Raw genomic sequence first — 72,089 nt, 5'->3', positions numbered from 1 at the left:
TCATCATCTCTTCCCCTTCTTATTTTGGTACAACACTCCCTCGGTAGATTTGGGAGCTACACACCTCTGATTAAGGAGCTATCTTTGCAGTGCGAAGGGTACCTGTATTGTGCGCAGTACTTTGTATTACTTTTTTAAGGCATGATTTACATTTCGGCATCTGTTCAACCACTGTATTGTGCGCAGTACTTTGTATTACTTTTTTAAGGCATGATTTACATTTGGGCATCTATTCAACCACTGTAAGAAGGTGTCTTCGAGCACTTCTGGTGGGGACGTTATGGTTTGGAACTGTCTCTATCAAAACTTTGGTTATTACAGTGCAGTAGTGTATTTTGGGTGTGCAGACAGTGATTACACATGTATTTTTTATTGTGGGTGTATGTACATTGTGAGGAGAATCATGAACCCAATCCAAACATCATGTGTAGATAGATGTAATGTATACATGAAAGTGTATAAAGGATCCCAAGTGGCTGAAACGGTGTGGTAGCCAAATGTAAAGACATAGGTTCGAGAACAAAAAAGGAAAGCATGTGGGAGAGCAAAGGAGATGGGCCAACATTTTGGAAGAAAGCAAGGTGAACAGGGAGAATGGGGAAGTCTTTGAGAGGGGAGAAGTGGTTAGTGTGACCACAAGAAGGACTCTCTAAGGAGATGTGGCTAGAGAGACCACCAGAGAGGAGAGTAAGAGAGAGATTGTAGTGGAGAGGTCTTGCAAGTCAGCTTTCTTTGATTGAAGTTTGCAAGCTAGAGTTCTTGCAGTTTTTGAAGATTTTAGAAGAGAAGACCAGCGCAATGTGAGAAGATTTGTTTAGGTCAAAGCAGAGGGAGTGCTGAAGACCAGAGAGTCGGCTAGGATGTGTGTGCCCTAGGTTCTCTATGCAACATCTCTGTTAAATAAAGACTTGGTCCAGACTAGTTCTTCCTCAACTATAGCCTACTGAGTGTCAGTTGAATCCTGATTTCTATGAAGTTTGAAGTCTTGGGTCAGATAATGTTGTGAAGATTTGTCGTCGGGGTCTACCTGTGGGGGGATCCTTCAATTTTTTTGGTGTTTTCTTCTTATGTTTGTGCCCATGTCTCAGGGATGTTGAGACATTGAAGTGTTTTTTTGTCTATCTAAAGCATACATAGAGTTTGGATTTTATCTTTTGTCTTGATGTTTCTGTTGTGATGTATACATGATTTTGAGTTTATGGGATAGATCATCTATGTGTGAGAGTCTGATGTTTGGGAAACTGATGTTGTCAGTGCTTACTCAGTCCAGCATCAGATGTGAGGGTACAGAGTCAGATAAGGTTAGCTGAGCATGAGATATCATCAACTGAGGATTACAGGGCTTGGTTTGTCTTGTTTGTGTTGAAGGATATTGGTTTGGAGTCTGGTCAGTCAGCTGTTAGCTGTCAGCAGCAGCAATCAACAGTAATCAAATGGGTTTGTGGGCTGAATATTGATCCAGAGTCAGCTGTGTGTCAACTGTTACTGTTGTTAGTTGAGTGTCTATAGGCTTGGATCCTTGTGAGGTTTGAGTGTTGTGAGGGCTAAAAGTGTCAAAGGACACGAAGAAGAGAAAGTCTGATCCAGCTGAATCAGCCGAGTCAATTTAGTCAGATTGGTCAGAATAGTCAGATTGGAGTCAGTTGTAAGTCAGCTATACAGTCACAGTAGAGAATCTTGAGTGTGATATCTATTTGAGTTTAGAGCAGCCTAAGGGTCAAAGAGAGTCAGCGGACAAGTAAGAGAAATTTTATAATTCAGTTAAGGCAGCTGGGTCGTCTCAGTCGGCTGAATCAGTATCCATCAAGATCAGTTAGATTGGTGTTAGCAGAAAGTCCACAGAGCATCAAGAAAGTGTTCAGCGAGGTTCTAGTATTGAGGGTTTGAGGCAAGTTGAAGCTGGAGGACGATTAAAGAGCCTAGAGGACTCATTTCAAATCGGAGTTAGTATCAGCCTTCTAGATCAGTTTATAGTCAGTTGTGTGCCGATTGGGAAAGATTTTGGTCAGCTGGTCATCAGAGGAGGTTAGCTTAGGCTATAGGCTGAAGATCAAAAGAGTTGGAAGTGAGAATTGACTGGGAAGCAGTCTAAAGGAGTCAACCAAGTCGGATTGAGATGTGTATAAGTGAAAGTGTCAGTTTAAGGAATGAGGATAACAGCTGAGTTTATTAATGCCCTTGGAGCTAGGATTTTAGTGTCTTGCAATTCTGATCCCGCTACATTTTCTTCTTGTGTGCCTACTGCTGATGGTGGTGCTATAGAGGCCATCACCCAGCAACCTCACAATGTGTACTCTAGTTACATGTTGCAATATATAGATTATGTAGAAGTAGCGCTACCAGGAGTTATAATAGATACTGTTGTGTTGCATATTACATACAAAAATTGTCTATTTGTAGATTTATGGTTGTTGTTTGCAAGCATAGATGTTTGGTAACATCAACCAAATTTTCAGTGAGAAACTTGACAAAAATAACTTCCATGAGTGGAAGTTAAAAATGACCAATTTTTTGATGGGAAAAGGATCTTGGGACTATGGTGAACGAGGCAACGAGGGAGTGGAAGTTAAAAATGACCAATTTTTTGATGGAAAAAGGATCTTGGGACTATGGCGAACGAGACAACGAGGAGCCTCGAGAATTGCCTGAAGAGAACACTACTCCAGCATAGATAAAGGCATTCAAAGAATGGAACCATGGTCCAAGGAAAGTCATGTATTAGCTTTCAATCAGTGTGATAGACACTATAATAGGGCATATACAAGATGCCAACACTCTAGTAGTTGCATGGCAAAACTTGGTGAAGATATTCCAAAAAAACATAAAGGTAAGGAAGTTGCTGCTAAAACAAGAGCTATAAATAGTGTAGAAGAAGAACATGTCCATCAATGAGTATGCATTGAAGATTAAGGGTATTATTGAATCCCATGGATCTATTAATGTCTCAGTGGAAGATAATGACTTGGTGACTGTCTGTTTGAATGAGCTTGGCAAAGAATACAAGCCATTCATGACCTCTATCGCTATAAGAGAGCCTGTTTCAACTTTTGGGATTTGGTGTCCGTGTTTATCATAGAAGAGAAATATTTGGGTGAGACTCTCCCTCCCAAAGTAAGAACACTTCTGAACAAGCCTTCTACTCAAATTCAGGTAGAGGTTATGGTCGAGACCAAGGTGGTGGCCATATTGGAAATCACAATTATGGACAACAGCAGTCCAATGATTCGCAGAGTAGTAGCAAAAATACACAAGTGGAAGAGGCCAATCTCAAGGCAGGGGGAGTCAGAGGTGCCCAGGTAATTGGCAAAGATAATAATCGGGATCAAGTTCAAAGTATTGCTTTGACTATGGTAAGCCAAGTCACTTTGTAATAGAATATCACAAGAAGTAGAGTGACATAAAAAGTGGCAAGCTGCAACAACAAAACAACCATGCATCTTCAAACAAGCAAACTGAAGATAGACGGAGCATTTATTTGCTATGCAGCACATGTTGAATTCAATGGATTGCAAATGTATCCACAAATGATGATGTGTGGTATGTGGATTCGAGAGCCTCTAACCACATGGCCTAGCATGATGAGTAGTTTAGCAATGTCAAAATCTAGAAAAAAACAAGTTATGTAAAGACGGGGGATGACACGGCTTATCCTAATACTCACATTAGGAATGTGCCATTGGCTATGCAGGAGATGAGATGCTTGGCTGATGTACTTCATGTACCTAACATAACAAAGAATTTGGTTTCTATTGGGTAGATGATTGAGCAGGGTTTACAGGTATACTTTAACCTTGAGGGCGTTGTTGCTATGTTGAGGGCTTCAAACATAGCAAAGAACAACAACAAATGTTGTTTGGTTTTGCAAAGGGCAAAAGAGTGGACAAAATGTATACTCTGGATGTAAGCATGCTTAAGATGAAAGCTACTATATGTTTGCACAGGGTGTAGGTGTTGTGGCCAATATAGATATCTGGAATAAATGTATTGGTCATGTGAATGAGCAATGATTGAAGTCTATGCAAAATTCAAAAACTATTACAGGTTCAATGAAGTTTAAGGTAGATGGAATGCATAAAGTATGTGAAGCTTGTCAGTTTGGAGAGCAAATAAAGAATATATTTCCACATGACAAGAATGTAAGTAAGAGACCACATGATGTGGTACACTCATATGTAAGGGGGCTGACAAAGACGGCTCTCAGAATTTTAAAATGTTGGCTGAAAATCAAACATGTTTGCAAGTTAAGTGCTTAAGGTCAGATGGAGGGGAGAGTACTTCTCCGTTGTGTTCAGTGATGAGTACTTGAGAAAGCATGGATTTCGAAGGCAATTCATGTGTAGGTACACTCTACATCAAAATGGTGTGGTTGAGAGGAAAAATAAGCACATTGCAAAGGTTACTCATGTGTTGATGGGCTAAGAAGAGCATACCTCACCATTATTGAGCTGAAGCAATTTGCGATTGTAGTTTACATTATGAACAAGACCCCCACAGTGGCATTGGCATTGCTGTTAGAAATAATGCCCCAAAACATGTGTTTGTTTTCCTAAGGTTGTTCTCATTTCATCTCATTAGTAAGAGCCAAATCATGGGGCACATTTGTCAAGATTTTAAGGCTTTTACTTTATAGCCCTTTATCCTTATTAATTCTCTGCACCATTTTCCTTGAATCAAGGCCACGATTGTGGGCTAGCTTTTGTACCTAAAGCATATAAAAAGTCTCAATGATTAATGGAAAGACATCGAATCATTTTGCTTCATCTGCATGATCCAGCGCTAGTGTTAATCCTAATTGCTACGTTGTTCTATTTGCTAGCTTCATATTTTATTACAGTTTAATCATGCCTAAGCTTGTATAATGAAATCTATAGTCGTTGATCCCCCATAGATTTCCATTGACTGGTATTAGAGCTATACATCATGCCTTCTGTTGTCTTCTTTTTACAAATCCCAGGTAAAGCCCGCTGAACTCCGTCACATTGAAGAGGTAAGCATCTTCACATGCTAGCCACAAATCAACTATCTCAGTGGGCGAGCCCAGCCATCTCGCCAGTGCAGCCAGGTTATTACCTGTTGTACCTGACGGCATCACCACTGCCTTGTAGTAGTGCCCATATACTGTTGTTCCACCTCCATTGCTATCAGCGTAATGTAGCCTCTTCATCGTTGCCGCCTTTGCATCGTCAGCCAAGCCGACGTCATTGTTTGTAGCTCGATCGGCGCAGTGACGTCCACAAGGAGGCCACATTTTTTTCAAAAGGGAGTTGATTAAATTTTTATTTTTATTTTTTTTGGTGTAAAAGATCCTACATTAGGGGTTGTTCACATGGAAGGTAAAGTGAATAAAGTTCCTTTTTTTATTCCTTTTTTACTTGGTGTAAAAGATCCTACATTAGGGGTTGTTCACATGGATGGTAAAGTGAATAAAGTTTTGGGCTTCACTCATCTACGTTGTGTTACATCAAATGCGTCATCAATTCCACAGCCTCTCCATTTGTGACGCCAGTTCCAGGATCTAGTTCGGTGTATAAAAATATTCTCCATATGGCATAAGACTCTTTCTTACTTCATGACTTATAGCTATGTCCACTAGTAGCAAGAGTGTGGTTGAAGTCATTAATATTCCGTCTTTTGAGAGTGAAAACTCATCATTTTCTTCAGTCAACCAACCCTCCAAATCTTCACATGAGGTAACCTCTACTCCACCAAGCACCTCTAGGACAGAGAAGCTACCGATTATTAGAAGAAGAATTAATAGAGCACCTACAAAGCTATAGAATCCAAAGAAACCCTGGTATTATAAAGAAGTCATTAAAATGCGTCTTATGGGACAGAGGATATGAAAGAAGCCATGGGTTATTAACTTTCTTGTGGGGATTACTTTAAGTGGTTATAATTATTTGGTTTTTAGCACTTGTCTCTCATTTTTCACTGTCAAAGTAATCTGAGCCAAACTTGAGAAGCATTAGACACTGCCCTTTCTCTTGTAAGAGGTGATACCTTGCTATGGCTCCTAGTGAGGTGAGAGAAAAGTTTAGAGGGGAAAAATTTCACACTTGGTAAACCAAGGTGAAGTTTAATCTCATGAAAAGGGCTTGTGAAACATTGTTCAAGGGAAAGAGGAAGGACTTACTACTAGAGAGAGTAGTGCACAATAGGATTTAAAGAATGATAAGGCACTAGGCATTACAGGGGAACAATTGGATGACACTTTTGTACATCACATTTACACGTGATACATCTCAAGATACATGGGAAACCCTAGACAAATTATTTGGTGCTACATGTAAACATTCCAAGATTAGTCTCCTAGTGAAGTTCTTTTGGCTTCAAAAGGGCTCTACAACTATTATGCATGCCCACATTAATGATTTTAAAAGCCTCTTAACACAACTCATAGGAATCAAGAAGAAAATAGAATATGATGATAAAACTGTTGTGTTAATTAAGAGTGTGTCACATCTTGATGAATATTCAACCCTTGTCTCACAACTCTTTTAAATCTTCCTACTCCATCCCTCAACAACATTGAAGCTTCTCTCATGGAAGAAGAGAAGAGGATTCTAAAGAAGAGTGAGTACCATGTTGATGGTGCTTATTTTGTCAAAGGGAAAACCTCATCCTCAAAAGCCACTCCTCAAACCAAGAAGACCTTCAAGTGCACATTTTGTGGCAAACAAGGACATCTTAAGGAGTTTTGTCTCGCAAAGAAAAAGGCCCAAAAGCCTACCTTGCCGAAGAGAAGAAGGAAGAAGCCTCTTCATCAAAGGCCACGTATGAGGCCAACCGTTGCTTGAAGACTATGATTATGCTTTTTGATGGCCAAGGACTTGGCCCATTCTATTCTCACATCCTTTTTATCTATTTAAGCTTAGATACTCATGGCATTATAAACCAAGAGTTTTTGGGGGATGGTCACCGAGCGAGCGTGGTGAAGGGAGCTTTTCTTGGTTGCCCTCTCTCTATACTTGAACAATCTCTCTCTAAATATTGCCACCACCACCACCGCCCAGCCTACCCACACCCTCTCTCTCTTTCTCACACCCTCTTCCCTCCCCCTCTCTCTAAATATTGCCACCACCACCACCGCCCAGCCTAGCCCACACCACCCTCTCTCTCTTTCTCACCCTCTTCCCTCCCCCTCTCTCTCTTCCCTCCCTTTCCCTCTCTCACTCTCTGTAGGAGAGAGAGTGTGGTGTGGGCTATATCCATCTCTATATCCTCCTCTCTCCTTCTCCCACCCTCCATCTCTCTCTCCCTTTCACTCTCCCACCCACCCTCTCTCTCCTTCTCCCACCCTCACTCTCTCTCCCTCCCTTTCACCCTCACCCTCTCCCCTCTCTTTCTCTCCTTGTCCCACCACCACCCAACCCACACCACCCTCTCTCTCCTCCTTCCACCCTCTTCCCTCCCCCTCTCTCTTCCCTCCCTTTCACCCCTCTCTCTCCTTCTCTCACCCTCCCTCTGTCTCCCTCCATTTCACTCTCCCACCCACCCTCCCTCCATTTCACTCTCCCACCCTCCCTCCCTCCCTTTCACTCTCCCACCTCTCTATCCTTCTCTTACCTCCTATCCTCCTTCCCTCTCTCCCTCTCTATATCCTCCTCTCCCTCTATATCCTTCTCTTACCTCTTATGCCCCTTCCCTCTCTTGCTATCTATATCCTCCTCTCTCTCTCTTTACCCATCTCTTTTCTCACTCTCTCTATCCTTCCCCCTCTCTCTCTATCCTTCTCTCTCTCTCTCTCTCTCTCTCTCTCTCTCTCTCTCTCTCTCTCTCTCTCTCTCTCTCTCCCTCCTTATATTACCTCCTATCCTTCCCTTTGCTCTCCTTCTCTCTATCCCTTTCTCTCTCTCTCTCTCTATCCTTCTCTTTGCTAACTCTTCAGTCCATCTCTTTGCTCTCTCTCTCTCTCTCTCTCTCTCTCTCTCTCTCACTCTTTCAGTCCCTTTCTTTACTCAAGCTCTTTATCCTCCCTCCCTCTCATCCCTTCTCTTTTCTCTCGCTTTCTCTCTCGCTCACTCTTTCTGTTCTTCTCTTTGCTCACTCTCTCTATATTTATTTCTCATTTCTCAACAAAGCTTACTTAACTCATATTTTGCGTATAAATCCTCAAGTCTACAAATGCTTCACTATCTTATTCATCCACACAATACAGAAATTGTTGATTCTTTATTGGTTTGTATGTATATAAACATCGTTTGTAGAGGGGAATGATGTCTTATTGAAAAACCCCGACATGCCTTGCTCTCGCTCTCTTTCTCTCTTTTTTAATATAAAAAATAAGATCATGACACAATCATAAACAATTGCTACAAATAAGATCATGGCACAATCATAAACAATTGCTACAAATAAGATCATGACCCAGTCACTTGAATATTCATAAATAAATATGTTTACTACACTACAATGAAATCTTCATCAAGACACCCTCCACTACATTCTCTTCGGGATTAATACAAACAATGTTCATACCTAATTTTTGTGCTACCATAGCATAATCTCCACATCCAGCATAAATCTCTACTAACACTTGCCCTTGCTTTACAGGATGGCTCAACAAGCTATTCCAAAAGTTATATCCATGCTGAGATCCACTTGCAAAGAAAACATCTCTCTTAATTCCACCAAAAAATATAAGGCCCTTATTTAGGAGCACATGAAGAGTTAACTCCATACCTGCCCTGTTGTCCCATCTAGGTGTTTGTCCCACTGCATCATGTTGCAAGGATAAATGATATAATTAGGTGAGAAAGGTTGTGTATGGTTTTGTCCAACTATGCTCATGAAGGTAGCAGCGACGACGAGGGTGTGTATCTACACAAGAGTATGAGATGATTTTTTGTAGCAAAAAGTGATGCTCGATGGAAACCTCTATGGGTAGTGTTGCTTACCTCTTGTTCAAAGGCCCTTCCAATCTGCGTTGTACATCGCACATTCACCAAGGTGTCCAACAAGAAGCCAGAACACTCAGCGTGAGCTATAATGGTTGCCACTTGATACACAGTATCGACGATGACAATAAGATGGTCTCACAAATCTGAAGCAATGCATGCTCCTCTCTATCTAAGTGGCATTAATTAGAATGACATACACAAAAAATGTAAGCATGACATACACACACGCAACATATGCACAACACACAAGGTCTTAATGAAGGAAAAATAATCTCAAAACTCACATGTGCAGAGATTCCATGGTCGAACAATGTTATTGGGGAAACCATAAAGAGAACCTCCCGTGGGCGATCTCACTACAATACAATCACACGCTGTGTTTGTATTGACACCTTTAACAGTAAAGGTCATGTCTCCCACATTGACCTTCAGCAACATATTAAAGACATGTTCTAGATTCAGTGGACACTGCTGGTTAAGAAGTGCACGGCCTATCTTCAAAGGATCCCTAACACATGCCATCATCGTTGTAGAATGATGTCCTGCCGCACCCTATTGAGTAGAGTTATATATCCATTGTTATTATAGGATGTAAAAGACACACCTTTACAATCATTTCACATGTGGTCACAATTGATTATTACACCTATTAACGCTAAGGCTGCTATAACAGTAGAGGAACTAGCACTTTGATGTTCTTTGGTGGGAGCACCGAGGACTACTGTCACGGTACGATGAGACACTCCTACAAAGCGTACATTTTGTAAGTGCATGCACCACACACACAAATACTTTACATTATCATTACCAATGAGTAAATCATACCTAGCAAATTCATTTAGATTGAAGTTAGGTCACCCAGGCTAGGTGGATGAATTGGTTGCAATGGTGCATTTGGCACTTATCTAAATCCATAACTTAATCTATGTTAGTATGCAAACAATGTAATAATAAGACCAATAAACCACAAGTAAAAGAGTGCCCTTCCTGTGTTGCTACATGACCAACTTCTTCAACTTTTGGGGTTGCCTCAATCTTGCATGTGCTATCATCAGAATTGCTTTCATCATATTCTGATAGAGAGGTATCAGAGTCATCCTCTTCCTGTTAGTGACTTTCCTTTTCCCTTTCCCTTTGTTGCATCCTTTTTTGGCACTTTTTTCCCTTCATCATTATCATCCTTTTCATCATCATCATCATCATCATCATCCGCTTCATCTTCATCATCCCCCTCATCTTTCATAAGACCTTTACCTTTGCCTTAAACATGTGATTTATCACATAGACTTCTAGGCTTCATAATAGAGTTCACCATTTGAAAAGATATACGAAACAATATTTAAATTAAAGTGAAATATCTAATTGTATAGTGCATACCATGGTTGATTGGTTAATTGTATAGTGCATACCATGGTTGGTTGCTTTGCTTTACAAGCCCGAGTATACATCTCCTTCTCGCTTTTGGAAAATTTGCCACTTGGAAAAATAGCCTATCCTTTGTCAAACAATCCGGTTTCTTATCCCAATTAACTTGCACTAGTCGTCTGCAACACAACACCATAATTAAACCGCAACATAAAAACCATAAAATGTTGTTGCCTCTATGAAATAGACAAAGAAAATAGTGTAGGATTCCTTAGTCAAAGAAACCTTCCCCTTGTGTAGGGTTTTCAATCGCCGCTAGCCACCTTGTAGCATGCCTCCACTTTCTTTCATCTGTATAAAATGCCATTCTCCATCTCTATTCAAACTTTTGTGCAGGCAAACTATCTACTAAGGGGTCAATATCTCAGGTGGTTGTGAGATACTCATCCTATTATTCATGAATTATAACATTAGTGGATGATATGCAAATGTTTATCATATATTGCAAGTGTCTAAAGATTGAAGGTTTACCTGGAATACTATTTGGGAAAGTTCTGAAAGCTCGTAATCATACCAAGATGGGCGGCCCTTTTTTTTTCTGTCAAGGAATGCTTGTTCATCCATGCCTTATTCATCTCTCTAGTGTGCTTCATAATTATTTCTTTGTTTGCCAACCCAAGCACCCTAATGAGACACACTTTGTCCACAAGGGAAGAAGAAACATAGCCCACTTCATTCATCCTATGGCAACAAAATTTAAGGTTATGATGATAAGATTGAAACATAGTATGTCGAATATTCCTGATTTAAAGTCTTAAAACATATATTCTCCTACATGTTTAAGCGAGCGACTGTGAGAACCTCCACCTCACTATCCTCATTGAATTCAATAAGGATAGTGTCAACACAAGGATGTCTTGATGTGACATTCTTGAATGATATAGTTAGATAGTGTAAATCTAATTAGTTCCAAAACTATTATAAAACAAAAGACCGCATTCAAAAAAGTAGGCAGTTTAAGTAGACTCCCAAAAAAGTAGGCAGTTTAAGTAGACTCCCATTTATTAATCTCCTCCATACATGCCACAACTCGATGATTGTTGTCCCACACATACAACATCTTGTTGCTCATTAATTCCCACTCTATGCCTTTGATAATATTCTCAAACTCCTCATTTTTCAATCGGTAGATGTCATCCCATGCAATAACATCATCTTGAGTCACTTCTCTAACAGGATTCGTTGTCATTAGTTTGTTGTATGTTTGTGAGATGGTTTTTTAAGAGCTTGTGTGTTTCTGAGCTGGTTTTCTGAGAGCTTTTCTTGCCATGGAGAGCACTTCTTTTCACATTTTTATGGGAGGTTTGGAGAGTGATCCTATTGTTAGAACTGTACAAGGTCGTTACTATATCACTACTAAAGCTGATGATTTTGATGGAATATTATGTCCTCACTCTGGATTGAAAGTTTTTACAATCAAACCACAACATGATGGTGTAGAACATCTTATACATATCCAGTTAGCTAGACCCGCTGGAGAGGAACCATGTTATATCTTTGATAAAGATATAACAACAGAATAGGAGAGTCAAGCAACACTACAACAAGCACCCCAAAAGAAGTCATTATTGACCTTACAATAGGAGATTCTCCCACAGGTACACCACTTCAGAAGAGTGTGGTCAAATATTTATTATCTGAGGAATCTCATGCTGGTGTTCTTCGTAGATTGTTATTAGCAAGCACACATATTGAGAAAGTAGAAGAGATTCCTCAAATCTATAATGGTAATGTGGCTTTTGAGTTGCCAAATGTACATGATCCTTTAACCTCTCCAATGCAAGGAATGGAGCAAGCACACGATGGCCATTGTTGGGTGAAACGTGCAGGAGAGTCATGTGAAGTTTCCTGGAGTTGTACGAAAGAGTTCTTGTGGAGGCTTATTTGAGTGCACTTATGCCTTGTATGGAAGCAGAACTATGAACGGCACACCGAATACATCATGGATTGGTAAGCTTATTGCCTTGGCTTAATTTCAGTAAATTTTGATTTATAAGAGTATATATTAGAACTTTGTAATTTTCACATAATAGGCAAGCTCACACATAAACTTCCCTCTCTGGGCTTAACAACGGATGGATATGGATCACTAGCTTGTTTCTACTGCAAGAACAAACTTGTATATAGAAGAATGTGTAGTGCTACGGTGTACTATTGTATGCCTGCTGATCCACATATGTTGAGATTGATGATACATGAAGGGGAACATTTGCATGAGGTGTGAAGGGGCACATCAAGATAGGCATTGTAAAAGATAAGAGAACTTGTGCAAGAGACAGTTTCAGAGGTTGCTACAAGTGGTCCAAGGAAGGTACAAATGGATATCACCAAACAACTTGTATTGATGATACATGAAGGGGCACATCAAGACAGGCATTGTAAAAGATAAGAGAACTTGTGCAAGAGACAGTTTCAGAGGTTGCTACAAGTGGTCCAAGGAAGGTACAAATGGATATCACCAAACAACTTGTATTGGATATCACCAAACAACTTGTATTGAATGCAATTGTCAGGAAGCGTACGAATAATGAATCAAATATTAGCAACATGGAGTTGTCACTATTATTGGAACACATGCATCCCCTAATTCAATGTCAAAGGTAATATTCTTTCCATATTGATTTTAATTGTTTGGTAATTCTTATGAATGAAAGTTTATATAGTTTGTTAAATTGTCCAATTCTCTTGTAGATTCAGGAGGATGGTGTGGGCTTCTAGGATCAACACTTTAGTGCAAGGAGCAGAGTGAAGTATCCTAGAATTGAAGAGACATTGTGCTTTTGAGTTCTTCCATGGTAGTTGTTTTCCTGGGCAAGCTTTGGAGAGTCAAACCGATGTTATGTGTTTAAAATATCAACCACAAGGCCTGCATCATCGGGGGTTTAGATTTGGTGAGCCGTATGCGCCAAATAGGAGATAGAGATTTGAGGAAGGCTTGGATTTGTTTTGATTACATCAGGCGTGTGCAAGGATGGAAAACAATGGCTGCACATGTATATAATCCAAGGTAAAGTTTGATCTTGTTAAGTTCTTGAAAAATTTTGATCTTGTTTTTATTACTTTTCCAATTGTTGTATGATGACATGCAGCTGACAATTGTTGTATGATGACATGCAGCTGACAATTGCAACTTGTGAAATGAAAGAGGAGGACACAGTGGCTTTTCTAGGAGATGATTAACTATGTTGTGGTCCAAAAAGGCTTGTCCAAGCCATTTTTTTTGGCTTCATGAGGCTGATGAGGCTGGAGCCAACTGGAGGGTAGTTAGGGCGCAATCTATAATAATGGACTAGAGAGTATATTGGAAAGTCATGAGCGTTCGTGTCTTTTTCATTGGGAATAAAGCTTGAACATCCATACAGTACAATATGTAGTTAGGAATTTTCCAGGAAGAGTACAAGCGACTATGTTGTTAGTGGCATTGTGCATTGAGTGTGAGGAAGAGGCACTTTTAAAATACAGACACATTAGATTATGGTGGATGAACTGTAAAGTTGCTAATGCAAACTTACCAGCCATGGATTGTTGGCTTAATTGGTGGCATACTAGATATCCCCATTGGAGGAAACATCTTGTAGGGATAAGTATTGTTTTCTTGGTTTTTGAAAAGAATAGCTTCTTGTATTTTGAATCTAAATTATCAACTTAACTATCTGGTTATAAAATGCGGTTGGAGGATGCAATTTACTTAATTTCCTGTTGTAGGATGTCGACGATGCTTGTGTGCCGCACATGATGACCACCAATCTAGTAGAAATGAAGCATGCAAGTTGGTTAGCAAAGAGAGGGTTTCAGGGGAACCATCTCTTTATATGATGCAACTGTTTCAGACCTCCCTAATGCTCTCTTGCAATCCACAAAGAAGCATGCATTCATGCAAGGTAAATATCACGGAGCAGGCTCTACAATAACAAAGTTAATGGAGAAGGCCAAAACATCAAAAGCTCCAAGTCTGTCAAGCACTAGCAGATTGGTGGGGGAAGTAGTGAGTGGCACACCAATTCATGTGCAACCAAACTTTTTTGGTGATAACATTACTGTTAGTTGGTGTTGAAAACCCACAGTTATAAATCTTGGGGAAGATAACTCATCACATCATCTAGAGTATGTCACAAAAAACCAGCCACACAAGAAACAAGGTAGGAGATTAAGCTTTCCACCCACTATTCCTTTAACTATAGATGGTAAAAAAAATGTAGAGGGAGAGACAACTGAAGCAAAGGTGCAAGAAATTGTGGAGAGTGACATACATGATTTAATGTGGGCTATACGTCGAACATCTCTACACAGCAAGGTAACTAGAATGGTTAGGTGGCCAAGATGGCGTGTAAAAAGAGCATCAAGAATTGCGGGCAAGGTGTTCCAGCTCCTTCTTTCTATGGTATGAAAGAATGGTCTAAGGGGCAAAGGTGTCAGTTCATGTGGTTTTGTAATAGCAGCGTGGATCATACTTGGAGAGTATGTAACACCATCTGTCAATCACGTGCTAGACCCCCGGTTGTTTGGCCAATGGAACGAGGTATAAACTTGGCTGTGGATGAGATCCGAGAATTAGAGGCTAGTGGATTTATGTTGCAAAAGGGACAATGTCAGGAAGCAAATGATGTAGGCCCAACGGTCAACAAGGTATAGAAGTGGCATATTAGATATGGCAGCCAAGAGAATAGATTCGGCATTTTCAAGTACGTCTGCGGTCTTTGAGCATTTGGTCATTAAGGTCGAGCAGATGGAAGTATTTGTAATTGAGACCGAGGAATCACTAGTGCGCAATGAAAAATAGTGGGTGACTATGGGAAAGAATCCATCATGTGCATGTCCCGATTTTCAAATTGGGGTAGGTGCTGGATGACCATATTGTGCATGCAGGTACACTTTGTATATTTGCGTATCTTTAGGTTATATGGGAACCATAATATGTTTATATTTCAACCCATTCTAAAAAAGGAGGACCTAATGAGAAAAGGACCTAGTACTGTTGACATTGTACTGTAGTTTTGAAAAGATCCTTCATTTGCAATAATAAAATGTCTGATGTCTTAATTTTCTAGCAAGGACTATTTACTTTTTGTTTTTTATTATTATGTTTTAGCAGGATAATTAATATGGTTATATGTTAATGGCTTCAATATGTTCATTCCATTCATCTACTTTTTCAAAAAAAAGTGGATAGACATGCATCTAATTTTCTAAATTTAGGGAAAAGCCATGCATCTACTTTTCTAAATTTAGGGAAAAGCCATGCATCTACTTTTCTAAATTTAGTGGGTAACCATGCAAAGTAGATTTTCGCTTTTTGCTTTGTGTATCTATTTATTTAACCCCTACCTCTTACTCTAATCCTCACTTTCAAATCTTGTTGCCTCCCTCTCCCTCTTATTGTCTCCCTTGCCCTCTCATTGTATTTCTCTCCCTCTCTATCGTTCTCTTCCTTACAACCCTCACGACCATCAACTACCTTTTTTCATCTCTAATGGCTTCTTCTAATGGCCCTAGCTATACTCTAAAGGAAACCCTAGAAAGGGTTTATAAAGATTTATGCAACAAAATGGGCGAAGATGTAACATAACATCTCAGATTCACGCGGCAGAGCCCTGCAATCTTTGGATAAAGATGTTAGCGAATGAGCCTATTGATTCTAGAGATTTGTTTATGTGGAATATGAAGATTAGAAGTGCCATCGGTACTTGGCGAAGTTTCGGATATATTGCTAAAGAGACGGAGGATCTCCTATGGGAGGAGTTAAAGAATAAAGTAGCCAAAAAAAGTGTATAGGTGTAGGATCCGTAGATAGTTATAGTATGTTTTCAATTTTAAACAATGTTAGATTGCAGTAGCCCATGTAATAACCTTTTTTGGAATAAAGTGGTTTCAACTATAGATCTCTATGTCTTTTGTATTAATTGTGGATTTATTGTTGTTATGATTAATTATGCCAAATTCTTGGTTTATTATATGTTTTGAATAGCAGCGTCATGTTCTTATCTCTCTCACTCCCTCTCTCTCTCTCTCTCTCTCTCTCTCTCTCTTCCTCTTAAATAATGACCTTAATAAATTTACATTCTTTATTGCTTCTTATGCAAGGCATAATAAATAGCTTGTATGTATAAATCTTGAAATTATTCACCTTGTTAATTGTACTCACATGCAGTGAGTGATATGCCGTCACATGCAAAGGCTTTAAACGCTATGAAATCACATGCAAAGGGGATGGAGTACCATGTAATCACATGCACATATAATAACATCCATATGCAAGAACATCCACATGTAATAACATCTGGATGAAGAGATTATGTATAGGGAGGGTGGGACAAGGAGATAGAGAGAGAGGGAGGGTGGGAGAGCGAAAGGGAGGGACAGAGAGGAGAGAGAGGGAAAGGGAGGGAGGGAGAGGAAAGAGAGGGAGGGTGAGAGAAGGAGAGAGAGGGAGGGTGGAAGAGTGAAAGGGAGGGAAGAGAGAGGGGGAGGGAAAAGGGTGGGAGAAGGAGAGAGAGAGGGTAGTGTGGGCTAGGCGGTGGTGGAACAAGGAGGAGGGAGAGAGAGAGAGAGAGAGAGAGAGAGAGGGTGGGAGAAGGAGAGAAGGGAGGGTGGAAGAGAGAAAGGAAGGGAGAGAGAGGTGAGAGAGGGAGGGTGGGAGAAGGAGAGAGAGGGAGGGAGAGAGAAAGGGAGGGAGGGAGAGGAGAGAGAAGGAGAGATGGAAGGTGGGAGAAGGAGAGGAGGGAGGGAGAGAAGGAGAGGAGGGAGGTGGGAGAAGGAGAGGAGGGAGGGAAGGGTGGGAGAGCGAAAGGGAGGGAGAGAGAGGAAGGGTGGGAGAAGGAGAGAGAGAGAGAGGGTGAGAGAGAGAAAGGAAAGGAGAGAGAGGAGAGAGAGGGAGGGTGGGAGAAGGAGGAGGAGGGAGGGTGGGAGAGAGAAAGGGAGAGAGGGAGAGGAGAGAGGAGAGAGAGGAAGTGTGAGAGAAGGCGAGAGAGAGAGAGAGGGTGGGAGAGTGAAAGGGAGGGAAGGGAAGAGGGGGGGAGAAGGACAGAGAAGGTAGACGGGCTGGGCGGTGGTGGGACAAGGAGAGAGAGAGGGAAGAGGGTGGAGAGAAGAGAGAGAGGGAGGGTGGGCTGGGCTGGGTTGGGCGTGGTGGTGGTTGTGGCACTAGTTAGAGAGAGATAGTTCAAGTAGAGAGAGAGAGGACAACCAAGAAAAGCTCCCTCAAAAATCACACTTGAGTTTTTGTCTTATGTATCATCTTTTATATGCACATCTAACTTAATGTGATAACCACTTTTGTGTATGACAAACTCACCTTGGTCATCATAATAACCACTGTATCTCAAGCTTTGTACCTGCTTTTGGTTGTGGGAGGGCATTCAAGTTTTGGTCATCTTAGCCATTTTTATCTTTATGCACGTTTGGTTCATGGGAGGGTGTTATAAATAATGTCCCAAACATGTGCTTGTTCTCATAAGGTTGTTCTCACTTTATCTCATTTAGTAAGAGCCAAATGATGGGGCATATTTGTCAATATTTTAAGGCTTTTACTTTATAGCCCTTTATCCTTATTAAAAGACACAAATCCACCTCAAAAGAGGCGCATCTTCCACTTGCCTATTTGCCTCTCAAATCTTCTCCATCTTCCTTGATTCTCTCCACCATTTTCCTTGAATCAAGGACACAATTGTGGACCAGCTTTTGTACCTAACACCTATAAAAAGGCTCCATCGAGTCATTTTGCTTTATCTCCATGATCTAGCGCTAGTTTTAATCCTAATTGCTACATTGTTCTGTTTGCTAACTTCATATTTTATTACAATTTAATCATGCCTAACCTTGTATTATGAAATATGTAGTCTTTGATTCCTCATAGATTTTCATTAAGTGCATGGTGTGACTCAAGAAGAGAAGTATACTAGCAAAAAACCAAATTTGTCACACTCGAAAGTGTTTGGATGCGTTGCATATATACACATTCTTGATGAGCTACGCAATAAATTGGATCCAAAGGCTAAAAAATGTGTGCTCATGGGTTCCTCCCTTGAGAAAAAGGGATACAGACGTTATAATCCTGCCACACGTGAGATGAGGGTGAGCAGAGAGGTTATCTTTGATGAGATGAACAATTGGTATGCTATTGTAAAAAGACTCAATTATTGGGACTGATGTATAGGAGCCTGGGGTTGCATAGAATACAGGTCAACAATCACAGTCATTGAGTGGACTGAGAGAGTTCTCTAGTAGTGGGTATGCTGATAGACCATGGAGTGGTAGGTTGCATTAGAAAATCAATCCTGTAGGTTCAACAAGTGCATCACATAAAGGTAAACAAAAGATTGATGAGTCTCTTGGAATGCTTGACATTTTAGCAGGGCATTCATATGTTGATGGAGATTTTAGTGGCTTAGAGTAGAGCCTCGATGAGGAGTTTGGGATTCTAGCTATCAGGACACCTGGTGCAAGGAAGGCTGAGGAAGCCACAAGGTTACTAAGGACAGATCTAAGATCATGTAGGTCAGGTAGGGTCAAAAACTTTATTGAAAGATTGATATGATGGTTATGTAGCTCACCATTTTACATACATGGCAAAGGTTGTGCAAGAGGTTGAACCCATATGTTTTGAGGATGTTGTTGGGCATGTATATTGGCAGAAAGCCATGGATAAAGAAATAGCTACATTGGATACAAATAAGACATGGGATTGGTTCCTTTGCTTAAGGGTAAAAAGGCTATTGAATGTAAGTGGGTCTACAAAGTGAAGAATAATTCAGATGGAAGCATGTATATTGGCAGAAAGCCATGGATAAAGAAATAGCTACATTGGATACAAATAAGACATGGGATTGGTTCCTTTGCCTAAGGGTAAAAAGGCTATTGAATGTAAGTGGGTCTACAAAGTGAAGAATAATTCAGATGGAAGCATTAGCAAGTATAAGGCGAGATTCGTTGCCAAAGGTTATGCTTAGACCTATGACATTGATTATGAGAAAACATTTCCATCTCAAACAGATCTGCCATAGCGGGGATGTACTCTGAAAAGGGTGGGTGGGTGGGAACAAAGAAGAACTGATACCTGGAAAGAATGCATTCTTGCATGGTGAGTTGCGAGAAGAAGTATATTTGGACCAACCACCTGGTTATGAGGATTTGAGTCACCTAGATTATGTGTGCAGGCTTCGTAAAGCCTTGTATTGCTTGAACCAGACCAACAGTTAATATCTGGACAAGGAAGGGGGAAGTTCTGGAGAAGCAGTCTCCTAAAGGCTGTACCACTGAAGGTATGATTGAAGCTTGCATTCAGCTTGGTTATCAGATTTCATGGGAACAGTCTTCTTTTGCACTTGAGGATGACAGATGGCCTTTGGTTTGTGACTTGCTAAAGAGAGTTTGAATGATGTAAAATCTGATATGATGTAAAGCTTTTTTGATAATAAATATATATATCTATTGGTCCCAAAAATATTTATAATATATATATTTACTGTTCCCAAAAGAAAAAGAAAAGCGTTTTGGGGGCTCCACATTGGCCACTTTGGTGCACTAAATTTTTTTGACGGACGCACTTACTTAGGGTGCTAGCTAAACCCAAAACCTTGACATCTCTTTTAAGTTCCGCACGGCGCACAATGCCGAGCAACAGCGGCTGCAGCATCCTTCGATCTTTACCGCAGCATACGGTCGTCCCGGGGATCCTTGGATTCTCTTCATCGACAGTAGCAAGGGCTTGCTCGCGCGATTGATTTTCTGTGTGACAGAGAAAATCCATCGCTTTACAGAAATGGTGCCTCAGCAGGCATACTACGCGTTTGCTGCTAATCCTGCTCCTCCTGTGTATGGAAACCCCCCTTTCCCCCCGGGAGGGTTCGCCCAACAGCATCAAAGCCTGCCTGTGCAAGTAGACATCCCTGCGGTTGCTGCAGGGACTGCTGTGTATGGCCCGGGCGCCCAGCAAGCAGCTTATATGAGCAACGCAGCGATGGGCCCTCCGTCGTACCCTAGCAACAACAACCAGATCAGCTTCGTTCAAGGCACGGGATCCGACACTGCCTTTGCAGCTCCTCCTAACGGCAACCTGCCTGGTCAGTGGCAAGGGCAGACTATACCTCCCTGTGCCCCTCCCCAGTCATCTTATCCACCCGGCTTTGAACCCAGGCACAACAATGTTGCTATGGGGGGTCCCTCTGAACCCAGGCACAACAATGTTGGTATGTGTCGCCCCTCTGAACCTTGGCACAACAATGTTGGTCTGGAGGGCCCCTCTGAACCTTGGCACAACAATATTGCTATGGAGGGCCCCATGCCAAACCACCATTGCCATCCACATCCACATCCTCGCCCACATCACCATCACCATCAACACCCACACCCATACCCACACCCACATCCACTTTCTCAGACATCATGCCAGGGCATGCCTCAACAGGAACAGCAATACCACTACACACCCATGCCATTCTCTACTGCAGCACATGCATATCTACCAAGTCTTCAGGTCTGTGATGTGAATGGAACTGCCATCGGAGTGCCAGTGATGGGTATGCCCTCTTATATGGATGCTTCCTGGGCCGGACCACCTCCCGCAATGTTCCAGAGTCACCAATCCGCTCAATCTTGGCAGCCAAGGTATCCAGAAAATTCAGCATCAACGGAAGCTGTACCTCAGGTGGATGGTCCTAATTTTGTTTCGAATGCTTGCGTTTGTAATGTTTTATGTTCCAACCATGTTTCTGGATGGACAAGAATTGTCTCTAGCTACGGATTGAAATCTTTTAGATGTTTGATACTTCTTAGAAATGTGGTTTATGTCATGCACCTTGTTTGACCAAGTCCGCTGATTGTGTCTTAGGTTACTTGCTCACTTCAAGTATTATCCTTTTTACTTCGGTGTAGTGCCTACTCTGAACATGCATTTCTGACACTGGCATTTTACAGTCTTTCAAGAGCACGTTTGCATTTACCAAGTATTTTCGGGGGAACCATTCACAGTTGATTGCCTCACATAAGCCAGAGAGGCAGTTGTTCTCAAATGGATGGCAGCCTCGAAACACTCAAAGAATTGATCAGCCACATTCAGGACCTACTACAGATCATTTAAGACCCAATACAGGCCACCCTTGTTCATCCATTGGAGGGAACTATGCACACCTGCTGCCCCCACCTAAGCCAGAGACACAGCAGCTCTGCATAGAGGAATGTAAGCCTTCAAATGTTCAGAAGATTGTTCAGATACAGTCCGTTCCTGTTAATGGGCATTCAAGTTTGGATACAGGCAACCCATGTTCGGTTATGGAAGGTAACGATACACACTTGCTTTCGCTGCATAAAGCACAGATGCGGCCCAGTGTAAACGGAAGGCAACTTCCTATTACTTACAGGAATGATCAGCCTCAGTCTACTGAGCATCTCAAATTCTGGACAGGTCACTCTTCTCCAGATATGGAAGAGAACGGCTCCAATTGTTCAGGCAAGGCTCAAGAAACTCATGTCAATGGTCAGCAAGTGTCACAATCCTATAGATCCAGTGAATTCAGAGGGAATCTTCATAACCAAGGCATGGGAGGAAGGTGAGCTGCCAGAAACTTTCTTTGAGAAGCCTTATTGACTGTTACTTTTAGACAGTCTTTCTTTTGGCACAGCAAAGACAAGAAGGTGCAAGGAAAGCACTGTAGTAATGGTACAATGAAAGTACCAGTTTTGCTTAATCATATTTTGTATTTGCCTTGTTTATGCTTTAAGATTTCCTAATGCACATTAGCTGGTTGCAGACCAGATCGGCAGCAACTGTGGTGTGACCCATGTGAGCGTGCTTTCACGAGTTCAGTATACTATGATGCCCATTTGAATTCACATATTAAGTGTGGGGAGGAAGGGTGCACATTTGAAGCTTCAGGTAAACATTTATTCTCTCTTTCTCTCTATGTATATATATATGTGTGTGTGTGTGTGTGCGTGCTCATGTGCGTATATATATACACACATACATACATTTATTTACGCGTGCGCGCGCGCACACACACACACACACACACACACACCCACACTTTAAAAAAAAAATAGTAATGATATATTACTAGTGGGAAACCTTAGTATATGAGGTGAAAACCCACGAAGGAATATGCACTATACAATGGCAAGTCCCAAAAGGACCCATACTAGTGTTCCTTAGAAACAGTCAAAGAAAAGTGAGAAAGTCTGCAAATCAACATCTTGGCTCGCATAACAACAGTGCAGTGTCTGTTGCAAGGAGAGCTTGGAGGAGGAGAAGGTGTGTGACATATGCTGTCCGAACATGAATTGGTTCGGGCTGCTCCAAATTGTCCACTTAGCCTAGAACTGTACCTAGGAGAAGAACACAACATAAGGCCGGAGTGCAACTGTCAGCACTCCAAATATCTAGAACTGTTTTCCAAAAAAGTGCGTGGGAAATCTAATGCGCAAGCAAGCTGAAACCTTGTCCAGGAGTAGTCTGGAATGCGGACAGGTCCAAAGAAGGTGCGACACTGTCTCAATCTACGCACTACAGCGGTGGCATGACGAGACACATATACACCGCGAGTGCAAGAGCACACCCACTGGGAGAACTCCAAGCATACATCTTCAGAGGAACATGCGTTCTTTCAATGGCAAGACGCTCCACCAAATCCCTCTTAAACATTTCCTCCAATGGTTTTTGTAAGTGCCACAGTTCATTACATATAGGCGTGATCCATGGCGGTGGTTGCAGCCTCACATAAATTCTTAGTCAATATGGCATTGTCAAAGTCACGCAGCAGCAGCAACACGCACACCACCCTAGGGCATTGAGCAACATCGGTGGCTGGGCTCCCATCTCCCAACCGTTGCTCCGCCCAATAATCTAGCCGGAGGAGATATCTATGACAAGGTGCCACCACACCCTATATATGGCTCTTCGACTTTCCATGTTCTTGCATATGGAATAATCCACCACTTCCAATCATGCGACAACCCCAGAGTAGCTACGCAAATTGCCACCTTCAACACCCTTCTTCAATTTGAGCACCTCAATCAACAGAGGTTAGGACCACCCAGGACCACACAACCGAGCTCTGATACCATGTCAAAGTCACGCAGCAGGAGCGACACACACCACCCTAGGGCACTGAGCAACGTCGGTGGCTGGGCTCCCATCTCCCAACCGTTGCTCCCCCCAAAAACCCTGCCGAAGGAGATATCTATGACAAGGTGCCACCACACCCTATGTATGGCTCTTCGACTTTCCATGCTCTTGCATATGGAATAATCCACCACTTCCAATCATGCGACAACCCTAGAGTAGCTATGCAAATTGCCACCTCCAACAGGCATCCAAAGGTACCCCCAAGACTTTCTAGTCAGCCAAGTGGTAGCCGGGTATCTTTCCAACAAAACGACCAAACACCACCGCCCAGTGTGTAGTAGTCAAGTTATCAAAGCCCGAGGATTTCATCCTAACACACATGGCCACTAGCATCCGTGACCAAGGCTGCGGTTGTGCTTCGAAATCTGACAATAGAGTAGCTTTCCGTGCAAGGACATGTATATGTATGTCGAGGATGTTCAGTCCACCATGCATACGGAGAGTATATACCTTTGCCATTGGCAATAGCTCGAGTGCTTTCTTATGGTTCTTTGATTTCCAAAAGATCTCTAATATTTGCAACATAAAGGCATCAATCGGATCCCGCGGCCAAAACAGAAGAGGTAAAAAGAATTGAATACATGCAATGATTATGGATTGCACTATTCTCAAGCGCACATGTAGAGGCCAAGTGGCAAGCTACCAATAGTATAACTTCCCTTTTATTCACTGTAATATCCAGTCTGCTTGTGCATTAGCAGTAGTGTTTCATGCCAGTGGATATCCCAAGTGACGCACAATCTGTGAAGGCTCAATTATTTGCCCTGGCCATATATGAGCATGCCAAGTTTCAATTTTCATTGGCAAGAGTTTGGATTTTCTAAAATTGACTTTGAGGCCTACCGCACATGCGAAGAGGCGAACTGCTTCCATTACGGACTTGAGATCATCCGGAATATTTCTAGGCAGAAAGAAGGAATCATTTGCATATGCCTATCCCACAAATTGGTCACTTGATGGCAAAACCATCCCATGGAAAGTATGCGTGGCGAGAAGGTGATCCATATGTAAAAGTAGTGGATATGTGGCAATGGTATATAGTAATGCACTCAAGGGGCAACCTTGGCATACCAATTTGCCTAAGCTCCATGCCTCTGTGAGTTCTCCATCCACAATGCCCAATGCCCGGCTATCTTTATAAAGCCAGTAAACAATATTCCTGATTTTGCGACCACAGCCCATACGGCGCATGGTTCCGCCACAAAGTCCCATTGGATTGTGTCAAAAGGTCTTTTCAATATCTACTTGCATCGGAAGCACATCTTGTTCTGTGTATTTGACATACTCAATGAGATGTGTATTTGACATACTCAATGCCAATGTACGCATTCACAATGTTGTCCGTGATGTGTCTCTGAGGTACAAACCCATATTGCGCTGGATGCAAACCGGTATAGAGAGAGCCCTTGAAGTGGTTTTGCAACCAATTTGTATGCCACTGGCATGAGTGTTATGGGTCTCCAATCTGGAAAAGACTCACACAAGCTCTTTTTTGGAAAGAGTTTTAACATTCCGTCTTTCTAGGAGGAAGGCGATTCTCGATTTTCTCATGCAAGATTTATCATATATAGCAATGGCACTTTCAATTGATCCCAAAATTGCATGAAGAATTCCATCGTTAGTCCATCCGAGCTGAGGGCTTTCCATGTCCCCATGTCATGCAAAGCTTGCTGTAATTTTGCTTCAGCAAAGGGAATTTCCATAGTACTCACATCATCTAGGGACAGTATTGGCTGTACATGAACCAACAAGGCTTCCCTAGCGGCATGCATTTGCAACGAAGGGGGCTGCGGGGCAGCAAAGAGTGCTACAAAGTGAGCGCATATGCATCTGCAAGTTCTCGTTTTGTGGACATCCATTTTCTTGTGTCCATTTTAACCATCTTAATGTTATCTTTCTGTCGGGCATGGTGGAGTTGTTGGAAGAATTGTTTAGAGTGTTGGGTTTTATGCTGTGTATGCACCCAGAGGAGTGCTAGTGATCATCAGTAGGTTACTAGGGCACTTTTTACTTCAGTTAGTGGAGGTTTTTTCCCCCAGTTTAGTTCATTTTCACTTATATGCAGTTTATAAGTGTTTTGGTCCACCCGGCACATTTATGGCCGGACATGTGAACACTTATCCTTTAGGGGTCACTATCATGTGGCTTGTACTTTACTTTTTTCATCATTGAGATATCTACAGCAGTCGTGTTCACTCCTTCACCTTGGTTTCCACGCCTGTTTGCTTTCTGTAAACCCTAACCCTAACCCTGTTTTGTCTTCAATTGGTATCAGAGCCATTGAAGCTTTGCCTTTGCCCATTGCTGTACACATTTATCTTTATCAACTGCCCGTACATCTGACCCGTACATCATACGTACATTGCCTGCGCTCAACACTACCCGTACACCAAGCCTACGCCGCCTTCAGCTGCACGTGTGCGCCACCTGCCCGTGTCTAGTCGCCTCCAGTTGGCCTTCAGCCCGTACACCTGTGCGCCGTCAGATCTACTCTGCGCCTGCTGCCCGTACCTGGTCGCCTTCAGTCGGGTACTGCATTAGTCAGTACGCCGCCTATAACTTGAGCGCACGTGTACAGCGCACGTGTACTAGCCACCGTACGCCTACGCCTTCAGCGCCAACAGTACTACAAGTCGCCGCCTGCAGACCCGACAGTGCCTACTGTCACTTGCGCAGCCATACGCCTTCAGCGCTGACTGAACCTGCAGTACTGTGGTCGCCTCAGAATCCGTACTGTACCTGCTTGCTTACAGAGGACTGGTTTCGTAAAGTACCTGCACAGTACAACAGTCTATGAGTACATCAATCATCTCTTATCTCAGCTGGTAAGCATTACAGGTTTTGAGTTTTGGGCATTTTTATTTTTCTCCGTGAAAAATATACAGGCACAACAGGCAGTTTTTCTAGCAAGAAAAATATACAGGTTTTTAGCACAGTTTGGGTGCAGCCAATTTGGGCATTTTTGGGGCATTTTGGCATTGTGTACGCCATTTGCTGCTCTACTCAGTCATTGGTGCATTAAGCTGCACATTCAGAGGATTGAGAGTGCAGGCAGATTTGGGTGAACTGTATTCAGTGGAGTACAGTTGTTATCAGGGTTTTTGCTATTGGGTTTTTTGGTAAACAGGTACAACATTGTGCGTAAAGCATAATGGCAAATCAACAGCAAAGTGATGTATTCACATATTTGTCTAAGGAAGACAAATTGGATGGCACGCACTACTCCTTATGGAGTTTTATGCTGAAAAATGTGCTTGTGGCAAAAGGTCTTTGGGATTTTGTTAGTGGTGATGAACCACGTCCAAGTCCATTGGCTCCAGAGACTCCTCCTCAAGGGGGTGCTCGTGGACGAGGACAACAGGTACAGGCTCCAGGACTGCCATTGCCTGTTCAGAGAACAAATGCTCAAAAGACATGGGATGCCAGGGATGCACAAGCTTTGTCACTCATTGCATTGTCAGTTCAGAGGTCCATTATACCTCATATTCGTTCAGCTGGCACTTCACAGAATGCATGGGTGACTTTGGAGCAGATGTATGCTGCTCGTAATGAGGCTAGGATCTCATTTTTGAAAAGAGAGCTGGAAAATCAGAAAATGAATGAAGGAGATGATATGTCTAGCCACTTAAACAAGCTGCAGGATTTGAGAGAGCAACTCATCAATGTGGATGAGATTATTCCTGAGACACAGCTTGTGTCCACCATCTTGCACTCTTTGCCAAGATCTTACTTGGCTTTCCATACCTCTTTGAACCTCAGCATGAGGAATGCTGTTGAACCCCTCAAGTATCAGGAACTTGTTGCTCTCTTACTACAAGAGGAGCAAATGAGGAAGAATATGAATATGAACACAAATGCTGAACAAGCATTTACTACAGGTCAAAAGGGGAAAGGGAAATCTCAGCCAAAGAGTGCAAATCAAAATTCAGGTGATGGTGGTTCTTCACAGGATACCAAGAAAGGTGATGGACAGCCCAAGAAGAAGGGCAAATGTCATTACTGTAAGAAGCCAGGTCACTACATCACGGAATGTAGGAAGAGGATTGCCAAAGAGAAGGCAAAGGAAGCTGGGATGTCTGTTAATGATGCTCCTAAAGCTCCTCCAGAGACTGCTTCTTTTGTTGAGGACAGGGATTACTGTTTTTTTACATGCAGCTATGATGCCTCTTGGTCTTCACAAGCACTCAGTTTGACAGAGCATGCATGTACTTGGTGTTTTGATAGTGGTGCCTCAAAGCATATCACATCTCGCAGGGATTTGTTTAGTCATGTTGGCCCTGCCCCTGTTGGCAAAACTGTTCAGTGTGCCAACAATGCTTCATATCCAGTGTGTGGCATTGGGGAGATTCAGCTTACAGCCATTGATGGCTCCATTCTCCGCCTTACAGATGCCTTATATGTACCAGGGATAAAGAAGAATTTGTTGTCCATTTCTTCTTTAGCACATTGTGGAATGCAAGTCCACTTTGATGATGATAAATGCATGGTCAGAGACAAAGCAAATGCCTTGACCTTGATGCTTACTGGTACATTATGTCATGGACTTTATGAGTTGGATGCATTTCAGCCAGTGGATCAGTCTGCTTATCATGCATTCACTCTTACTCCAGCTATGGTTGATGCGGAGTTATGGCATGCTCGCATGGGGCATGTAAATTTTGGTAGTCTTATGCTTATGCAGCGACATAATATGTTTACAGATCTACCTCTCATGGAGAAGCCTCCAGATCACATTTGTGAAGGATGTATTTTGGGAAAAATGCACAGGTTTTCCTTCCCACGTGATCAGGCTCTAAGAGCAACTGCTAAGTTGCAACTTATACACAGTGATCTTTGTGGACCCATGCAGACGAAGTCATTAGGTGGTTGCTTTTATTTTGCAACATTTATTGATGACTTCTCTCGTATATGCTGGGTCTATCCTTTGACACAGAAATCACAGGTATATGATGCATTTTTGGCCTTTGTAGCACTTGCTGAAACAGAGTCAGGATGCAAGGTGAAGACTCTCCGTTCTGACCGAGGGGGGGAATATATGTCACATGTGCTGAATTCCTTTCTTGGGAGTAAAGGTATAAAACATCAGTATACTACTCCTTACACTCTACAGCAGAATGGGGTTGCAGAAAGGAAAAATCGGTCACTCATGGAGATGGCCAGATGTATGCTGAAGGCAAAAAGACTACCACATATCTTTTGGGTGGAAGCAGTAATGTGTGCTTGTCATATTTTAAATCGATGTCCCACAAAGGCATTGGTTTCTATTACTCCTTTTGAGGCTTGGCATGGCCGCAAGCCTTCTGTATCGCATTTTCATATCTTTGGGTGTCTTGCATATGCACACATACCCAAAGAGTTGAGGAGGAAGCTTGATGATAAAGCCACAAAATGCATTTTTGTTGGGTATAGCCGTGAGAGCAAGGGCTACAGGTTATATGACCCACTATCCAGGAAGATATTCATCAGTCGGGATGTGATTTTTGATGAAAAATCAGAATTATCCATGGCTGGTTATGAGGCAAATCAGGCTGAAAATGATGTGTTTGAAGGTCTACTACCCATGGAGTTTCATTCCATAGTTGGTGATCCAACTCATGAGGGTACTGGACAGCCAGCAAATGATGTAGGTGGTGCAGAAATTCAGCAGCCAAATGAGCCAGAAGCTGAACCAAATATGGGACAGCAGGCACCACAGGTCAGACATATACCTAGATGGTATTTGAGGACATTACAGGACAGCCATTTAGAGGGTCCTCTTGCTGGTCGTACTCGTAGGGAGACAAGGACCAATGAGCATGCACACATCATGGATTTGAATCTGGTTATGGCAGCCAGTTTACAGGATGATGATGAGCCTGATTCATTTGTGGATGCACGAGATAATGTGCATTGGAACAAAGCCATGCAGAATGAGATTGATTCTATTAAAAAAAAATCAAACATGGGATTTGGTTGATCTGCCCAAAGGCAAGAAAGCCATTGGTACTAAATGGGTCTATAAGTTGAAAAGACATGCAGATGGATCCATTGACAGGTACAAAGCCCGTCTAGTTGCAAAGGGCTATGCACAGAAGAAGGGCATTGATTATGAGGAGACATTTGCTCCTACATCCCGTATGTCGACACTTAGGTGTGTCATTGCATTGGCTGCACATCGTGGTTGGGTCGTTCACCAGTTGGACATAAAGACTGCATTCCTACATGGGGACCTCGAGGAGGAAGTTTATGTATTTCAGCCCATGGGATTTGCAGAACATGGTCATGAGGGGAAAGTATGCAGGCTGAAAAAGGCCTTGTATGGTTTGAAACAAGCTCCACGAGCTTGGTATGCAAAAATAGATGCTTTTCTACTCACTCAGGGATTTGTGAACAGTCCATCAGAGACCACTTTGTATGTGAAGAAAGAAGAGACAGATCTGCTGGTCATCAGTCTTTATGTGGATGATCTCTTGCTCATGGGATCAAATGATGACAAAATTGCAGCATTTAAAGAGATACTGCAACAGACATTTGACATGTCTGACTTGGGCCTTGTACATTACTATTTGGGCATACAGTTTGTGCAGGATAACAGAGGCATTGGGTTGTTGCAATCACGTTATGTTGCTAAACTTCTGGAGAAGTTTAAATTTCAGGATTGCAAGCCTATTAGTACTCCTATGGAGCCTGGGATGAAACTGTCACTACAAGATGACAGTGTTTCCTTTGATGCCACTACATATGCTCAGGCTGTTGGGTGCCTCATTTACTTGTGTAATACAAGGCCAGATATTCAGTATGCAGTCTCTCAGTTGAGCAGATTCATGCACAGCCCACGGTTGTCACATTGGCAAGCTGTGAAGCGTGTATTCCGTTATTTGCAGGGTACCTTGTCTCTTGGGTTGCTTTATCCTGAGGGGGGTGACATGCAGTTACATGCTTACAGTGATTCAGATTGGGCTGGTGATTTTGATACCAGACATTCCACTAGTGGGAATTGTTTCTTCCTTGGCGCTTCATGCATTTCTTGGCTAAGCAAGAAATAGACCACAGTGGCCACTTCATCTTGTGAGGCAGAGTACAGAGCAGCCTACACTACTACTGTTGAGTGTGTTTGGCTGCGTCGTCTTATGACTGATATGGCTCCTGTTCTAGCATCCGACGTTCCCGGAACGTTCCCGTTCTGTGGTAACTATGCAACATATGTCCTTGGCTAGCCCTATGGGCTGGCCCCTTTCCTATATGCAAACCCTAAATGTCTAAACAGTGATCTGGCATCCAGTATCATACCAGATACACAGAACCACTGACATCATTCCAGAGGGGGACTGGCACTGTTTCATGTGCAGGACAATGCACACCTGTCCTTGGACGCATGTGCAAGACAATGCACACCTGTCCTTGGACGATTGGAATGGAACCCTGGCTGACTCGTCCTGGCCTGGGCTCACATGGGACCAGTTTTCCATCCCAGGTCCTGCACCTTCTGTACAAATATGTCTATGTGGCATCCAAGTGCGGGATACACGTGACACTCCCACTGGTGATCAAAGAGGAGTAGAAAGATGAATACTGAGAGGTCAGATGAGACAACGAAGTGATGGCCATGTTCTCTGAAGATATCTCCTTCCTAGCTTGAAGAACCTCCTACTGAAGAGCCTGGAGTTTGTTGGCAAAAGAACCCCCAACTCCACGACTGGAAATACTAGTCGGCCAGCAGAAAAGTGGCAGTTGGCCAACAGTACAGTAGTCAGCCAGCAACAGGAGAAGTCAGCCTGAAGTAGACAGCCCCCATGCCTAGAAAAACAGGAGAAACATGGAAAAAATGGAGAAAAGTCCTGGGCAGGCACACCCACAACAAAGACCCTCACAGCGTAATATGTACAGACAGGAAATGACTGCTAACAAACATGTCCATGAGCATCGGGGTTAAATGATACACATGTCAGTGCATTTGGCATTTGCTCGGTAACTCTAGGCAACTTAATGCTCCAGATGATGTCAAGTAGGCATATTCTTTTGCATTCTATCTAGGCACAAATGTCACCAATTTGTTGATGGAACTAGGTCATTGAGACCACACTTATTTATCCAAAGTGGAATCACATTTGATACGAGGTTTTTCTCAGCTGGAAGTTCATTTTTGCTTCTACTACATCCATTCTGAGGCAAAGCTGCCAATTTAGGATTTTGCCAAATTTTCCAAAACTAGAGGTACTTGCATTTTGATGTTTGGCTGAGATGTAATGTGACAAACCTCATTTGACTAATTGACCTGCACTGTGGAGTTTGTTTACTTTCCGTGGTTTGTGTTGATAACAGGCTAGCTTGACATAACCATTTCTTTTCGATTGTGAACGTGTGTTTTTGGTGTGCGTGAGTTCCACAAAAAGTGGGTTTCTCTTTGTTGTGGGTAATTTGAAATTTAGGGCTTTTTACATGAAAAAGAGGACACAGACAAATTGCTAGAAAAAGAGGTCCTAAGTAGAAGGCGAATCTTAAGATATCTGCTAAGAGGTATTTTAAATTCTTCTGTTGTCTTGAGTTTTAGTAGCTTGAATCCTTTGAGTATCTTACACGTCCACAAGTGTGGGAAATGGTATGCATTGGAACTCCCATACCAAGGTATTATGAAAGGATTTAAAAAAAATAGATTTTTGTCTTTTGTAAACGTGGTAAAAAATCAGCTGGACAAATCTAGCATTGAAAGTTTCTCGAATTTGAAGATCAATCAATAAACTACTTCGTTATAGTGTTGCTGATATAAAGTGGAGAGTATTCGATGCTTATAAGAGGCTGTACCTTCTGATGCTAAAGGAAAAATTGTTAAGGAGCACAAGGCAGTTGAACATGGCAAGGCTAGTCCTTCAAAAACATTTGTAGGTCACAGGTAAGTCCATTTCTACATTTAGCATCTCAAATTAGAAAGCCTATAAGGCATATAAGTAAACATTCAGAGTAGCTCTGTAATTAGCTGCCTTATTTTGATGCGTTTGACATGCTGCAATCACCCCTTTTAGGGCTTTGGCTTTGCGATCCATGGAAAACAAAGAGGAGGAAACACACTGGCGAGAAGAGTGGAAAAACAACTATCCAACTTCTGCAAACATTCTGTGTAAGGTATAAGGATCAGCTGTGCAGGGACTTGGAATATGTGTACAATGTGTGGAGCAGCTGTGCTTATTTCCTGCATGGCAACTTACAGGTTGAAGAAAAGAAAAAGAGGGAAGCCAAGGGAGAGTTCTTTGATGAAGAATCACAAAAGCGTTGCCAGGTAGTTTGAATTTTCAAGAAGCGAAGGGCTCACAGCCATGTATTTTGGTGTCAAAATAATTGCTCATTGATTTTTTTTCTTGCAGCACATGGGAGATGTTGCTAGGCAGAAAGAGCTGGGCTTTGAAGCGGCTGAGATCCCTGCGTACTATTTTGCCGAACATCACGACAACCGTCAAAGACCAAGCAGATTTGACAGAAACATTGAGCTTAAAGAACAGGGCATGGTTGAAAATGCGATTGCAATCACGGATGGCAGAGCTTTAGAGGATGACTTAGAGGGGAAGAATTTGGTTGGGAATAAGAGGACTTGCGATGGCTCCGAGATGTCACATGAAATCGCTGAGATGGAACCAATCAAAGTCACTCCACTCCAGGAAGAACCTTTAGGGAAGGTGTCAAAATTGGAGAATGACATCCAAGATACAGAGTTACAGCATACTTCATGCAGTGGTGAAATGGATAATCAGAATAATACTGACAAAGTGCCCAACAGACATGGCCACAACAGAAAAGGTTCTGGCAGTGCGTTTCTCCCCAGGCATAAATGCCGAAAACAACATTCTGATTCGGACACCACTAATGCACGGCAGTGGCCAATGCTATTGTCCAAGCTACTAGATTATGACATTCAAAAAGAGAATAGCTATGTTCTTCAGTGTTGCAGATTCATTGTAAACAATTCCTTCTTACAACAATGGTCACCTGCTGCTTTGAAACATCTTGAATGGATAGAAGTGGGAGAGCCTCTTAGTGTGAATGGTTTATCTGCTGATGGGATGCATGCAACTACATTGTCGGATCCTGCAACTGGGAAAGAGATGCATACCCTGTTAGACTCAGAGGACACTGCAACTGGGAAAGAGATGCATACATTGTTGGACTCAGAGGACTCTGCGAATGGGAAAGAGAGAGAGTGTGTTTTCAAAACAAAAGAAACAAGCTGGGAAGTAAGCAAGCCCCCCTTTGCAAATACCAAGGATTCATGTGATGTTGATGGACTGATTGAAGACGCACCACATGCATCTGTGCTGCTTTTACAGGAGTTCACACATAAGAAAGAGGGACGAGACCTGATCTTAGAAGAACAGCCCAGTAGGAATGGGAGTCAGTGTTGCCATGAAAATGATCTGGGATTGGTAGATTCTAAAACTAAATTTACTTCTCAGAAGAAATCCACTGTGGACAGACTTGCCAGTGGTGCACACCCAGCCATCCTCTCGGAGGCGCACAACACGCAGAACAAATCCATTGTGGACAGGCTTGCCAGTGTAATGCACCCGTCTGTCCTCTTGGAGAGTCAGAGTTTACAGAATGAAAAAGAGGTACAAGCTTTTTGCTTATGGAGACAGTTCGATGGTGATGATAATGAGTATCTTCAAAAGAACACTGCAAGGCAGGTGGCTGCTAAACACTATGACAGCACTAGGGAGCCATTTAGCACCAATGGTTTGATTGTGGATGGGAAACATGCACCTATACTATTAAACTTACAGGACTCGGAGACACAAGGCCCTGTTTCTTTCTCATGGGAACAATCAAACACACATATTCACTCATCCTACCATGACATGGATGCAGGAGGAATAGCTTCTGGAATCAGTGACAGTAAAGAAGATGATGAAGATGATATTTCTCAATACATGAATTTTGATGTAACTGGTACAGATTCTGGAAGTTGTTATGATTGAAATTCTACGTTGCAGGAGTGGAAGCATTTTGTCTAGCTGGCAAGCCTTTCCTTAGATCGATTCTTGGATTCAGAAAGCCGACGAATAGCTGTATGTTTGTAAAAAGTCATACAATCAAGCAGTGCTGTCTCAAGCATTCCACACAAGACCCACGTCGTTTTGTCGAAGGCCAATTTGTTGGGAGGCAAATGTGTGCAGGAAGGAATTGCTAGCCATGCTTGTAGTTTTCCTTCTGATTTTGAGCTCCTCATGGAAAAGGATTTGACTTTGTTTGAGCCTCTTTAGGGGAACATGGAAGCATCAAATACCTTGATTTGGATTCTGAACAGGGTCAGATATTATGAATCATGATCGCAAATCTACGCTATCACGAGGTGACAATAGAACAGTATACCGTCTCACAGCACACAATACATTATGCTAGGGATGGTTCACTTTACTTTTCAGGATTTTCCTCCATGAAAACAACAAACCATTCATGTAAAAAGTGGTTGTCTTGCATTGCATGCAACTTAAGTTGTTTGTATTGCCCTGCTTTGGTCAGGTGTTAGTAAAGTCTTGTATAGTTGGATTTCTGTGACACACCCAAAAAAAACATTTATTGGTTTTACCTGGATTCCTTCAGGTATGTCACTATCAATTGTCTACGCATCGATGAAGTGAGAATGGACTCAGTATCTGGTAAGCTTCTTCGTACCGCACATGGGTGAAATGTGTGATTTTGGAAGATCACTTACTCTCATGGATGTTTTGCTTTGTTTATCACTCATTCATAATGCTGCATGACAAGTGACGGAGAGTGATTAGTAAGCATTTAAGCATCTCTTGTTTGGACGACAGGGTATAACTCAAAAGACATCCACCTCTCTCTCTCTCTCTCTCTCTCTCTCTCTCACACACACACACACACACACACAGCAAACCCTGAGGGTGCATTTGCTACATTGTGAAGGAGACCGATTTAACACACACTCAAAATATGTCAATACATCAAAAAAAATTCAAGATGGACTTTTATTTATACGCTGTTGCAATATGCACTAAAAATCAGCTTCAAGAATGCAGAACCATCCCTAACAAGCATTGTTGGTTAGTTTACGAATCTTGAAGGAAATGTATTTTGCCAATGGTTGAGCCTTGAAGTTATGGAAACAGCAACAATATATTTATAAGCCTTGGTTGAATATTCTGCCATTAATTTCTCACCACCGTGCTCCACAGGGTAAAGGGGACTTTGAAGATGGCCTACCGACATAAAATGCCAAAATAGAATTAGGAGCAACACACACACACACACACACATAATCACTACTAGAGCTGGAACAAAGAAACCTCATCCCATTATGTACGTTGACCTAAATCAGTGGGGGGTCGATGAGAAAATATCCCGTGATCCTACTCCCTCATAAAAAAGAAGTGCGCTTTGCTTGTGCAAATCTTGATGGTTCTTGTGTATTCTAGCCATGTGGCCACCAAAGTGCGAAGAGTATTCCCCCTAGATAGTACAACTGCATTGTGTGTCGTATATTTGGGCTATATTGGCAATGATATCCCAGGATGTATCAATCCTCCATAGAGGTGGTGTATATTGTGTGTGAGGAAATATCCACCAATAGCATGCAATGTTGGGCCATAAGAGTGAACAATATCTTCCTAGATAGTGCAAATGCATTGAGTATCGTGTATTTGCCAAGTTGTGATATTGGCAATGATCTCCCAAGAAGTATCAATCTTCTACAGAGGTGGTGTATACTGTGCATGAGGAATATCCACTGATAGCATGCAACGTTGGGCCACCCCTTTGCATATCATTATGGTTGTGTCAAAAACCAGATTGAGTGAGCCAAACAATAACACCCAAGTATGATGGTATATCTCCTCAATTTGCTCATAAGTTCAGCTATAGAGGCCAAAATTCTATGAATAGCTTTACTTCTCCATATGCAACGTTATATTGTCTCAAAAGCTATTAGGCATCTGGGCAGAAGGGGTCTGCAACAAAAATTAATGGGGAGGCCACCAGTAAGCATAACCAAAAGAATTGGGGGATTTGGCTCCTCTTGTACGAGTGCCAAAGTTTGTGCTAAAATATCTTTTGAGTCAATGGGGTAATGTCATTACTCTCTTTAGTGTGCATTGGTGTGAACACAACTGGGATGGATGACCTCTCGGGACTTGACCCCTTACCTAATTTTTAACATGGTATTAGAGCCATGGGTTGAAGTGTAACCTTTGAGCCACTAGAGAAGCTAAGTTAAGTCTATGAGCTAAGAAAAACATAGACAAATTCAATCTCTAAGCTAAGAAAACGTGACAAGTTGGCACCAAGGAGGAGAAAAGTGGTGCCAAGCGTAGCACTAGGAGATTTCCACAAAATGGATAGAGTGGAGGGCCTCCATCGCCTTAAGGTTTTGGGGTCTAGATGGCTAGACGAACTTGTGGAAACCTTGAGTTAAGTGCGCATTAGTGTGAACACAATTGAAATGGGTGACTTCTTAGGAATTGGTTCCTCACTCAATTTTCAATAATCTTGTGGTACTACAGGTGCTGGTATAATGCAAAGGGAAGGAAAAGGTAGATCAACCTTTTGTGGTTGATCTGTCAACATGCCACTCTTATGTGGATGGTGACTCTAGTGGCTCCAAGTAGAGCCTTGATGAGGATCTTGGCATTTTGTTAGTGGTTACTCTTGGTGCACGGAGAACATAGGCTATTTTGAGAACATCAGGCAGTGATTCAGGTGTACGCAGGTCTACTTGGGTTAGATATCCTATTGATAGGTTGAGATATGATGGATATATAATCTATCACTATGCTTACATGGTTAAAGCAATATAGGAAATAGAGTCCACTTGTTTGGAGTAGACACTTGGAAATTAGAAATGGGAAGATGCCATGGATGAGGAGATGCAACATTGGATACAAATGAAACATGGAAATTAGTGTCTTTGCCTAAGGATAAGAAGGCAATTGGACGTAAGTGGGTGAGCAAGGTCAAGCATAACTCAGATGGATTTGTGAACATGTATAAGACAAGATTAGTTGCCAAGGATTATACGCATGCATATGGCATTGACTATTAGGAAACATGCCAGAATGGCAAGCATGAGCGTTGTGATTGCTATGAATGCAGCGAAGGGTTGGTCTTTACACTAGATGGATGTAAAGATATGTTTTTTCATGGTGATTTGCAAGAAGAAGTTTACATGATGAGAGCGATCCGTATCTATGCAAGTTACGTAAAGCCTTGTATGGTTTGAAGTAGGCACGTAGAGCATGGCCAAACAAAATCGGGGAGTATTTTATTGCCATTGGATTTAAAATACCCAATGCAGTTTTTTCACTTTATGTTAAGAAAAAGATAGATAGAGGGATCATGTTGTTAGTCATTTATATGGACGACTTGATTATCACAGGTGATAGTGATGCGGACACACATGATGTCAGGATGCTTTTGAAGCAGAAGTTTGAGATAAAAGACTTGGGTGAGTTGTGTTTTTTTCTTGGTATAGAGGTGGTGAGATCACCTAATGGCATTTTGTTGTTATAGACGCAGTAGGATTGGATCTATAATCCTATTATTTCAGTGCCTATACATAGTGGGTGTTAAGCACTACTACTAGAGACTCCTACACAGCCGATATTGGCCGTTCGATAACTTTAAATCAATTTAGTCGATATCAACAGAAATGCCAGTTTTCACTTAAAAGAATCTTGTAATGTATTATTTTGTGTGTGATCATCGCTTGTTTATAAAGGTGCGCCACATGATCCTAGGTTGAGAGTGCTAGGTTTAGAATTGGTGTTTACACTAGTTAGAGTGGCCAAATGAACCCGAGGACCAGACTTTTAACTTTGGCCATCCAAGTGTGTGAACCCTAGAGATCACCTACAAAACCTAAAATGTAACTCCCACCACTCATTCTCTTATGCATTATCTAGTGTGCTCTTCTCTACTCTCTTGCATCCTTACCTCTTGTTCGTGAGCTCTTGTGTGCCCACATATTGTTGTGTGAGTGAGTGAGGATCGAGTTACGAAGAGCGTGTGGAGATAAGGACAATGGATCGAGCTCCGGAGTGCTCTTCACAACCAGGCTTCCTGTAAGAATCTTGAATACGAGCAATCTGAGGTGAGTGACACACCACGAACCCATTTATGTGAGCTAGCTATAGCATAATAGTTGTTGATTCGAGCTTGTGTGTGCTCTCACCAGTGGAGGAGAAAAGTCCCCATGATGTTGTGAGTGCAGCCTACGCCTTGTAGTGCAAGGAGCCTCCATAAGTGGCACCGCTTCAAGGGAAAAAGCTCCACAGCAGTTGAATGCTTGCATTCGGTTCAAATTTCTATTTTTTGCTTAATTAGAGAAGAAGAAAGCTATGAAAACCATCAATTTTATTTTATTTTCTTGTTATTTCTTCAATTTTGCTTGCATTTCTATTTCTCCCTCTTGCTACCTTTTGACACTCCTTGATTTTCACTTCTTTCGACACCCTAAACCTTAAATTTCATGCAAATTTTTAAACTTTTTTGTTATTTGTTGTTATGCTTATTTTTTTTAATTTTGTAAATAAAAAATAATAAATTGGGCTTTAAATTAAAGGAATTAGGTGAAATAGACTTTAAAATTGGTTTCGAAACACATAGGATCTATCCCAATTTGGACTCGGTAGATTTAGAAATTAGGTTAGAAACAACGTTTTGGGGTAGGGTTTGCAAGCATAATTATTTTTATGTTTTGCAGGTTTTTTTTAATGTTTTTGCATTAATGTAAATAATGCGAATTAGCCTAACTTAATCCATCTATAATGTTGTCCACACAAGTTGTATGTCTTTTGGTGGACCGCATTTAGTGCATGCAAGCTTTAGTCCCAAGTCGAAAAGGGAATTTTAAAGAACTCCAAAAACCTTGACCATCCCTTTTCGAGTAGTTGTGGTAAGACCGAAAACCGTAAGTCACAAACCAAAAACTGTAAACTGTAAACCACAAACCGTAAACCGTAAACTACGAAAGTACAAAGTAAAAAGTTAAAAAAGTTAAAAAAAAGGAAAAAAGAAAAAAGGAAAAAAGAAAAAAGGAAAAAGGAAAAAGGTAAAGCTCGTGGCCACAAAAGATAAAAATTAAAAAATAAGATCTTTTTAAAAGCACGCACAAGTTTGCCTATTGTAGCTTTTAGAATGTTGTGATCATTTTGATGCACTTGATATAAAACCAAAACTTTTTATATTTTTTCGTAGTTAAGGGATCTAACTATAGGAAACCCTCTGGTTAGCCTTAAAAAAATGCATGTAAAACCCTTCCTAAAGCGTTTTGAATTGTCTGAAACCCACTTTGAACAAGTTTCTCTAACACTAAAAAAATAAAAAATATTTTTTTTGCCATTCTATTCCTTACCCGCGTGACGAGTCTTAAGTCACATAAACCTGCGGTCTAGACGTGTATTAGAGGCATAAGTGCGTCTATCGAGCTAGGTGCATACCAGCCTACACTGGACCTTTGGTCGGAACCCAATTTAGCATTGTATAAGGACTTACACAATAGGGCCAATGATACTTCGTTACACTCAATGTTGCAGATCTGTTCACGAAAGCGTTGCCTGGAGAGAAGTTTGAAGCTGTTTGAAGTCAAAGCCCCATACAAATAAAATCAATAGCTTGTACAAAGGAGGAGCTATCTCTCTGCATAAAAAAGAATAAACCGATGATAGTAGCCGACATGGTCCATGAATCTCTAGACTCCCTTGTAGTTTGTTGGTGGGGGTAATTCCAAGATGACCTTGATTTTTCTCTCATCAGTGGAAATCCCATTTTTGGACACTATATGCCCAAGAATAACTCCATGCTTTACCCAAAATTGGCATTTGTAATAAGGGTTTAAGGATATCCGATAAAATTGACACCTTTCAAACACCCTTTTTAGGCACACTAGGTGAGCTTTCCAAGATGAATGAATACACAAATTGTCCAAGAAAGCTTCAAGAAACTTTCTTAAGAAGTCCTTAAAAGCAGTATTCATAAGTCTTTGGAATGTGGCTGGTGCATTGGTTAGACCAAATGGCATAACTCTATAATCATGCACACCATGCTCAGTGATAAAAGATGTTTTGGCTTAGTCCTGAAGTGCAATCGAAATTTGATTGTAGCCTGAGTATCCATCCAAAAAGCTATAAGCATCCTTGCCCACAACTTATTCAAGCACATGTTCTCAATATGGTAAGGGGTAGTGATCTCTACGCATAGCAGTATTCACTTTCTTGAGATTGACACACTCCAAGTTTTACATTCTTCTTGGGCATAACCATGGTGAGATCCTTCTAAGTGTTCAATATCATAGATAAATCCACACTCATTCGTTTATCAATCTCTTCCTTAACAATGCTTGCATATTTGGGATTCATCGGATAGGGTTGTTGTTGGACTAGATTAGCATTTGGTACCATGGGGATGGTGTGTTGTACCACCTCTGCAGGGACTCCCTTCATATCATGGTATGTCTACGCAAAGCAATCCCTATACTCTTTGAGGAGAGCAATAAGCTCAACCTCCTCTTCCCTGGTGAAGTCTTTAGCAATGTAAACTAGCTTAGAATCTTCACCAGATTTTGCCAAGTCTATCTCCTTCACTTCAGCAGGTCCATCATAGGCTCTGCTCTCCTCACTCGTAGATCTTCGTTTTGCATTTTCAAATACTAACTTACAATCCCCTACGGTGTATGATTTGTAATGCTTCGGTACCAAGCATAAGTTAGGTTCTCGTTCTTTCTCTTTCTTAGTTGCCTTGACAGCCTTAGCCTTAGCCTCTTGTTCCTTTTGGGCTAACACATGGTTTTGGTTACTTCGGGTCGAACGACTAAGTTTGGGTTGACTAAAAACTTCCACCTGAGCTATATCAATTGGGGGTGGTCTACAATACATGACTTTTTGTAACTCTTCTTCTCGATTGTCTATAAACTTTTAATGAATGTCTACTACAGCACCAATGTATTATAGCCATTGGATCATGGTTGTTCTTTCTTGCAATCTCCTGTGCGTGTTTATCTTATAACACTTTCGTTCGTCTTGTTTCTTCAGTTTCTTTTGCTTTGGTGAGAAGCTTCTTTATCTAATTCTGTTTCTATTTCACTTGTCTGAATTTTCCTGGGTACTCCCCCGTGTTGGCTTTGGTTCTGTTTCCATCTCATTTCTAGACTCCTCCCAAGAGATGTAAGAGTTAGAAGTGTACGAATCAAAGTCTTCTTCCCATGTAGATTCAAGCTCACTATTCTCCATGATCCCCTTGTTGTCTGAGTACATGGCACTCATCATTCGTAATGGTACAACTTCACCTATGACCTTCAATTGGGATGGTCCTTGTTTTGTATCGGTTTCCTTCCTGCATGTGAAGCAATATTGTGATAGAACAGAATTGATGGTGGTATTCGATTGATTGTCGAAAAGTCCACCACTACCCATAGGATGTACATGACTAGTCACAAGGTCTACTCTAAGGTTTGAATCATCGAACTGTAAGTAGACATGGTTCCTTGCCCAATCATGAACCATTTTAGCTTCACACATAAACGGTCTTCCTAGGATCATCTCATAAGAGTCTAGTTGTTTGGAGAAATCCATCACGACGATGAAGGTATGCTTCACCTAATGTTTCAGCACCTTGATCCTAGGATATCGTAACATCTCAATAGGTTTCACAATTGTTCCATCCGCCATCTTGATAACAATGTCATAGACGAGGTTTCCCTATCTTTTCCCAACACTTTTTAGTGATTAAACTCATTGCTGCACCACCATCTAGGACTCCCATTGCTATGATTCCCTTGACAGTGTGAGGACGGAGAGGGTTGCATTAGTCTCATCACTCTCAAAGTATTGTCCTAGTTTATTCAATGGTATTTTGACCATAGACTTGGTGTCGTCCTCATCCATTTGAGGCTTTGGTGTAGTCTCATAGGAAGGATGTCGTTTATGGATGTCTGCAAAGGGCGGTAGCCCCACATTAAGTTCCCCATTAAGAAGAGCTTTCAATGCGACAAAGAGTTCAGGGTCTTTACACAGACATGCAATAATTGTGGTCTCCATTTTTGAAACCATGAAATCCATCAACTTAGGGATGTCCAATGGAGTATTTGTCACCTCTCTACCATACAAGAATACTAGTGAGATTGGAATTTCCACTCCTTGAATGGGTTCAGGGTTCTCATACTCAAACATTCTCCTAAAGAGTTCAGAATCCATGCTTGGGATAGGTGAGTTCTCATTGACCTCAAGGATGACACTAGGTATATCCAATGGTTTATGGGTTACGAGACGGGCTTTACGTTGTTTGGATGAACAATGTCAAAGATGTTTACTAGCTCCCCCTGAGTATTTGAGCTCATGAAGTTGTTCCAATTCTCTTACTGGGTCAGGGTATGAACCAAGTTTCTCTTTGTTTGGTTTCTTAAGGACCTACATTCTTTCCTTTTTGGTCTCCTTAGATTTTCTTTGAGTGTCTCTGGTTTTCTCAGAACCAGCTTGTGTGTCCACTGAATTGGAATCCTCATCATCAATATCATTCATTTTGACTGGTTTGTCAGGTGTTCCCAAGTTCACTCATACCATTTTCTTACTTTTGTCGCCTTTTATGGAATTTTTTCTTCTATGGCTCCTCTTCTTTTTGGATCCTGCTACTACTATTGAAGTAGCCTGGCTTTTTTTTTTTTTCCACAACAGGTGTATTTTGAGCCATAAGTTTAATTATTGCATTCATAGGTGGGTTAAGGTTTCTCAAAATTTTGATCACCCACTCCAATCATGTTGAGAGGTGTGATGGTAGGACCATTCTGCTTATTTGTAACTACCATTAAGAGCTCTATGCATGCATAGCGAACCAAAAAAATCACAAAACCCTAAAATCCCTAATCCCTAAAGAGCCATAAAAATATAATAGTAAAATGAAGATCTTACCTCAAAAAGCTAGAGTTGTGAGTTATTGACTTGAATAAACCTTTAAAAATACCAACAAGAAAGTTAGTAAGTACACTTTATTTTAACATATTAGCAAGCAAGAGACTAAGTGAAAGAGGAGAAAGAGAAGAAGAGGAAAACAAGGTGAGTTTCTTTAACCTATTCCTAATGCATAAATGATTGAAAGCTAGTGGTTTATGTTGCCCTAACCCTAGCTTTTACATAGAAAGCATAATAGAGAGTTTTGATGGAGAGCTCTCCATCAAAGCTCTCTATTAGCACTCCTATGCATAGAGCTAGGGTTAGGGAAGCGAAAGGAAAGAGAGGGGAAGGGAAAGAATAGAGAGCTATGTTGAAGCTTTCCATGAAAGCTTAGAAAACAAGAAAGCATTGAAGCTTTCTATGAAAGCTTGGGAGAAAGAAAGAAAGAAAGGAGAGAGGCACTTACCTTGAGAGGGAGAAAGAAAGAAAGAAAGAAAGATTTTATTAACGTCTTCCAAAAGACCGAACTCGGCCTATGAGACAAATCGGAGTACCTGTATGGGGTATCCTCTGTCATCCCAACAAAATGAAAAAGTACTGAATAAAAAAGCTGAGCTTTGATGAAAGAGGTGGAAGGACTTGGTGGGAGGAAGTGCTACGGAAGTCGTCGTCCTAGCATGTGCAATAAAGAGAGGTAGGTAGAAAGATATCCCATCAGCGGCGGCAATTTAGGCAGGAGTCTTAGTTTCCAGGTCACTATCCGGTAGTGAAATTTTGCTACTAACTTCGCTATTGGCCAGTAAAATTTCGCTGCTGTAAATGTTGCCTAGCAACGAAACGCTAGGCAATTTTCTATCTGCTAGTTCTAAATAGGTCATGTATTTTTATACTAACACATAATCACTTTTGAATTAGTTTCAAATGTTTGACAGTGATCAAGGGCTAGAAGTTGGTTCCAAAGCATGTTGAGAGAAAAAATTTGTTGTATGTGTGATCGATGCAAGAGCCAATATATACGACGTCATATAACAATTGAGCATATCCATACATATGGGCTTCATGAGGTATTGGCATGACTAAGTGCGAATGATGACATGGAGGAGAACTATATGAGAGTATTATACAACATGCCACACCATTCAGTGACATCAAGCTAATTGTGCAAAAAGGTTGAGCGGCTTCATAGGGAACGCATGGCTGAGAATCATCTTCACCAACCAATGAATGAGGTGCCTCCACCATTGCCACATGAGGAGGAAGAGGATCTCATCATGGAAGACATGGTGAATGACTTCTTTGAACGGGAAGTCATAGATGAAAAAGAGCAAGCTCCAATGTTACAAGAGAAGGAAACCTTGCATATAGAGGCTCCCCTCAAAATCTATTATCGGACTCACAAGATGGGTCTCGTAAAATGCTCTCTATGCTAGGTATGGATTATATAAAAATACACGCATGTCCCAATGATTGCATACTATTTAGAGAGGTTAATAAAGATGAAACACAATGTCTACAATGTAGAGAGAGCCGCTATAGGGATGATTTTCAAGGGGACAAAATTCTCCGAAAGATATTAAGACACTTGCCTATCGTTCCTCGCATCCAACACATGTTTAAATGTAAGGGGAATGCAGAAATCATAACATGACATGCTACTCATCACTCAATCGATGGCATTATGAGGATCGTAGCTGATTCACTGACATGTGGAGCATCAATGGCTAGATTTTAAAGATGAGCCCCGTCACTTACGTCTTCTCTTGGGCATAGATGGTGTTAACCCATTTGGCTTCAAGTCCACATCATGGTCTACTTGGCCTATTATATTGGTGAATTAAAACCTCCCTCCATGGGCGGCAATCAAGAAAGTTCATATCATGCTTGTTCTCCTTATACCAAGCAACTATAAGGTAGCGAACATGGATGGGTACCACGAGACTTTTATTGAGGAGCTTGAGACACGATGGTGAGGTATCAAAGTGCATGATGTCTCAAGGCCAATAAATAAGCGTGAGGTGGAGATGAAAGGAGTTTTACTTTGGACGATGCATAACTATCCCTTGTTCTCGGAGTACTTAGGTACATACTTAGACTAGATAACTTTAAACTTTAAGTTTATATCTCTACCTCTCAATCATTTCAATTTTAAAATAGGTTTGGCAACCTCCCGACATCATGCATGTCTGATTTGTGGACCATCACTTGTTTTGGAAAGGCCCTCTACACTAAAGAAGATGGTATATAAAAAACATTATCGATTTCTCCCTCCTTCACATCCTAAGTATGTGTCACATGATGTCTCACCACTTGTGAGATGAGAGGTAGAGATTGGTTTGAGGCATGGAGAAGAACCCCTAATCCACCACCCGCCGATGGCATGTATAGACACTCCCATCTTCTTTCGACTTCCATATTCCTAGAACAATTCTCACTAGCCGATTGCATCTTGTGGTGCATTTGATTGATGAAGTGGCACTTTGTGGTGTTTTTCATGTTCAATGGATGTTTTTTCTTGAAAGGTTCATGAAAACCTTAAAGAACTTTGTAGGAAAAAGAGCAAGGCTAGAAGCAAGCATGGCAAAGGGATGGCTGATGCAAGAGTCTCTTATGTATATCTCAAAAGGTCTCTCTCGCATAGATCCTTCCATGCCACGATTATGGAGAAATGAGGAGGATGCCCAAATAATCACTAATATGCCACAAGGAAAAGGAAGGCAACGAATATTGGATGAAGCATTATGCCAAAAGGGGAACACATTCTACATTCTAAATAGCCCCATTATGGAGAAGTGGATTGGGAGATACAAGGATGCAATCAATAGACGAAAGGATGAGAGAAGAGCTTTCAGAAGAGCAAATAGACGCTTGCCATTCCCGCCCACCTTAGAACCTCTACCAAATGTGATCAATATAGAATGTCTTCATATGGCAGTATCAATGGCATCAGAAAATGAAGAGATCATCACAAGAGAAGAGCATGAGTATGCACGAGGATATGACCCTCAAGTATTTATATTCTTCATCTCTATCTCATGCTTCGATCGTTATATAAGGCTTGTTAAATACACTATACTAAATGTCATGCTTTTGTTTAATGTTAGTACAAACTATATAATGTAATGTGATCAGAGGGAAGGCACTTTCGCATAGAGCATGTGGATTTTAAAAGAAACACATTTTATTATGGTGTGATGGTAATTTTTGAGCAAGAAAGTCGAGCTAGTAGACATGATACCAATGTCATAAAGGATAATCTTAACTATTGTGGAACTATTCAAGATATTCTTAAGGTTGGGTTTAGAGCATTTAGTCTATTCATCTTTGATGTCAAATGGTTCAAGTGATATATAGAGGTGTTTATGCAACCGTAAAGAAACATCCAAATGGGTTCTCTCAAATTGATTCTACCAAGTTTTGGAATGGTGAGAAAGATACTTTTGTACTACCTCAACACTGTCAAAGGTTCGTAACCCAACCAATCACACCAGTAAATCTTAATGTTATATAATAAAAGTATAACCCCTTTGCTTTGTAATTTTAGGTTGTGTTTCACACCGATTGAATTGACCAAGTAGTGGTATGTTATACAAGTTTCCCCTCGTTCAAAACATATCTTTCAAGATCAAGATGTTGAGGTTGAATCTCTGATGAGGTGCATGTACTACCTCAAATCGACTCATTGGAAGAAAATGATGTTTAGAGGACGCCGATCAAGAGCATATTGAGGAACATCAATCCAAAGAAGATGATGAGTCACCTATCGATCATGATAATGCTTCATGGATAATGATAGTGATAATGATATTGATATGGAACCCCATCCTTTCATTGAGCTTCCATTAGATAAAGACATTGATGAAGCAACACATATGGATCTATTATACAAGATGAGATAGATTCATGATCTTGACATTATTTCCCTTCAAAAGTTTTCAACTATCTTTATTTTTTTCTTCTCAAAACATGGCTCTAAGGGTTCTGATGGATGTTTTTTTAAAACTATGATCATTTTCTATATGTATGTGACATGTATAACTTAAATGCTACACTAATAACTCTCTGAATTTTTATGCAACAAGAATAGCAGCAAAATTTTGTTGCTATTTCCACTGGCCGAGCAGCGAAATTAGAGTATAGTAGCAAAATTTTGTTGCTATTTTTGCTGCTCAACAGCGAAACAACAACGAAATATCGTTGCTCAGCAGCACTATTTTGCTGCTAAGCGCGGTGGCCGAATTCCTCGACATCTTGAAAGCATAAACGTTGCTATGCTCCCTACGTGTTGTAGTGAAACGACATCAATATCATTTAAAGATAAAAACCATTAGAAGAAAGACTATTCCAACACACACACGGTCGTCGACGATCATCCGATTGTATACAAATCATTGTGGAGTGCGACATGAGCTAAGTACATTTTTGCTTATACTTTACATTTACATTCAAAGTGATTGGATTATTATAATAATAAAAATTAACACATTATTTATCTTGTCTTCTATCTTTGCAAAACTATTCATATACAGTACAACATGCATTGTTTTTAATCATCTTAATTGATTAAACTAATTATCTTCTTGATAATCATAATTAATAATATCTTACTTATCTTCAAATTAATTATTTTATTAATGTGTGATTGAGAAACATAGTCATCATCTTTCATTATGATTGTGATCAACTTACAAAATACTATCTTCGGGAATCGTCATATAAGTGTGCGTGTGTGTAAAGCGAAGAACTATTCAAGATCTGTGTCTCACAAATACACGGCATTAGGGACGAAAAAGCAAATCTATTATCACATATTCATCTTGTTCATCTTACATTTTCCGTCTACATCATGATTGTGCCTTAAATTCAAGCTCATGATTACTTCATTGCTATCATTGTAGTGTTGATTGTTTATATTCATGAGGATTGCTCCATTCTCTTGAGGGTACGAATAATTACTTAATAGGGGTGGTTAGGGGGGTGAAGTGGTTTTGATTTTGGGGAGGGGTTGTGGGTGTGGGAGGTTTGACGAATAGGGGTGGTTCACATAGGGAGGTTCACATAGGGGAGGGGTTGATGGTTTCTCACATAGGCTTGCAAGCGGTACACCAAGAACGTGGATAATTGGGCCAACACAAAAGTTGAGCATCATGAATTTTTATGCATGTGAGCAATTGAGTATCATAGAAGCATAGTGAAGGAAGGAAGCAATTGTGCCCGCATCAATGAAGAAGCAAGAACGTGTTAAGAAGTAACATTGCCAAAAGCTACACCCAGGCGGGTCATCAATGTCTGTTGCACTAGTTGAGCTCGATATCTCAAAACTCCCCCTCGAGCTCAACTCCACACACTGCACTCTAAGTAAGCTCCTAAACTTGTAGAGCTTCTTTGTACCCAATGCCTTCGTGAAGATGTCATCCACCTGATCCTATGTGCTGACATATACCAAATCCACATCACCAATAGAACACTCTTCCTGACAAAATCATAATAATGCACCTCATGTGGCTCCCCCCTTCCTGAGCTAGGTGGTATTGATCGATATCGTTTGCGAATCTAAACTAGCTCTAGAAGAAGTGGTGTGGAGCACTCTGTTACCTTTCCCTTACCACGGTCTTGAATTATCGTTGGGGTGGCAACATTTGCTTGCAAGGTTTTACAGGTGATGTAGAGGGATTCAGCTTATATTTAGGGACCCAAATCTGGTCATTCCCCTCGTAGTACCCTTGGGCTACTAATAATTTTTTAGGGATCCATCGTGATGTTACATTTCCCTTTCTCGGGTGGATAGCTGCTTTCCTTCTACGAGGCTTCTTGTCTAAACGAGATTGAGCAGGGGAAGTAGCTGTTAAAAACGAAGCTTTTGGGACCCATTTGTATGTACTCTTTGGCATAGTAAGCGGAGCCTTGGAGACCACACTGCCTGTTTCCACTCTTGGCGTTGAAGCGTTAGAGAGGTAGCAAACAATCAAAGATGGTTTTGCCACTTGACTTTGTGATCTTTCGTTATCTAGCATTTTGTCCAGAGTCGATGGCTTAGGTGCGAGATTTTGAGCGATCAGACTGAGTGTTGGTTCTTGCGTTGTGACTCGCCTCGTTGCCCAATCGATATTGCACTTGGTGGCTAACATCCATTTGCGTCCTAAGTTTACAGTCCCCTCCATGGTACCAGCAGGCATAACTAAAAAGCTTTGAATTACGGTCCCCCTGTCATAGGCAATCGGAGTGTGCAGAATTCCTGAGATAGGGGTTTTCTTCTTGTTGATACCTTTAATTTGGATAGCACTCTTGGATAAAGGTGGTTTTCCAAGTTGACACCACACGCCATATGATAGCAAATTGTGTTGAGCTCTTGTATCCAATAATGCATTATACAGCACCTCCCCGTAAGGACTCTGTAACTCAATTGGGTATCTTAGAGGCGGGTCAGATTCCAGTGAATCCTCCTCTGCCTCCTCGAAAAAACTTGCGTAATCCCCAAGTTGGCTTCGCGTTGGCGCCTAGCACGTTGTTGAAGTTCTTTGGCTTCAATTCTTGCTTGTATCTTCTTAAGCTCAGCTTGTTCTTTAGCTGCCTTCTTCTGATGGATTGCATGTGAATTTACTCCCATTAAGGAATCCAATTGTTTCAACTCCGTTGAGAGTCTCCACTCGGATGGTACCTTGCGAGGTAATTTCACATACTCTATACGGTCCCTTACCAGCATATTTGAGCTTCTTCTTTTCGTTAATCACTCCATACATTAGGACTTTATTCCCAACCTTGATGTCCTTGTCTTTCAGGTGGTGATCAAACCATTTTTTCCTTCTATCCTTCTCCACAAGGGCATTGTACATAGCCAATTGTCTTTTTTTGTTTAGCCGCTCAAGGATATACAGTCGCTCTACTAAGGGATTATAGCAACACGAAGACTAGGAGGGAATGACAAATTCCCATGGCATGACTGCTTCTTGGCCATATACCATCTTGAATGGTGTGCAATTAATAGCCACTTTGTACGCAGTACGATAGGCCCATAAAGCTGTCGTAAGCTTTAGATCCCAATCCGTGCGATGAGCTTCAACAGTCTTTGTCAAAATAGAGATTAAAGTCTTGTTGATACTCTCGGCTTGGCCATTCGCTTGCGGATAATAAGGAGTAGATTTATGATGGGATATCATGAAATTTGTTGTGAGCTCTTTAATCACTTCATTTATAAAATGCGTACCATTGTCGCTCACAAGTTCAAAAGGACAACCGAAGCATGTGATTACATTTTCAAAGAGGAACTTGGCTGTTGTCCTCGCATCTGCCTTACGTGTCGCTTTTGCTTCAGTCCATTTGGTCATATAGTCAGTGGCCACAATAATATAGCGAGATTGTGTGTTGCGGGTCGCTGTGCTAATTGGACCTACAAAGTCTAAACCCCACTTTTCAAATGGTTGGTTTACTTTTATTGGATGTAGGGGCATCTGATCTTTCCGCTGGGGTTTCTTGTATCGTTGGCATTTATCTCGCAACCCTTCACAAAAAGTGATGCATCTTGGAACATAGTGGGCCACCAATACCCTGATTGTAAGATCTTTCGCGCAGTTAAGTCTCGTGAGAAGTGACCACCGGCTTAGCCCATATGTGCCTCTTGCAAAATGTATAGATACTCATCCTCTCAGGCACAATGCCTAAGAACGTCATCCTTTCCTCTTTTATAAAGAGTCCCGGCTATCAGGCAATAGGGTTCGCATTCCTTGATCAACTTTCGAGCTAGATCTTTACGAAGCTCCTTGGGTGGAAAGCCATTAACCAAAAAGTTAACAATCTTCTCACTCCATTGAGGCATTGTCTCTACCATGAATAGGGAAGTGTCAGGTAAGTCATCATCAACTCTCGTAGGAGCCTCACCATTAGGTATGAGCGAGACAAATGATCAGCCATGACATGTTTTTTGCCAGGTCTCACAACAACAGTGAAATCAAACTCAAGAAGAATCAATAGCCATCGTGTGATTCTTCCTGTGGAGCATGGTTTGTTTACCAGATACAACAATGCTTGATGATCCACATAGAAAACAAACTACGTGGCAAGGAGGTAATAACGAAATTTCCTTACTGCATATATCATTGCCAACCCTTCTCGCTCCGTAGTGGTGTAGTTCATCTCAGCATCGTTCAACTGGCGACTGGCAAAGCTAATGGGGTAGTCTAGTTTGTGTTCTCTAGGTTGAGTTAACACACACCCAATAGCAAAGTTTGATGCATCAATATGCACATGGAACATTAAATCCCAGTTAGGCATTCGCAAGATTGGAGCACTCGCCAAGGCCTTCTTTAATAGCTCATATGCATGGTCACAATCTTTGGTCCAAATAAACTCGATGAGAAGCTTATACAATGGTCGAGCTATCTCGGCGAAGAATAGAATAAACCTTCGATAATAACCAACATGGCCCATAAAGCGTTGGACTCTCTTATAGTTGGTGGGTGGGGGCAATTCCAGAATGACCTTGATTTTACTCTCGTCGGTGAAAATCCCATTTTTGGACACTATATGCCCTAAGATAACTCCGTGTTTAACCCAGAATTGGCATTTGAAAGGATTCAAGGAGATGCGATATAATCTACACCTTTCAAATATTTTTCGTAAACACATCAAGTGCTCGTTCCAAGAGGAATGAACACAAAGATCATCTAAGAAAGCTTCACAAAAGTCCCTTAGATATTCCTTAAAGGCTGTGTTTATCAATCATTGGAATGTTGCAGGTGCATTGGTCAAGCCAAAGGCCATGACGCGAAAGGCAAACACTCCAAACTCCGTGATAAATGCTGTTTTAGCTTGGTCCTCTACTGCAATTGTGATCTGATTGTAACCAGAGTACCCATCTAAAAAGCGATATGCCTCCTTGCCTGCAACTCTTTCAAGCACATGTTCAGAATATGCCAAGGGGTAATGATCCCTTCTGGTGTCTGCATTAACCTTTTTGAGATCAACGCACACTCTGAGTTTCCCATTCTTCTTTGGTACGATGATTATCGGAGAAACCCATTCTGAGTGCTCAATAGGGTATATGAATCCACATTTTACAAGCTTTTCAATTTTCTCTTGTACAATCTTTGCGTACTTAGGATTCATTGGGTAGGGACTTTGCTGGACTGGTTTAACAGTGCTAATCATTGGAATCGTGTGTTGCACCACCGAGGGTGGAACACCCTTCATATCATGATATGTCCAAGCAAATATGTCTTTGAATTCCTTAAGAAGCTTCTTGAGTGTAGCTTCCTCTGTCTGGGTGAGGTCTTGAGCAATAAAAACTGGTTAAACTCCTCACCTGGATCTGCTAGTTCTATCTCCTTAACTACCACCGGGCCATCGTAGACACCGCTACTCCCATTGGTAGGCGTTCGTTGGGCTTTTGTGTAGACGACTTTACGTTCCCCTGTGGTAAATGATTTGAAATGCTCGGGTGCGGGGTGTAAGTCTATCGGTTCCTGTTGTGCCAGTTTTTTTTCTTTTAATTCTGCATCCTTTTGTTGCTGAGCTAACTCTTGGTTTTGCCGTCTTCTCGCAGTACGACTTAGTTTTGGCTTCTCTTCGATTTCTAATTGGGCGACGTCATGAGGTTGTGGAATACACCACATGACACTTTGGAGGTATTGTCCCCAATTATCCGCTAACTTCGATGAGCGTCAATAGCTCCTACATAACTAAGCCATTCTGCTGTGGATCTCTCTTTGTTTATTGTAGTTCGTACATTAGCTCGATAGCGTTGTCGCTTATGTCTCGTTTTCTTCTTACCAAGTTTTTGATTTTTGTTTCTATCAGATTCGGACTCACTTGGTCAATCTTCACTTGTGCCCCCCTCACTCTCGGATGAACTGCAGGAGGTCATTGTCCTAGGCCTTGAGCACATTGCTTCCACATGGGTGAATATTTGATTCATCCCCCCCCATCAGGCTCAGAGTCAGTTTCTTCTTGAGATTCAGACTCAGAGTTGCATTGGTTAGAGTCTTCGCTACCTTCAGTGTCAGGGGAGTTTGCCATTTTCTTGCCATCAGGAGTCAAGTGCATAACACCTATCATGTTTATTGGCACTAACGGTGGCATATCTTGCCCCTCATGCGTTATCCAACTTGTGCCTCTATTTCCCAATGTGTCTATGGTTGCCGCTAGGTGTACCCAATCCATGTTATTATACCCGGTAGGACATCCATATAAGGAGAATCTTTCCCATCATCAGTCTCTTTTTTGCATGTATAGCAATACTTTAATGAGGCCGAGTGAATAGTGGTATCCGATCGATTATCGATGATAACCTTGCTTCCTAAAGGATGTGCGCAACCATTCTCAAGATCAACTTGAATGACAGAGTCCTGGAATTGTAGGTAGACATGGTTTTTCGACCAGTCATGCACCATTTGTGCTTCCCTCATGAAAGGACGTCCTAAGATCATTTGATATGACATAGGATGCTTGGAGAAATCCATTACAATGAAAGTATGTCTTACCTTGTATCCCAGAACCTTGATCTTGAGGTCCCTTAACATCCCAATAGGTTTAGCAATAGTTCCGTTTGCCATCCCAGAAAGTATGTCTTACCTTGTATCCCAGAACCTTGATCTTGAGGTCCCTTAACATCCCAATAGGTTTAGCAATAGTTCCGTTTGCCATCTTAACCACTATGTTTGTGACTTAGAGGTGAGGTCTTACCATAGATTCCCAACAGTTTTTAGTCACAATGCTCACTCCAGCACCACTATCAAGGATTCCCTTTAAAGTTAATCCCTTGGTAGTAATGGGGATTCGTCACCTTCAAAGTACTGTCCCAACTTGTTAACGGGTATTTCAACGACCGAGTCTTCATCTAGGTCGTCGGGTTGTGTATCCAAATGTTCCTCCTCATCTTGTAGCGTGTCCCACCTTCAGTTCTCCATTGAGAAATGCCCGAAGAGCTAAGAAGAGCTAAGAATAGCTCAGGATCTCCGTATAACTTGGATATGATCGTGGTTCTGATTTCAGAGGACATGAAATCCATTAGCTTGGACACATTCAATGGTAGATGCTACTCCCCAAAGCACACCCTCGCGTATGTATTCCTTCAAGAACAATCTCTTGAGAGTGGGATAGTGAGTACGCTCTTCAACCCTTAAAGTTCGATACCAATCTCCGGCTTTTCCACTCAAAGTTAAGCCTAAGGCTTTACATTTATGTAGCTCATTGTGCTCTTCCAAGGAATCACACACGTGTTCAAAAACTTCAATGTGCTTTCTAACATCCTCGTTACCACTAAAGTTCTGAGTGAGCTTAGCCACGTACTGCCTTGCTTCTAGGCTCTCTCTCAGGCATGCCCGCATGTTTTCCGTAATAGATCGTCCAATCGTCTGAGCAAACGCTGCGAGATCACCTAGGTGAGCAAGCATAGCTGGTGGAGGCGCTTCTGGGATAGCCTGGTTGACAGGAGTTGGCATTGGTCTTGGTATGTATGCAGCTGACGTAGGATATGATATGTGACTAGGCCTAGCTCCTCTTGGATAAGGGTCATGATAAGGCAGTCGTGGAGCATATGCCATTGGCATAACAAGAGGCATGGGAGCTACATGAGCATGAGTAGTGATAGGTACATATAGTCGATAGGCACTGGTACGCACTGTTGTAGGTACTGTTCCACTAGGTAGTGGTGTCCTACTAACTACAGTGGTAACAGGTGCACTTTCCGTCATGCTTATCATCGGAGTAGGCATTGTGGATTCCGTAATGGAAAGTTGAGCCAAGGTTGAAAAGCTAAAGCTACTGCTCGTGGGCTCAACCTGCATTGAGACTCCAGGCGAAACAACATATGAAGGGTCTATGGGACTCACCGAGGGAGTCTCCAATTGCGACAGGGTTGGTTGTTTGGCCTTGCCCGTATCTAAAAATTTCATAAGGCCAGTGGAAACTAGGTTTACTCCCCTATTTTGCCTCTCAAATTGGATAATTCTATGAATAACCTCACATATCATTTGTTGTTGCTCCTCTAGATTAGTGGCACTAGATGTAGATCGTATGACTTCTAACCAACCTACATGGTATGTGTAACCCGTGTATAGGTCAGTCAGAGTCTCCGTGTGTAGATCATATTCCCAATTTTCATTGAGAAATATCCCATCTAGACTTGGAGTGCCAAGCGGTTCTCTTGAAGTGGACGCAATGTTACTTCTTATGGATTGACTTCTAGGGACCTCTACTGTAAGAAGCGCGTCAGAAGGTGGTAGCTCCGTAGGGCCTTCATTAAACGAAGTGGGTAGAATATCCACATGGACACTCTTTGGGAAGGTAGGGTCTACATGAGATGTGAATGGCGAATCTACTACCACTCCTTTGTTTACATCGCTTGTCGCATGTTCAGAGCGTGTAGCTCTACTAAAGGTCTCTATTAGATGACTAAACATGCTAGATCGGGGTTGTGGGGCCCAAACTGGCATGTTTTGGCTTGCCTCCTCAGGGTTCTTGGTAGGGTGCCCTTCCATGGCTTCTGAGTCAGAGGACGAGTCACTATCCGCTATTCGTGGATCTTGGGTTGCACTTCCTTGGGTTCCAACTGAAGGCCAAGATGCTAATGTGGAGGGATGGTGTGAGCCTGCGTAAACTGAAACGCTTTCTAGTTGCTCAGGCTCTAGCACCTGACCAGAGCGTAGATGCATGTGACGTGGGTACCCTACGGGCGTTGGTAGCTACCCTTGAAGCCCACCCAAGTGGTTTCTCGGGTGTTTCGCACCCCGTTTTTACTTGTTTTTGTATTATTTTCAACCCGTTTTTTATCCCCTTACTTATGGTCGAACTTGGACTAGGGCGTGTGATAGCTCGAGATGAGCGTATCATTTGAGGGGTCCTAGCGTGCTTTACAACACAGTGTTCGCCTATCCGGAGCTCCTTTTGTCCTTAGAACAGTCTATTTGCTTGTGGCGGAAGGATGAAGGCTTTATCCCACTTGCTTACTCCACTCCTTGGGGGGTGGACTACATATAGAGCTCCACTTCCCTGTAGCTTTCACTTGAAAGAAAGAGATGGAGGCTCACTCTCCTATATCTATATATCAAAAGACCGAGATCGAGGTCGGGGTCAATTGGGAGTTTTTTCTTTTCAAAATTTTTTTCTCCAAATAAAAATATCTTTCCTCACCACGTTTCGTTTTCTGTTTTTTATTTTTTATTTTTTTGAATTTCAAATTTAATTTTGCCTTTTCTTTTTTATTTTCTTTTTTCTTTTATTTTCTTTTTTTTTTCAAAAAGTTTTCTAGGGTTTGGACTTGGCCGCGGCACTGCTCGCACACAACGCAGGTCTGGGGATTCAAAAATCCCCCTCGTCCGCGTTCTCGCACATGCACGCAGCGCAAAAAACAGAGCACAGAAAACCAGAAAACAGAGCGCGGGACAAGAAAATGACCAGGGAAACCAGGATTGCAGAAACAAATTACAGAACGCGAAAAAAATCAACAACATACACACAATCGCGTTTCCTACAGTATAAATTTCACTTCACGCAGAAGCCCGAGCTGCAAACTAGAGCTTGGTGCAAGGCATTTCCCCCGCAGAGCGGCGCTAAAAATGTGCGCTTTTACCACACGAGTCGGAGCTGGGGACTTGCCAAACACCGTATGCGAGCCACAAATGGTTGCAAGCATACAACCAGAAACTAGCAAGCTCAAACAGAAAGGAAAGGTGTGTCACTCATCGCTCAAATCGCCGTTCGTGAAGGACTTGCCGAACACTGTATGCGAGCCACGAATGGTTGCAAGCATACAACCAGAAACTAGCAAGCTCAAACAGAAAGCAAAGGTGTGTCACTCACTGCTCAAACCGCCGTCGTGAAGGATTCTCGCCAGGGATTTCATTCACGTGATCACGTTAACCGCGAAGTGGTAATAACACTAGTTAATAACACTCTCACACACTTGTTAATATCATAGATATTCACACAACCGGGAGAAACTTGCTATCCCGGTTTTCCCGGCGGGCTACTAGCTTGGCCCGGCGGGCCACTATTTAGCCCGGCGGGCTGCTTATCTAGCCCGGCGGGCCTTTTTTTGCGCCAAAATTTCGCCGTTTTGGAGAGACCTATATAAAGGGTTGTCCGCCACTTCCAAATGTACTTTACCAACGTACTTGGGTGGCTCACCTCAGGCTAAAAGACACAAGAGGTGAGTATAAATATTCTGGATTTTTGTTTGAAGCTTGTTAATAATATTTTGTATTTTATAAGATTTTGATTGTAAATGGTTTATCGCATTTGTTACGTGGACTAGCAATGTCTCCTCTTGGGTGGTCTACTCGAGTGCCAATTGGTCTGGGTAGGAGCTTCCCTAGAGGAGGGTATAGGTGGTGAGATGTTCGGGACATCATCTCTATCTAGGGATGGATTGCCTCAAATGCATCTCACCAAACGTTTGGTTTCTTTAGGTCGACTAGCAATACCTCCTCTTGGGTGGTCTACTCGAGTGCCATTTGGTCTGGGTAGAAGCTTCTCTAGAGGAGGATATAGGTGGTGAGATGTTCGGGACATCATCTCTATTTAGGGATGGATTGCCTCAAATGCATCTCACCAAACGTTTGATTTCTTTAGGTCGACTAGCAATTACCTCCTCTTGGGTGGTCTACTCGAGTGCCATTTGGTCTGGGTAGGAGCTTCTCTAGAGGAGGATATAGGTGGTGAGATGTTCGGGACATCATCTCTATTTAGGGATGGATTGCCTCAAATGCATCTCACCAAACGTTCGGTTGCATTGGCAAGAAGTGGGTTTTAGACTTTATAATTGCATATTTTGGTTTTACTCAGGCTGTTTTGGATCTCAAATCTTGCATGATTGTTGTTTAGGTGTTACAATGGTTGCTTCTAATTGCGGCACATCAACCCAACGAAGCAACAGACCATTAGAAACTAGTGGAGTTTCCTTGCAACGAGATATGACAGCACAAACTTTGAATGTTGCGTCTCAAAGTGGCAAGAGGAGGAGCGGAGGAAAATCACCGGGACCTGAATGGCAATTTGCTTCCAATCTTTCTAGATTTGTCGAATGGAAGTGTAATTTTTGTGGCTTGGTAAAATCTGGGGGTGCTCCCAGAATAAGGGAGCATTTGCTTGGCACTAACACAAAAAATCCTGGAGGTAAATGCAAGGGTGCAGGAGCTGATGATGCTGCAAAGCGCCTTAGAGCTTTGATAAGTAAACAAGTATCACAAAACAAGAGGCCCAATCTCTGTGCAAGAAATCACCAATCGCCGAATTTGGCAGCATCAAGTGGAGGGATCTCCAACCAAGGAGTGACTCCAACACATACTACTTGCCAAAATGACACCCAAGGTCCAGATGTCTCAATACCGATGGATGCATCTCCTGAGTTTCAGGTGGGTATGTTTCATACCAGACAAACTAATCTAGTTGACAGCTTTCGTGCCACTGCTTTAGAGGATGCTCAACTTGCATTAGCGAAAGCGATCTTCTTTACTGGTTCTTCATTGTCTATGGTCACGAAAGATTCATGGAAGATGGCTTGGAAGAAGATTGGAGAATATGGACCTGGGTTTTGTCCACCAACTTATCACCACATGCGAAATCAATTACTTGACAAGTGCTATGACAACACACGGGAAAGCGTTCAAAGACTCATAATTGACACCACAAATCAGTCTGGATGCACAATTGTCAGTGATGGTTGGTCGAATGCCCAAAGACGTCCATTGATAAATGTAATGTTGGTATGTCCTCGTGGGGAATGCTTTATCAAAGCTGTTGATAGCTCCGGGGAAGTTAAATCTGGTCAATTTATCGCCGATATCATTGGTGATGCTATCGACCAAGTTGGGTCTGAAAATGTACTTCAAGTGATTATGGATAATGCAGCTAATTGTCGAGCAGCAGGTCATATGTTGGAATCTCGATTTTCCAATATCTATACATTTGGTTGTAACACTCATAGCCTTAACTTGGTGTTACAAGATTGATACAAAAATGCTGATACAGAGTGGTTCAAGGATATTATCGATAGTGCAAGTAAGATTGTCAAATTTGTGCTCAAACAGCAACGTGTTTTAGATATGTATCGTCAACGCATGGAAACTATGCTAAAGTTGCCTTGTGAAACCAGATTTTGCACTAATTTTTATATGCTTCAATCTCTCCTAAGAAATAGGAATGCAGTGATGGAAACCTTTGTGTGTGCTGGCTTCTCTGAGTGGGAGGTTGACCAGTCCGAAAAGGTTAAAGAAAAGGTGAGGTACATGCGATCTTTGATATCGGATCGTAGTTTATGGGAGGAAGCAGCAGATTGTTATCATGTTATGATGCCAGTTATGCTTGCTTTGCGCCAGTTGGATTCTAGATTGCCAAATATCGGGAAGGTTTGGATGGCGTGGTGGTCCATTCAAGAAAGCCTCGCAAACCCAGAGGAGCCCACTAAAACTGTTGTCAAGCATTGGAGTCCTCCATTCACCAGAGCAAGGAGAAATATCTTGGCCAAGTATGTAAGCGCTCGGTGGGTAGGAGCACATAGTCCATTGCATAGTGTTGCATATTGTCTTGACCCAGAATACTGGCATATGGACGTGAATGCCCTAGATGAGGAGGTAATCGATGATTTCTATGATGTTGTGGAGCGATTTTATGAAGGTCCAGATGAGCAAGCAACAGCGGTAATTGAGCTAACCAAGTATAAATTGAAAGAAGGTAGATTTGCCTTGGAGTTTGTGCAAAAGCTTGCTAAGGAACAGCCTGCTTGGAAATGGTGGATGTTGAATGGGGGAAGTGTTCCAACTTTGCGACGCTTAGCTGTGAGAGTGCTTGCGCAATGTGCTTCAAATTCTAGTTCTGAACGTAATTGGAGCAGTTACAAGTATGTGCATTCTATTAGCAGAAATCGTTTATTGAGTGATAGAGCTGAGAAGTTGGTGTATATGTATTGTAATGATAAATTGGTGAAGTCAATTGAGTCAGATGATTACAACGAAGAGATGCCTAAGTGGACATATGACATTACTCAGTATGAGTATGATGCAGAAGAGAATGGAGATGTAGAGCCTAATGTCCCACATACGAGCGATAACTTGTGCTTTATTGAAGAGATAGAAGAAAACTTGCAACCCGATTTTGGTGTTAGTAAAGCCACCCGTAGACGCTCGTCACGTTTGATGTAATCATGTTAGTTGACACACTCCAATGTAATCCGTCTTGCAACAACTGGATATCAAACATGTTGGTGAACATTTTAGAGAGAATGGTTTTTAGTCATGTCATGTTAAACTTAGAATACGAAATCATGTTAGTTTTGACACACTCCAAAGTAATCCGTCTTGCAACAACTGGATATCAAACATGTTAGTGTCAATTTAGAGAGTATGGTTTTTAGTCATGTCATGTTAAACTTAGAATACGAAATCATGTTAGTTTTGACACACTCCAAAGTAATCTGTGTGCATGTGTTTGTGTGTGTGCGAGAGAGAGAGAGAGAGAGAGAGAGAGAGAGAGAGAGAGAGAGAGAGAGAGAGAGAGAGAGAGCATTGGAAATCTTTTGAACAAAGTTGCCGAATCTTGTTAAATTCCAGGGTTGCATTTAAGAGAGAGATAAATTTAAATGCGGCTCTAACTCGTCCATGTGTCGTGCATTGGTCAACCGATCATGGTCGGCACCCAATTTAAAACATATATACAAATTTTTGTGAAATTCTTTGCCGCACAAAGCACACGTAGTACTGTTGACCATGTGTTGCAAAAGACAGGTCAAGTGGTACATGTGCCCACATGGGACAGTGTAGTGGCCAGACCATGAGTGAAAGAAACTATAACAAATAGGGCATGGTCCGCCACTTTCGTGCCCATGTAGAGGTGGTTGCTCCAAACTATTCGGGTGTTCAAATGCCGTCATAGGAGAGTTTGCATGGCCTTGCTCCTCCATTTGCGTTATGCGTCTCTTCAAGAGCTTGTTCTCTCTTAGTATATCTCTAGCGCTTGAACTTTCAGGTGCTTGCCCGCGCTCTGGTGCTGCTTCCGTCTGTTGAGGGCCTTGGGTGCCTCTAATTTGGTTGATTTGAGTTTGAAGCTCATCAACCGTGTGATGAACTTCCATTGAGGCTCCAAGAATGGCCAGTTGCAACTCATCTCGAGGCATAGTGATTGACTCACTCCGAATGTCTTCCACATGTAGATGAGGAGGTCGAGAGCTAAAGTCTACAACTGAATTCTGCACAAATTGTGCATATAGCATTTTAGCAAACCAGAGGGGACAGTCACCGTGATGCATGGGTTGGGCCATGACATCCACAAAAATGCGCTCCGCATGCTCGATAATTAAAGGAACACTACATTGTGTCAGCTTCAAGCGTCCTTTTTTTATGGCATCATTGGAGACGTCAGGCCAGATGCTCTTGACCATCTCTTTGGACACATTCTTGTTTACTTGGGCATACTGTAATCCATGGGCCGGTGCCCATTTGGAGGTGCGTCCGGCAATACGTGCCGCATCATTCACAGTGCCACTGCTCGAGATTTGCTTTAAGCGTTCAAATGCCTTCTTTGCGGCTTCATTATTATCAGCCATCTGAGAAAAAGTATGTACACTTTAAGTTTATAGAATCAATGTTAATTTAGGAATAGCTTTAAAGTTATTTTCAGATGTTAGGTATAAGTTTATAAAATCAATGTTTATTTACTGCAAACTTGTTATTTTCAAATACTCATAGAGAGAGAGAGAGAGAGAGAGAGAGAGAGAGAGAGAGAGAGAGAGAGAGAGAGAGAGAGAGAGAGAGAGAGAGAATTGGGATCAAAATAATATTTAACAATTGGGACCACAATAGTGTCAGTCGATTAAAGGCAGGTCATGGAATAGATAGCCAACCAAAACATATCATTTACAAGAGGCTTTATAATAAGTGTGGTGTCATCTCAGATAGTGGACGTAAGCATGCAGCAGGTGACACTTCCAAATTCTTCAATTGCTCCTCAAAATCTGCCATGGTCTTCCTATCTTCCTTTGATGGCGTCATATAGGCAGCCGTCCATTCCTTAATCAAATTTGTGTGGATGGCAGTTTTACCCACCCACGGCACTTTGGTCATTTCTGCAAACTCAGCACAAAATAATGTAAACTTTTCAATCACCCAAGCCAAGCAGAAGACATCTGATGCCTTGCTCCATGGACAAGGGGACCTTACATCTGCGAGCTCAGGGGCTCTCCAGGGGCGTTGATCGTGCTCTGCTTTGTTGGCGATATTTGTGGGTTTGAACTCAATCCCATCCCTCAATGCAAGACCCCAGTCAATGATGCCTACCCGTGGCACCCCTTCTTTGGTGAAATCTATCATTATATTCCAGGGGTGGCAATCATTGTGGATGATCCCTTCAGCATGTGCAAAGGCCATGGTATTCACAAGGGCACAGATAAGCTCGGGAGCATGAAAAATCAAAGACTTGTATCGCTCCATTTCATGAGGAGCCACTTGTTTTTTCTTGTATCTGTTGCCTTTGTCTGCAGCAAGCATGGAACTGAGGGTCCCCTTAGGAGGCGGAACACACTCCATTATATCTCCAAGACTTCCCCCATTAAAGAGGGGGAAGAGCAGTATCCATGGCTCCTTCCTTGTGTGCCCAATGGCGCGCACTATGCCCCTGTGGGTTAGGTCGATTGAAGCCTCCTGAGCAAAAGACTTCAATTGAGCCCTTCGGCTACCAAGGAATTGCTTTGCACAATAAGAAATGCCTTCTGGAAACCAGGAGACACCTTGAATATGGCATTTATGTACAACGCCGTACGATCCAGAGCCCATCTTCTTTTCTGTGATGATGGCCTCTGCAGGCAACCCAATTGTCATGCTGCAGTTAGTATTATGCATTGTGCGCTGCAAGTGGGTGCCTTTAGAGACCTCACGTGCACCAGATGATAAATCTTCTTGTTCATCAGCAGGCCGGTCCAGCTCTTTGCGAGCTCTCTTGCTCAGGATAGCTTGGGTGTCTATGGCCTTTGCACGCTTGGACCTCTCTTTCTCTACCTTCCATTTTGTGTGGAAGTGCTCCAGCTTGGATTCATTTGTTTCCGCTGGTCTGTCGTCACCTAGGTCAACAGCGCATCTAGGCATGTTGCCCACAATGCTAGTAACAAAATGCTTGATGGCTGCTCCATCAGCACCCTCATGGATATTTTTCACTGCGCGGACAACCTCACCTAATATTTGCTCAAATCGATTCCTATCAGACACAATACCCTCGATGTGATTAGGTGACAAGCAACTAATGAGGGTAACGAGTTTGATACGAATTGATTTCTTGATTTCAGGAGTAAGTGCAAGCGTCGCCATCAATCTGCACAATATAATTGACAAATAGTTGCAACATTTATAACCACAAAAAATGCTATTTGTAAGCTAACTAAAGGATTTCTACATCCAACACACTTATGACTCATGTCATGCAAACTAAATAATCACAGTCATCGTCAAAAACAAACACAAAACACAAGTTTACGACTTAACTTGACGTCAGCAGACCTAGTCAGTATACCGACCATCTGCAGATATCGCATTAAGATGAAAACTATGGCACAAGTTAAATGCTTTGACACATCGTCAGCAGACCTAGTCAGTATACCGACCATCTGCAGATGACTATCAAACCAAATAACAAAAACAAACTTCACCACATAGCTTGGTGTCAGCAGACCTAGTCAGTAAACCGACCATCTGCAGATACCGTACTAAGTAGCAAAGCATCACACATGTCAAATGCTACGAGCGCACATCAGCAGACCTAGCCAGTAAACCGGCCATCTGCAGCGGGCTCTCAAAGCATTTAACAAAAACAAAGCCGCATTGTAACTTGGTAACTGCAAACCTAGTCAGTAAACCGACCATTTGCAGATACCGTGCCACAACGAAAACTTCTACATAAGTTAAATATTAAGAGTGCACATCAGCAGACCTAGCCAATCGCTCGGCCATCTGCAGCGGGCCTCTTAACATTTAACGACACATGCACATGCATCACAAACAACCTTAAACTTAAGCGTATGCAAAAAATTAAATGACACCAACACTTTCAACTTAAAAATTACCTCAAGTTGATCACACTAGCACCACTGACACCAAGTACAAGGAAGATTCTGTGAACAGTGACCCCCTGGACCACCCTTTTATACCACAATATAGCCCGCCGGGCCGGGAGTCGGGCCCGGCGGGCTTCTGCGCGCCCGGCGGGCCCGGCGGTCCAGGCTTGTAGCCCGGCGGGCCAATTGTGGGTTACCAGGTCATCCCACCCTCTAGGATTTGAGAACTGTGAATTTTGTGAACATTGAGATTTGTGAACAATAGCTGTGATCACAAGAAAAAAGGCTGTGATCACGTGAATATGAAATCCCTGATTCTCGCGTCGCAGTGAAGAAGGAGCCGCTGTCGGCGCTCTATCGCCTCGCCACCGTCGTGCCACCACACAGTGCTCGATCACTCTCTCTCTCTCTCACACACACACACATACGCAGGAGAAGGGGACCGAGAAGATAAGGCAAGAGCACACTGAGAATGAGAGTTTTAGGGTTACATTTGACTCTTATAGGTGACCTAGCCGTTCACACATGGCCGGCCGATCCTAACTCTTATCCTGCTGACATTCAAGGTGCGCCTCTCATCGGCGATCACCCAATCCCTTTATCCTTTACATGTGGTGCCGACAAGCCCGGCCCATGACTCAGAATACTTAAATTAATTACATGACGTAAAACATGGTACGTCTCAATGTCCGTCTCATAGGTTAACAATATGGGTCGAAGGCTTGGACATAGTTCACTGAGACACATGTATGGTTTCACAAAACTTTTTCACATATACAAAGTTTACCCTTTATGCATTTTGTAAGTTTTATCGTTTAATCTTATATATAGGCCATCTTACCATTGGGCCAATCAATGCCACATTGGCAATCTACCCCATATGGCTAGTCGTCTCTATGGGCAGTCCACTCCTTTGATAGGCACATGTGCGAGTGGCACGGGTCTGTGGTATAGACCCATCACGGTATGGATGTGATGAGCCTACACCACCCATGTCGACTAGACTCAACCTTCCTCCCTCATGTCCGTCTTCACCATGATGATGGCATAGTAGGGAGTATGGAGGGGTAGTAGACATGCTAATAGGGGGAAGCAGGTTGCTTTTGCTTTGGCAAAAGCAGCACTAGGTCTCCTAGTCATCTCCCCAACAACATGGGGTGTTCTTCATCCACTCATAGGTCTCCTAGTCATCTCCCCAACAACATGGGGTGTTCTTCATCCACTCATTATGAGCCAGCCCTGAGGAGACCGATTTCACGATTTGATCCACGCACCCTACCATACAACATGGATGTCGATGGTGTCTCGTGATGGATGCACGTGGGAAGCAAGTCATGAACCACATGCATGTACTTGCTAGCACTCAAAATCCAATGAGGATTCATCAGATTTTGATTAGCTTCCTTTTCTTTGATTTAAATTTTTTATATCTAGTCATAGGCCAAAAAATTCACGAAATATAATACATATTGGGCTCGTTTGCATTCTTCTCAGTTTATGTCTTTTTCATGTTTATGTTTGTATCATAAAATTGCGACTCTATTATAAAAAAAAAGAGATGGGATAGACTGGGGAGCCTTGTGGAGAATCCCAGTCTGTCCCAGCTTTTTTTCCATGCAGTTGTTTCGCAAAAATAGCACCGATCCCATTGTAGCAAAAATAGCAACATTTTTAGCAACAAAATGGGCCCGACATCTCCCTACCCTTCTAGTTATAAAAGCACTGCTATTTTTGCCTGTACAGTCTCATTTTGTTGTGGTGTTTTTGGATACGTCCAACTGCTAATGAGGATCTTGAGTCTCTGCTGATCTCCTTTTTGGACACATCAATTGGCAATGAGGTGTCGTGAGAGGCTAGGTTCTTTATGCATAGCCTTGAACTAGTTTTTGGTTGTATTTTAAAAATGTGACTAGAGAGTGAGAGAGAGATTGAGGTGGGATGGCCATCTATATGGGTTACCCTTCAACCTTTAATCTCTCTTGTTCTTCTTTGTTATCTTTCTTTGATTGTATATGTAGTTTGCTTGTGATTTTTGGTGAAGATTTTAGTGACTAGGAATGTGTGAGAGATTTGTTATCTTTAGGTCTGCAAAGGTTTGTGTGTTGCAAGAATTCCTATAGGACCAGGGGAGAGGTTGTATGAAGCTATGCATGGATAACAAGCTATGAGAGACTAGTTTTGCAAGAATTCCTCTAGTACTAGGGGAGAGGTTGTATGAAGCTATGCATGGATAACAAGCGTGAGAGATTAGTCTTGCCTACCTTTATTCACATGGCATTTTAAATGGGGATATCCTCAATTAGGTCTTCCACCTCAAACTCGTTCCACTGACTTTACACCATTATTTTTTTACATTCTCTTTATCCTCAATGTAATTTTCAAAGGTTTTGTAACTGCAACATGATGACAAGTTCAGTACTGATCTCTCTCTCTCTCTCTCTCTCTCTCTCTCTCTCTCTCTCTCTCTCTCTCTCTCTCTCTCTCTCTCTCTCTCTCTCTCTCTCTCTCTCTCTCTCTCTCTCGCTCAGACTAGCTCCTCCTTCTCATCGTGAAGGAGTTCCATTCAGGACTTCATATGTGAAGGTGGTGGTCTCAACAAAGGTACACCCCTTCACGTGTTTCCACCACAAGGCCGGCCAGCCATAGTCCATACTCCACAATACTCTAGCTTTTTACCTTTGTTCACATGCTTTCCAAACCAAAGCCTACCCCTTCACATGATGTCTCTTTAAAATTCATATTTTATCCCCTCTTGTCTATATAAGCCATGAAGTTTAATAAGCCGTTGAAGTGCTCCTTTAAGATGAATGCCCCCACACCAGCAATTAAATGGGCTAGCACATCTGCTATGTCACTTTTTCTTGATGATCGTGATGACAATTATGTTGTTCGTGGCCTGTCAAAATCTAAGTATCTTTTCCAAGATCAAGTGTGAGTAGGAATTAAGAATATTAAAATAAATTACATTTGCTAATAACTTAAATCACACCTAAAAGATTAAATTATTATAATAACATCGAGCAAATAAATAAATAAAGCACTGTATTGCAATAAAAAGGATGCAACAACATGGGATTTCTCATCCTTAACGAGGCTCAAAAAATTATCCAACAACATCCCAAGAGCTTAAGAAGTCTAGGCCTTGCTTGGACTAGTAGGCCTGAGTAATTAGGGATCATTCTTCGCTATTACTCACTTGGCATCAGGTTCTAAGTTAGACAAATGGATGGATGTATCTATCCCTCTTAGGTCTCCATAAGACCAGGAAAACACATCAAGATTCTTTTGCAATAGTTCTATGAACCCTTGTAATTCTTCTTCAATTTAAGGACTTTCTCACTTTGAGTGTCTTTGGTGTTCTATCTTGTGCCTTCAATATCAATTCTCCGTGTCCTTCAACTTCTTTAATGAAGGTACCTTTTAGTGATAAGTTCAACTTTTCCTTGTTGTGAAGTTATTATGTCTTCTTTGCTGAGATTAAGGGAGGAATCACCTTCAATGGAACTTTGTTCAAGGAATGTGACATAAGAGGACTTTGAGTTTATCCATTGCTCGATGTCCTAGTTTGATGCCACTTTAGAATCTCCATTGCTTCTTGCGAGGGCAAGGTACTCCCCTAGGAAGGTCCAATTAACCTTGGTAGAAGCAGAACGTGAGGCTAAAAATATCATGGCTAAAACCAAAAGTGAAAATGAGGACAAACCAAACTTGCTCTCAGTCCCGGACCACTTCAAAACCTATACTGTTGGCGAACGGAAAGTGGTCCGACTGACAGCAACAAGGGTCAAGGAGGATGGGCTATCCACATTATACGATGGCCCGGCAGAAGTCAAGGAAGTGGATATTGTGGAACCAGGGGAGGAAGCCCGACCCGTATACATTGCTAAGGACTTGACTTTCGGCTGAAGAAGATGAGCTCGTCGCTCTCCTTAAGGAATTCAAGGATTGTTTTGCCTAGAATTACAAAGAGATGAAGGGGGTACCACCTGAGGTAGTACAACATACGATTCCAATCATGGAAGAGTCGAGACCAACCAAGCAGAAACCATACCAGATGAATCCTAAGTATGTGGCAATTGTAAAAGAGGAAATAGACAAGCTCATTGTGCTGCAGATTTCATCTATGAAATCAAACATACGAATTGGTTGTCACTAATTGTGATAGTGCCAAGAAAGAATGGAAAACTTAGGGTAAGTGTTCATCTTAAAAAGGTCAACGCAGCCACTAGGAAAGACCATTATCCACTGCCCTATACGGAACACGTTTTGAAAGAGTGGCTTGGGAGGAAGAACCTTACAGCTTCTTGGATGGATTCTTCGGTTACAATCAGGTGTCCATAGCACCAGAAGACCAGCACAAGACACCTTTCAATACAATGTGGGGGGCATTTGCATACAAAGTTATGCCCTTCAGCCTCACCAATGCCCCAACAACATTTCAACGGTTGATGTGCACAGCCTTCAAGGATTACTTACAAAAGTGGTTGGAGGTATTCATTGATGATCTGTGTGCACACTGTCGATGGGCATACCATTTGGCCTGCTTGAGGGAAAGCGTTTGAGCGATGTTGATTATATCGCATATCCCTGAACCCCTTAGAGTGTTAGTTTTGGGTCAAGCATGGTGTGATATTGGGACACATTGTATAAAAGAATGGTATATCCATGGATGATAGCAAGGTCAAGCTGATATTGGAATTGCCACCTCCCAACAATTACAAGGGTGTGCAAAGATTATGGGCCATGTTGGGTATTATCGCCGCTTCATAATTTTCTATGCTGAAATAGCCAGACCATTGTACAAGCTCCTCATCCTCTTTGAATGGACTGAGGAATGCCAGGAAGCATATGATCGGCTGAAGCAAGCATTGGCTAGTGCACCAATTCTGCGATCCCCCAATTGGGATCTCATATTTCACGTGCATATTGATGCATCAAATTTTGCTATTGGTTGTGTACTAGCCCACGGCCTGGTGAGTTTAAATTGGACTATTAAGTCTGCTTCACTAGTTATTAGCTAAATGATGCGGAAGTGAACTACACCACCACAAAGAGGGAAGGATTGGCCATGGTTTACGCCGTCAATAAGAAATATCGACATTACCTCTTGGCCAACAAATTCGTATTCTTTGTGGACCATTAAGCCTTATTATACCTGGTGAATAAGCCTTGCACCACGGGGAGAATCACACGTTGGTTGCTATTATTGTTAGAATTCGACTTTACAGTCATGGTAAGAAAAGGAACACATCATGTGTTAGCCGATCACATGTCAAGAATTCCAAATGGGGAACCAACAACTGGTGTTGATGATGATCTCCATGATGCTTGCTTGTTCAAGTTGGATATGGTACTCGAATGGAGTGAGGAAATCTCAAATTATCTAGCTTATGGTTTTTTCGTCGGAAATACCTTTGAACAAAGATAAAATGCGTCGGCTTATCAAGCTTGTAGTAATTCAAAAAACCTTCAACCTCAAATTTTGTAGGTTTTTTCCTAAATTTTGAAGGTTTTTATCAAAATTAAAACTCAAATCCCTTAAAATCTGCTGTGATATAACTCAAGCCAACAAAAATTAAATGGCACATATTTCTTCATGATGGCCAAAAGGGTGCAAAAATGCCCTGTGTAGGGCCTCGGGGAGAGCCCTTATTCGCACCCTTCTGGCCCTCCTCTTTTCTAGATTACAAATCAATCACATGTACTCAAATTTTTGTAGGTTTTTTCCTAAAATTTGAATATTTCTTCATGATGGCTAGAATGGTGCGAAAATGCCCCATGCGGGACCTCTGGACAGTCCTTATTTGCACCCTTCTCGCCCTCCTCTTTTTTAGATCATAAATCAATCGCATGTACTTAAAAGCCACTTTCAGCATTGTATTGATATAAAAATTTACATGTGGGATTTGGGAAAATTTACATCGTCTAGTAAAGGGAATGAGCAATGAAGATGTAAAATGCAGGATTGGGGATTACTACCAGATCAACGATACACTTTGCATTACAGCATGGGGAAAGAAGAAGGCTACAGATGGTGATGTTCATTCGAATTCAAATGGGTTCAACAACATTTTTGTTGAAATGTGAAAGCTACAAAAGTTAATGATATTGTTCTATGGGTTTTCTTCTGGAACATTGCACGTATTAGTTATGTGCTCATTCATGGGGACCAACTTAACATTTTGTTTGATTTTCGTGTTTTGAAGATTCTCTCTCCACGAGTCACTTACAAGGACCACACATTCTGCGGCCATGTCGGCAACAGAAAACACGTTTATTTCACTTGAAAACCAATGAAAATTAAACGGCACATATTTTTTCATGATGGCCAGAAGGGTGCGAAAATGCCCTATACGCCCCCCCCCCCCGGACAGCCCTTTCTCGCACCCTTCTAGCCCTCCTTTTTTAACATTACAAATCAATCACATGTACTTAAAAGCAACTTTCAGCATTATATTGATATAAAAATCTGCATGTGGGATTTGGGAATACTCTTTACAAGAGAGGTTTGTCGCTTCTTAGCTACGGGGGAGCTCGCCGATTAATAAGCACATTACTTCACAAAAAGGTTTGTTCTCGTCTCTGGAATCTGATTTATTAGTATAACTAAAGTAAACCATCATATAAGCTCACACTATTGTTGTATTTTGGGTGTTAAAGACTCAATAACTAAAAAGAGATTCTAAGAAAGAAATTTAATTGAATTAATTATTGATGATTTTTTTTTTGTCATGAAAATCTCTCTCTGATCTCTTAAATACTATGTAAGGTTTAGGATAAATTTTTAATGAGTCGAGAATATTTTTTTAAACATGTAAGAACTTACTTTGTAAATTCATAAGCAATTTAAATTATAGTGCTGGATATACCTTTACTTATGGTGATTTATCAATTATATTTAAGGTTATTTTTATCATTTTAATAATTTTCTAAAGTTTGCCACATTCATGAAGATATGCCTTAAAAGAGAAATGCAAAAATACTACTCTCATTTCATAAGATATTAATTTTTTAGTAAACCCTTGAAAAGACATATTTATATCCTTAGAAAGTGTTAATAGTCTTATTTTTGAAATAGGGAAAAAAAGTTTAAGAAACATTTTCAAGATTTTCTTCTCTCTCTCTCCTCCCAAAGCAAACGTCTTTGTGTGCGTAATAAAAAGGGACCCTAGCACTACCCTTCTACACCCCAGAAGTGGCTAGTGCAAGGCCCCTTAAGTTGGCATGGATCCAGCTCTTGGCATACGTATAAAAGACCCCCCTCTCTCTCTCTCTCTCTCTCTCTCTCCCCTCAAAGCAAATGTCAGCTAATGTTACATGCGAAAAGATCATACATGACTATGAGTTTTCGTCTTCGCTCTACAGAAAAATGCCGTCTGTTGTGGGCTTGCAGAGGCTGTCCAGCAGGGCAATGGCAAAAGCATGGACGCCGAAATCGAGGGCCTCTGTGCCCGCGTGCATGCGGGAGCTGTGCAGGTATGTGCTGCGGTGGGTCTGGATGACGACCGGAGAACCGCCATGAAAGCTCTCACGCGGCTCCCATGCAGATTGCCCTTGCCAGAATCCGTCCCTGCCACCTAGCCCTAGCGCGGTGGAATCGCCAGCAACGCCTCGTGACCGCCTCCATCTCATCGTTGGCCGTGGCAGGGAGCACGCAATGGCAGCAGCCGCCACGCCTTCCGACTGATAATTTTGCTTGTGTCAACACCTTGAAGTCATATGCCATCCATGGAGCCCTAGCTGAAGGTAGGCTCCTG

The 72,089-nt window shown here is 41.9% G+C and overlaps 2 protein-coding genes across 4 annotated transcripts in view; both read left to right on the top strand.

Moving 5' to 3' along the window:
* The first annotated feature begins 19,903 nt into the window (after positions 1-19,903).
* LOC147631687 (uncharacterized) lies at positions 19,904-35,127 on the top strand. Of its 2 annotated transcripts, XM_086808202.1 has the most exons (8): positions 19,906-20,967; positions 21,237-21,597; positions 21,724-21,868; positions 22,070-22,194; positions 32,239-32,311; positions 32,442-32,541; positions 32,627-32,695; positions 32,781-35,127. In XM_086808202.1, exons 1-8 carry the CDS (start codon positions 20,083-20,085, stop codon positions 34,383-34,385), a joined length of 3,363 nt encoding a protein of 1,120 aa, XP_086664328.1. In that variant the 5' UTR covers positions 19,906-20,082; the 3' UTR covers positions 34,386-35,127. The 2 variants fall into 2 exon arrangements, with proteins under 2 accessions (XP_086664327.1, XP_086664328.1); XM_086808201.1 differs by having other exon boundaries at positions 19,904-20,967; positions 21,237-21,868.
* Positions 35,128-71,518: 36,391 nt separating this feature from the next.
* LOC147631686 (pentatricopeptide repeat-containing protein At3g09040, mitochondrial-like) overlaps positions 71,519-72,089 on the top strand; it is a 3,013-nt gene continuing 2,442 nt past the window's right edge. The window contains exons 1-2 of one of the 2 annotated variants that reach the window (XM_086808200.1): positions 71,519-71,578; positions 71,698-72,078. Coding sequence is in view for 1 of the 2 variants with exons in the window: in XM_086808199.1 (XP_086664325.1) it covers positions 71,874-72,089 (216 nt within the window). In the remaining variant the exon portion in view is untranslated. Of the gene's footprint in view, positions 71,579-71,697 lie in introns of both variants that reach the window. The other variant, XM_086808199.1, reaches the window with a different exon arrangement.

The sequence above is a fragment of the Cibotium barometz genome, chromosome 14, assembly GCF_041138505.1.
Source record: "Cibotium barometz isolate CiBa-2024 chromosome 14, ASM4113850v1, whole genome shotgun sequence".
NCBI lineage: Eukaryota > Viridiplantae > Streptophyta > Polypodiopsida > Cyatheales > Cibotiaceae > Cibotium > Cibotium barometz.
This window is presented reverse-complemented; position numbering and strand designations above follow the sequence as displayed.

Coding starts and splice junctions, on each gene's coding strand:
- LOC147631687 (XM_086808201.1), top strand. CDS start 20,083: ATGGTGCCTCAGCAGGCATACTACGCGTTTGCTGCTAATCCTGCTCCT. Junction 21,869..22,069: donor AACCAAGGCATGGGAGGAAG/GTGAGCTGCCAG, acceptor AGCTGGTTGCAG/ACCAGATCGGCAGCAACTGT. Junction 32,542..32,626: donor CTGCAAACATTCTGTGTAAG/GTATAAGGATCA, acceptor GGCAACTTACAG/GTTGAAGAAAAGAAAAAGAG.